This window comes from Lepidochelys olivacea (genome assembly GCF_965140295.1).
Source record: "Lepidochelys olivacea isolate rLepOli2 genome assembly, chromosome: 4".
NCBI classification, from domain to species: Eukaryota; Metazoa; Chordata; order Testudines; family Cheloniidae; genus Lepidochelys; species Lepidochelys olivacea.
The window spans coordinates 46992476-47056643 of record NC_140414.1 but is presented as its reverse complement, the minus strand read 5'-3'; the positions used below and the strand labels follow the sequence as shown (position 1 = coordinate 47056643).

The following is a 64168-nucleotide window of genomic DNA, read 5'->3' as shown; positions in this document are numbered from 1 at the left end:
ATTTCCACCCCCCTCCTTCTATTTGACTCTGCATACAAGACACTGATCACAATGGCCATTTCTGTTGCCGTATTGTGTGGGAAACGCATGTCAAATTTGCTGTCCACTATTATCCTGGCAATGGGTCTTGTTTGGCTTTATTGCTCTCCCATTAAATATTCATGATTCAGGTATTTGTCCCCAGATGTATTTTTCCAAGGTGTATTCCATTTTATTTCCTTTTGTTTTATTATTTCTCTATCCTTTTTGGTGATTAATTGAGTTTACTGCCTCCTCTTTCCGCATATTTAAAATAAGTCATTACTCCATGAGTACTGCTGACCCCTTTGATACAGAACTACATTAAAAGGGATTAGTTTACTGGGACAGAAAATTTGATGAAAGTACAGTTTGAAAACCTGGCTGTAATAGCTGGTGAAATATTGTAGCTGTTTGATGTTGAACTTGCATCCTGCAATCAAAATACAGTGGTAATGCTTTCAAGGATCCTTCCCTGAGGGGAAAATTCTCCTGTTCATCCCACAATGCAAATCTCATTGCTGATACTGCTGAGGAAAGAATACAGATTTCCCATCAGAGATCCCTACCCATTTGCTATGTGGATGAGAGTGGAGAGTTTATTCATCTTCACAAAGATTGCTTTGTAGTTCCCCAAATAATTACCACTTTATCTGGAAAAAATATTACTTATTGTTCAAGCCCAATACACAGTACACAATAACCAATTTACAAGTCATCTTATTATGGAGACACCTAGAAATGTCTCCCTAGTTAGGGTTGCATGCTAAAATGAGCCAGAAATTCCAGTTTTTGCATAAGAGTAAGTGGTTTATTGGTGAGAAATTTCAGAGTGCTAGAAAACATAAAAGGCATAAAAACTATAGTTTCTTTGATTTCTCTTCATAAAGTTTTTAGTAGAATGTCTTTGAAATTGAGTTCTGGTTGAATTATTTCTTTAGCAGTCTGACCTCTTATTTTTATAAAAGGTATCTACAAAAGATTTAGTTGACAGGTGTATCCTGAATAAATCTGCTGCAGCATGTAAGTTTTTAAATTGGATTTACAGTCAGTTTTGGCAGTTATCCATCGTGACCAAATTTTATCTGCAGCAATTGTCAATGCATACATTTTACACACGTGCATAAACTTTTTTGCTGTGCACATAATTTTCATATGCAGCCACATAAGAAATTATATGCAGGTGCTGATAGATAAAATTTTCTGTGATGAGATAAAAGTATAGCTGCTGACACAGATCTGCTTCCCTTCACCACCCCATAAGTATTAAATGAAGCTTGGAAATTAAGTCACAAAAAGTTTCAATGTGAAGAAGTTGATGGTTATACAAATATACACCTGACAAAAGAAAGGGATGAAATTGTTAAGCCACCTACCACTAAATAGCCTCTCTCCTCAGCCCACAATTCACCACAGACCTCCCTCACACTGCAGACCTTAACTCTGCCCCGCTTAGGGGTGCCAACCTTCTATTTGTATTCTTTACCACACTATCGCCTTCCAATACAACACATTTCTATGTTAAACATCCACAACAGAGTTGGAAGGCAGGTGCCCCTAGAGGGGCAGGTTAAGGTTACAAAGCTTTGTCTGTGGTGTACATTAGTTGTGGCAATGGTAAAGTACGTGCCTATAGGTTGAAGAGAAGAGGGAAAATACTATATATCACTTTTCATTTCTTTCGTAGGTTATCGGGTACAGTGGGTGTGTGTCCGTGCATGCGTGTGGAGCAACGCTAAGTTTTTTGTGTAATAATTTTGAAAGACAGTCTGAGGAAAAGACAAAATAAAGTTTACTTAAATTTTATACTTACAACCTTTATTTAAATTAGCTGTACCTTGTTACAACCCTGGATCACCTTATTGCTGTACTGGACTTACGCCTGGCACCTGACCAGTCCAAAAATAATTGGTCAATTTAAAAAAAAAAGGAGTACTTGTGGCACCTTGGAGACTAACCAATTTATTTGAGCATGAGCTTTCGTGAGCTACAGCTCACTTCATCGGAATTTAACTGGTCAAATATTGTCAAACAATGTAAAAATGGTCAAATATGTTAGTGCTAATTTATTATAACAGTAACAAAAAAGAATAAGAATTTATGGGTCTCCAATAAGCTTAGTCTTATTTAGAGACTGAGGCCTACTTTAAAAAAAACAGAATGGCACCATGCTTAATCAAAAAGGTAGGCCGTTGCCTAAACCAGGGCATTCTTGCTGGAATATTCAACAATACTTGACCATGGTCAAATATTAGGTGATCAACTGACTGTCCATTTGACCAGTCATTTGATTGGACTTCCCAAGCCTAACAGGACCCAACCCATGGGTCTCATGTGCTCTGGGCTTGCTGGGGCTAGACAGAATGTAGGCACTGTCTCTCTGGTTCTGGGCCTCTTAGTACACACTTCAGGAGCAGGCCCTATGTCTGACACCTGTTTTGGCAGTGGAAACTCCACAGTCCAATTGCCTAGGTTCTAAAACTAATGCCAGTGCTCCCAAGCCTCCGCATTAGCTGTTGCATACTTCCTGAATTTCTCCAAAGCTCTGGACTCTCTGGTTTACTGTCTCCCTTGTTGAGGGTGACAGGACAGTGTAAGTAATACACAAACTCTACAAAGGAATTTCTAAACATACATACACTTTACTCCTAGAAAGCCTCTAGAGATACACAAATCTATTGAAAACAACAATTTGCTGATTGCAAGACCCTGCCTCAGTCTCTTCACCCTCCTGAAGTCCTCTGGGTCTTAATCAGTGTCTTCCAGGTAATCCAAGATTCTTTTGCTATCCCTCTCCCCTTCTGCCCAGTCCTGTCTTCTGCTTCTTGTCTGTCTCTGCTTGAGCACATGCAGGAGCCACGCATGTCAAACCCGTGGTGGGGGGAGAGGAGGGATGCAGAAATGGAGCTTGGTTTTGGCTAACTGGCTTGTTTGGCTTGTAGCTTGTTGCCCTTTTTTTTTTTTTTTTTTTCTGTTGACTCCTGGCAAGGGAGGGGTAGGCAGAGGCAAGGGGGGGGGGGAGTCAGTGGTGCACAGCAGGCCCACTACAGTCACAGACTGCATGCCATGGGAGGTGTGGGGGGGCGGGGAAAATCTAGTCACATAGAACTAGTCACATGGGGTTCTTAGGGATTGGCTTGTTTTGAAATAGGATTAGCTTGATTTTTGGCTTATTGTGAAAGTCGGGGTGCTTATTTACCATGTGAAAGTTGGCAACTGTGGCAGAAGTCCTGCTAACAAGCACAGTTTTGGCTGAGTCCCAGTGTGAGATCACATGGCACACTCAGACAGCATTCATGTGCACAACTCCCTTTTTTACAAGGGTGGGAGTGGATCCGACAAAAGATATTAGCAAAGTCATTTGTCCTTGGCTGGTAGTCTCCATTGTTCTGCTAGCAGAGGGTTATTTAATTGTTCATGGTCCTTAATGTCTGTCCCATTCAGGGGAAGACACCCAGGTGCCAGTCCCCCTGCCACTAACACAAGATGTATGAGGCAAGGATCCATCCAGGCAACCATAAGAGTATAAACATACAGAGTTCATAAAAATCAAACTCACTATTACCAATTCTTGTGATTTCCCCCCACCCCCTATTTTACATGATTGAGCAGAGGCATGCTTGAGGGAAAACCCCCTTTAATGGGAAGAATAGCCAATTAGGGCTGCTACAGCAGGCAGAACTCTCTTCTCCTCCCCTAAGGAGCTGACTTCCTTCTCAAAGGATGGGAGAGGGGAGCAGAAAGAGCCCAGAAATTCAGGCTTGCTCTGCTCCCACCTTCCCATCTCCTCTCATGAGCAAGGGGGACAACTCCTCCCCACTCTCCTCTCCCTCCCTGCAACACCCAGCCTGGAAGAAGGGATGAAGAGACCTGCAGCTGTACGAGGCACAGAGTTCAGGCTCAGGGAACAGAACTGATGGGAGGTAAATGGGGAGACAGGAAAGACTGGGGGGTAGGGGTGACAAAGGCAGACCTGGTGTGGGGACAGAATTAATTGGTGGGTAGGGGGTATGAGCAGGTGATGGGGTGAGAGCTCCTGTAGTAGGTAAAAAAAGAAAAAAGCACATTTCCCAATCAATCAGGTTGGGAGAGCTGATGACACTAATTGTCACATGCGCACAGAAGGGGTAAGGAGAATTCAAAATAAAGAGCTAGACCAGAAATATGATTTGGGGGGGTCTGCCTCATGATTTTTGAACCTTTGGAGTTGGCAATACTGCAAACTGGAATTCATACATTCACAGATTCCCACATTATAAAAGATACTGCAATGTCTATGTTCCTATGGGACCAGACCAATTGTCTGGTCCAATAACTTGTCTCTGACAGGGGCCAATATCAGATGGCTTTGAACGAGGATAAAAGAAATCCCCAAACAAACACTTAGGAACTAAAAGAAGGCTAAGGGGAGATATGATTGCTCTCTATAAATATATCAGAGAGATAAATACCAGGGAGGGAGAAGAATTATTTAAGCTCAGTACCAATGTGGACACAAGAACAAATGGATATAAACTGGTCATTGGGAAGTTTAGACTTGAAATTAGATGAAGGTTTCTAACCATCAGAGGAGTGAAGTTTTGGAATAGCCTTCCAAGGGAAGCAGTGGGGGCAAAAGACCTACCTGGCTTTAAGATTAAACTCGATAAGTTTATGGAGGAGATGGTATGATGGGATAACATGATTTTGGTAGTTAATTGATCTTTAAATATTCATGGTAAATAGGCCCAATAGCCTGTGATGGGATGTTAGATGGGGTGGGATCCGAGTTACTACTTTCTTTCCTGGGTATCTGGCTGGTGAATCTTGCCCATATGCTCAGGGTTTAGCTGATCACCATATTTGGGGTCAGGAAGGAATTTTCCTCCAGGGCAGATTGGAAGAGGCCCTGGAGGTTTTTCGCCTTCTTCTGTAGCATGGGACACGGGTCACGTGCTGGAGGATTCTCTGCTCCTTGAAGTCTTTAAACCACGATTTGAGGACTTCAATAGCTCAGACATAGGTGAGAGGTTTTTCGCAGGAGTGGGTGGGTGAGATTCTGTGGTCTGCATTGTGCAGGAGGTCGGACTAGATGATCATAATGGTCCCTTCTGACCTTAGTATCTATGAATCTATGAATCTATGAAATAACCTGTTTATACAGGAAGTTTCTTCCTAACCCAGGGGTGGCCAACCTGATTCTGAGAAGGAGTCAGAATTTACCAATGACCATTGCTAATGAGCCACAGTAATATGTCAGCAGCCCCCCCATCCGCTACCCCCCCCTCCAGCCCCCAGCACCTCCCGCCCACCAGCAGCCCTGTCAATCAGCACCTCCCCTTCCCTCCCCATGCCTTCTGCCTGCCGCAATCAGCTGTTTTGCAGTTCGCAGGACTCCCTGGTGGGGACGGGGGAGGAGCCAGGGCATGGCAGGCTTGGGGGAAGGGGTGGAGTGGTGGCAGGACCTGGGGCAGAGCAGGGGGTTGAGCAGTGAGCACCCCACATTGGAAAGTTAGCATCTGTAGCTCCAGCCCTGGAGTTAGCGCCTATGCAAGGAGCCGCATATTAACCTCTGAAGAGCCACATGCAGCTCCGGAGCCGCAGGCTAGCCACCCTGTCCTAACCTGTGTGTCAGTGGTTGGCTTATACCTCGATCGTGTTGCTTTATATGAGCTTTCCCCACCTCCCCCACATCTTGTCCTTTTACTGGGGATGTTTTCATTATCCATATACAGGTCTAATTCCTATTTAATTTTGCTAAATTCTTGGCCTCAGTGATATCTTGAGGCAATGAGTTACACTAGTTAACTATGAATTGTATCAAGAGCATTTCCTTTTATCAATTTTAAATTTGTTTCTGTTAGCATTTATTTTAAAATTCATTCCATCAGCTAAAGTTTAAGCAGTAGAAAATATACAGAGAAAAATATAACTGGACATATATTATACATTTTGGACTAGCCAGTTAAAATGTCTTACTACTTTTTTAGCTATAGGGTGTGTTCTTAATGTTAAGATATATTCTGAATTATATCTGGGAAAGTAATTTAAAAAAAAAGGACTCTAAATTATATAAATAGTATTCAGTAACCAATAATTAAAAAAAAACAACCCCAAACACCTCCCAGGATGAATCGATACATCTGCTAGGCCATTTTCAAGTAAAATGATACCACATTGCCAGAACGCGAACCACAGAATTGCCTCACATATGATAATCCAGCGAGCATATGAATTTGAGAAACCTCATTTAGACTTTCTATAGTGAATCATCTTTTTTTATTTTTAGTTGGGGGTTGCAGAGAGGGTGAATCATCCTATTCTGAAATTATTTCCTGTTTCAGTACATTACAACTTCGCATTCTGTAACATCTTTTGAACACACTGTTGCCTGGTGTTTTAAGAATGAAATAATGCAATTGCAGAGTTAATCAATTCCAGCAACAAAAAGAGAAAAAAGGACAAGTATAGGGAAGGGAGGACATTCTTCTGTCTGAGATTTTTTTAGAAATAGAGACTCAATGAGACAGATATACAGAAAGGCCTTTCCTAAGATGCAGAAGAGAAAACTCTTGCACCAGAAATGGTGAGATTATGAAAGTGCCTGGAGGCAGCCAATATTAGGTGAGCAGAGGTAACTGAAGAACAAAATACATGCAGGATTTGAAAAGCCAGGCAGGCAATTTTGAATTAGTTTCTCAAATGAATAGAGCTAGTGGAGATGTTTAAGCAGGTTGCGAGTAGTGTGGTCATGTTTCTTTTGCAGTAGCGTTCTACAATGTACTAGAGCAGGAGTGGCCAACCTGTGGCTCCTTGCATAGGCGCTGACTCAGATACTGAAGCTACAGATGCTAACTTTCCAATGTGCTGTGGGGTGCTCACTGCTCAACCCCCCTGCTCTGCTCCAGGTCCTGCCACCAATCCACCCGAGCCTGCCATGCCCTCACTCCTCCCCACCAGAGCCTCCTGCACACTGCGAAATAGCTGATTGCAGTGGCCAGAAGGCCTAGGGAGGGAGGGGGAGGAGCTGATTGGCAGGGCTGCCAGTGGGCGGGAGACACTGGGGGCTGGAGGGGGGTAGCAGATGCGAGGGCTGTTGACATATTACTGTGGCTCTTTGACAATGTTCATTGGTAAATTCTGGCTCCTTCTCAGGCTCAGGTTGGCCACCCCTGCACTAGAGTTAAAAAAGGTGAGAGTTGAAGGAGTGGAAGATGTGGATGAAGATTTCAAAAAAGGTAGAGCTGAGGCAGTGGTTAATATTATAGAGGTATTAATAGGCAGTTTTGGCCTATATGAAGGAAAATACAAATTCAGGATTGGGGTGACAAAATTTACAGAGAGTAGAGACTGACAGAAGGTCTAAGCTTTTAATATTATGTACTGTGGACATAAGATGGACATGTAAGCCCTGGTAATCATGCTCATCACCCCATCTCAATAGCTGGAGTACTCTAAATGCAAAGCTTTAGAGACAAACGAATTTTGCTCACACTGCTTCATAAAGCTATAAGTAGCATTTGAGGTACAAATGCCCAAGGAGGTACATAATGAAACCATCAGCTCTAGTCAGGAACTTTACACAAGGTTTACTGAAAGTCAACCAGATTAAAAGTCCCCTTAAATTTTCAGAGATTATGCCTGAAATTAATTTATATCTATTTCTCTCTCTGATGATTTCTCTCACACTCATCGCCTTAGTATCTGTATACCTTACAGTATTTATATCATGAGGAAAAATAGTCAAACACATATTATGGCCACAGGATGTATCAATACATCCACAAGATGTGATTGCTCAGATTTAACGGTTACATCAGCTTGAGAGAAAAATTTATGCAACTAGCAGTTTATCCTTCATTTTGTATACCAGCAAAAAGCTAGCAATAAAAGTATACTTTGGAAGTTGGTTTGTTGTCTCTTAGGGTTGTTTGTGTGCTCACGTTGGCCAAATCTCCTTCTCCAACAATGTGATATAGGTGAGAAAACTGAGGTACAGAGAGATGAAAAGACTTGCCTTAGGTCACACAGTTGAGTCACTGGGAGATCCTGGAATGTAAACCAATAAGTAATGATCATAAATAGCATGCAAAAGATGACTACTAAAGCTTTTACAGTTTTTTTTTCAGATTCTCTTTATGATGGTTTACTCCTCTGCAATATAATCATTGCACGCTGAACGTACCCAGCGTAGTGCACCACGTGGAGCGGACCAAGGAATCGCCCCGTATTAAATATTAAAAAAAAGTGTTGCTGCCTCCTATGTATGTCAGCTGAGTGCCTACATAAGTAGGCGTCAACATAAGCAGCCTTCAGGGAAAACTGTGATCTCTCACTGGCCACAAGCCACCCTCAGAGTTAATGAATGTAGCAATTAAGTGGGTCTTTGGAGGAAAAATAATAGTCAGAAAATTGAGAGAGTTTAATAGGCAGAGATTTAACACCACTTACTTTCGTCACAGATAATGGCCTATCAGAAAATAAGTTTCCCTACCCCAATTACAAGTATCCCCTACTCTTTTTCTGGACAACTATTATTTTTCTTTGTTGAAGAAGAACAGCTATTAGGTAAGCCACAATCCAGTGGATTACAGATATCCAGATGTAATTCAGAATCCTCAAGTAGTGCAATTGCTAAGCTTAATTAGCTGTGGGATCCTATTACAGTCACCCTTTTCTGCCCTGCTACTTCTCTCCTGTTGGTTACTCATTTATTATGTCTTCTCTTAAATTAGTCTGTAAGCGCCTCAGGAAGGAACTATTTTCCTTTGTGTTTATATAATACCAAGCACAATGGGGCCCTGATCCTGCATGAGATCCCTTGGTACTAATGCAATATGTATAATAAACAATATTACATGCATTACATCATTCTTGGCTTCATGGGTTAGGAGGAAGCTTCACAATGCATTCACATTTTTATTTCTGAAAAAGCAGTTGGGTCTACCATTGCCTGTAAAACATTAAAAAACAAAAACAAAAAATGAACTACTGTTTAAAAAAGTTTGCTTTAAAATAATAATTTAGATTTATAAAACAAATTCAGCATTGTTCTAGGCACCTTTGACGTATGTTAAGACAATTATAGACATCTGTAATTCCAATAAGTAATCCCAACCATCTCCCCAAAGCTATAAAATAATTATCTGATTGGAAACCTTCCACACTTGCAAGAGCCTCCTCACTCTACCCCAAAATATCAACTTTGCCATGCCTCTCCCTCCCTGCAAAAAAGATTACTAGTTTCCCTTTTTTTAAAGGCATATCCTGTTTGTGAGACAGACTGGATTTTGAATTTGAAGACTTCAGCATGTTTGGAGTTTTTCAGCAGAATGAGAAGCTCTTTGTTTTAATTTACTTCCTACTATATCCTCTTGGTTCTGGCATTTCACTGAACGAAGGCTATACGCCTTCACAAATTTCCATTTACGCGGAATTCTACCAGTTTAATCAAAGTGAAACATAAGGTACTGTTATGGTCCTTGTACCTTAAGATTTCCTTACTGATAACCCACAAACAGTTCGTTAACCCATTGCATCATTCAGAAGAATAAACAACCTGGGCTCGGCACACAGGAAGTTAGACAAAAAGGAAATAGAAAATATTAGTTTTAAAATATACACATACATATTTTGACCTATGCACAGTTCAAACTGACATTTCTTCATAGAGAAGACTGTCCCTTGTAAGAAGCTTAAATTATTTGAGGAGAAAATTACTATTTTTTTAAAAATTATGAACATTTTAATATAAAACATTTTTGCTATGTTTGAATACTGTGGAGACCAAAAATGTAATTGACAGAAAAGACAGTAAGAGTCTTAACAATGGAGTTGCTGGCATCTTCCAAAATAAACAGAGACACACATACAGAGTCTATTGTCCTTACTCCTACAAGTAGCATCTTTCACGCAGCATCTTTCTTAGCCTTCTTTTGGTTTAACAATGAACTTCTTATTTATTTGTACTACATTACAGCCTAGGAGCCCTAATCATGGACCATTGTGCTAGGCACTGTACAAAACAGAACAAAAAGATGGTCCCTTCCCCAAGGAGTTTATCAGTATCAATATAGATGATGACAGACAGATATTGACAGACGGGAGTATGAGTGAACAATGAGACAATATTGGTCAGCAGCAGCAGCGGTCTCAGCACACTAGCTGCCTAACTGCTCTCAAGTTTTATGTAGGCATAACGGCAAAGGAAGGATATGAAGGTGGATAATGAGGTAGCTCTCTGGGAGTTCACAGGGAGTGCCTCCCAAGTGTGGGGGGCTGCATGAGAGAAAGGTGCTTGTTTGAAAATTTAAGAAATGAGTGATGGAGGCTGGCATCATAGGCCTATCAGAGGGGAGCACAGACAGCTTGATAAAGAATGACAGCTAAACGGGGGAGGGGGTTGGCTGCAAATGACCTGATAGTGAAGACAAAAAGCTTGTTTAATGCAACAGAGAAGGGGAAGCCAGAAGAGGGATTCAAAGAGAGGGGTGATATTGTCAAAATGAAGGGCTAGGAAATGATCTTTGCAGGGCCATTCTGAATGGATGAGTGAGGCACAACTGTGTTTGTCAAAGCCAGAGAAAAAGATATTGCAGTAATTGAGATGTAAGATTGCAAGAGCGTGGACAGGAGTTTTAGCTGTGTGGATGGATAACAAAGGCCATATCTTAGAGAGGTTATGCAGAAAGAATCAGGAAGATTTAGACGTAGCCCAGATGTGAGGATTAGAGAGCAGTCTGAGTAGAAGATGACACCAAGGTTACAGGCCTGAGTAACAGGTAGGATGTTGCTGTTGTTTACAGTGATTGAGAAAAATAAGTAGGTGGGAGGAGTACTTGGAAGGGAAGATTAGGAGCTCTGTTTAAGCCATGTTTAGCTGATGGCTGGAAACCCACAAGGAAATATCAGAAACAGGCTGAGATTTTAGTTTGGCCAGAAGGAGCAAGGTGTGAAATAGCGAGGTAGATCTGTTAGTCATCAGCATAGAGATGGTAGTTGCATATGTGTTTGCAGATGAGATTACCTAGATTTAAGGTGGAGAGAGAGAGAAAGGGAACCAAGACAGAGCCCTATGGAACTCCTATAGAAAGCTGGAGCATGGATGTAGATCCTCCTCCAAAAAACACACGAAGGGGCACTTAGAGAAGTAGGAGGCAAATCAGGAGAGGACAGAGAAGTCAAGGGAGTATCAGATGCTATGGTTGATATATATATCATTATATAAATGATCAGCACATCTGATTGTCAGACATTCCGTGCCTCTGGGAGGTTATTTTGCCTTAGTACTGCTGTTAAGAATTTGGTTGTTTGATGAAATTGGGGATACCCTTGGCCATCTGTTGAAGATGGAAGTGAAAGCCTTATGAAGCACTGTAGTGTGTTGTTAGCAACATGAAGATGGTAAGGAATGCATATGTCTGTCCTCTTAACGTCTCCTTTCCATGCTTTTAAGTTCCCAGGTGGATGGAGTGTGTCCTGCTTCAACCTTACTGTCAAATGTAAGCCAGCAAGCTCTCTCCATCCTGAGCCCTGTCCTGTCCCCACCCATATATATATCAACCATTGATCATCTCCTGCTGTACAGGAATGTGGCTCTCAATATGCAGAACATAGTGGATGGATTTGATGCAATGGGGTTCCTGAACCGTTGTGGGGCAATAGACAGCACACACATCCCTATTTTGGTATCAACCCACCTTGCAACAGAACACATCACCTAAAAGGGCTACTTTTCTATGGTTATGCAAGCATTGGTTAATCACCAGGGATCCTTCACTGGTAAGTGTTGGGATGGTGCATGATGCTCACATCTTTAAGAATACAGGAGTGTCCAGAAACCTTCAACATTCTTTCCCTACTGGTAGATTGCCAATAGTGATGTTGAAATACTAACAGTGATCCTGGGGGACCCAGCCTTTAACAGTCATCGACAGTGTTGTGCTGGACTGTGCTCTATCTGGCCCTTCAGCTTTGGAGTCTGTTAGGCATGGTCAGCCGGTGACCCAGCCACTGGGGGAGACTAGTCCCCGCCCCTCCCATTGGGCCCAAGACCCTGTCCCTCCCCTCCCTTTCTGCCCCCTTCCCCTGCAGGATCCCAGAGCACTCCCACTGCGGCCTCTGGCCCCAGCACTGGGCAGCTGGGGGGGGGGGGGCGCAAGGCCCCAGCCCTGGGCAGCAGTACCCCGTGCTCTAGGCAGCCAGGCGCCACAGCCAGCCCTTGTGCTCCGGTCGGCTGGGTGGCATGGCTAGGCCCAATGCACTGGGTGGCAGTGTCCCCAGCCCCACTGCTCCGGGTAGCTGGGCTGTCCCCAATTCCAGTGCCCTTCCTACGATACCTGCCATCCATGCTGTTAGGAATTGTGTGGTGTGTGCTGTCTGTCTGGTAAGGCACCCATAAAATTTTTGGTGTTTGCTGTACATTTATAATTATTACACTGTGTTTGTCACTGATCCTCTGAGGTCTGCCACCCTGTACATTAGCAAGTAGTGGGCGCTTTCAGTACTGCTAAGCGTTATGCAGCATGCTTGCTGAAGTAATACATATTAATTCATTTCCAAAACATAGAATTGTATTGCCTACAAAAACCAATGCAAAAAAACTATGTGCAACTGAAAAAACAAATACATTAACTACTTCAGAAGTTTTTATTGTAACAGCACTTAACAAGGGGAAAGGACATTTCTGTCCATTTCAGTCTATTTTGGCTACATATATAACAACTGGGGCTTTCATAGGTCCATGTATGTGAAGCTGTAATTGTCCTGACTGGAGCCCCCTGTGGAGTGGTAAGGATGCTACCCCTGATACCACCTAAAATGTTGGAGGGCGTAGGGAGGTGCTAAAATGGAGTTCTCCCTTGACTGCAAAGGGAAGTGAGCCTGTGATTGTTAGACCTGTATATCAGCAAGAGTCTGCAGCATCTGTGTTTGCTGCCAGAGAAGCCCCATTATGTTCTGGTGCATCTCCCTCTCCTTTTTCTGTTGGGACTCCTGGTCCTTTCACCTGTCCACACTTTCTTTCACCATAGAGCCTGAAATATTAACTCTCCATGCTCTCTGTTCACAATCTGATGCAACACTGGCTTACAGGATTTCATTGAGCATCTCCTCCCGTGTCCTCTTCTTTCTTCTCCTTATTATGGTCAGGCATTTCCCTGGTGCAGAGCGGGGACACTCAAGACCACAACAGCTACAGGTAAAACACAAAGAGGTATCATATTTATATTTAAAACTGAAGGTGAAATTTAAGTTTTAGAACTCCCTTTCCTTGCATCCTTAAAGTTTTAAACAAGACATGCCGATTGGCATTTCAGCTTTGGAGCGCCTCTGTACAGCACTGCTCTCCAGTGCCAGCCCTGGGTATAGCCCATGGGTATAGCCCAGCACGTGCATGTGTGTGTGTGGGGGGGGGAGCGAGGATGGGGATGGAGGGTGGAATGAGGTGGGAATTGTTCGGCCGCATGAAACAATAAAATTTCAGCACCTATTTCCCTGTGTACAAGTGCAGGGCACTGGCACGAGTACTGGCACTGTTTTCCACAGGTGGTGGAGATTTTAGCTGATATCTTGCTGATGGTAACAAAGGCACAGAGAGCACAGCTGCTGTGGGCATCCCAAAGCTACTCAGACCCATATGCTGCCAGTCTGTTTACTGCTGAAGTCATCTAAGCCCTGGTCTACACTAGGACTTTAGGTCGAATTTAGCAGCGTTAAATCGATGTAAACCTGCACCCGTCCACACGATGAAGCCCTTTATTTCGACTTAAAGGGCTCTTAAAATCGATTTCCTTACTCCACCCCTGACAAGTGGATTAGCGCTTAAATCGACGTTGCCGGCTCGAATTTGGGGTACTGTGGACACAATTCGATGGTATTGGCCTCCGGGAGCTATCCCAGAGTGCTCCATTATGACCGCTCTGGACAGCACTCTCAACTCAGATGCACTGGCCAGGTAGACAGGAAAAGAACCGCGAACTTTTGAATCTCATTTCCTGTTTGGCCAGCGTGGAAAGCTGCAGGTGACCATGCAGAGCTCATCAGCACAGGTGACCATGATGGAGTCCCAGAATCGCAAAAGAGCTCCAGCATGGACCGAACGGGAGGTACAGGATCTGATCGCTGTTTGGGGAGAGGAATCCGTGCTATCAGAACTCCGTTCCAGTTTTCGAAATGCCAAAACCTTTGTCAAAATCTCCCAGGGCATGAAGGACAGAGGCCATAACAGGGACCCGAAGCAGTGCCGCGTGAAACTGAAGGAGCTGAGGCAAGCCTACCAGAAAACCAGAGAGGCGAACAGCCGCTCTGGGTCAGAGCCCAAACATGCCGCTTCTATGATGAGCTGCATGCCATTTTAGGGGGTTCAGCCACCACTACCCCAGCCGTGTTGTTTGACTCCTTCAATGGAGATGGAGGCAATACGGAAGCAGGTTTTGGGGACGAAGAAGATGATGAGGAGGAGGAGGTTGTAGATAGCTCACAGCAAGCAAGCGGAGAAACCGGTTTTCCCGACAGCCAGGAACTGTTTCTCACCCTAGACCTGGAGCCAGTACCCCCCGAACCCACCCAAGGCTGCCTCCTGGACCCAGCAGGCGGAGAAGGGACCTCTGGTGAGTGTACCTTTTAAAATACTATACATGGTTTAAAAGCAAGCATGTGAAAGGATTACTTTGCCCTGGCATTTGAGGTTCTCCTAGATGTAGTCCTAAAGACTTTGCAAAAGGTTTCTGGGGAGGGCAGCCTTATTGCGTCCTTCATGGTAGGACACTTTACCACTCCAGGCCAGTAACACGTACTCGGGAATCATTGTACAACAAAGCATTGCAGTGTATGTTTGCTGGCATTCAAACATCCGTTCTTTATCTCTCTGTGTTATCCTCAGGAGAGTGAGATATAATTCATGGTCACCTGGTTGAAATAGAGTGCTTTTCTTCAGGGGACACTCAGAGGAGCCCATTCCTGCTGGGCTGTTTGCCTGTGGCTAAACAGAAATGTTCCCCGCTGTTAGCCACAGGGAGGGGGAAGGTTGAGGAGATAGTCATGCGGTGGGAGGAGGCAAAATGCGACCTTGTAACGAAAGCACATGTGCTATGTATGTAATGTTAACAGCAAGGTTTACCCTGAAAGAGTGTAGCCACTGTTTTATAAAATGTGTCTTTTTAAATACCGCTGTCCCTTTTTTTTTCTCCACCAGCTGCATGTGTTTCAATGATCACAGGATCTTCTCCTTCCCAGAGGCTAGTGAAGCTTAGAAAGAAAAAAAACGCACTCGCGCACTGGCCTCTGATTGATACATGGCTAGATTTACCTCGCTGCACCTTCTCTGTGAGTGACTGCAGTGTGACCTAGAGGAATGAGTCCCCTAGACAGGGGAGGAGGCAAATGAGTACAAAACAAATCTGGTCTATTTCTTGTTTTGACCCACTCCATCTATCTTTTACATCTTTGGCTGGCAGCAGACGGTGCAGAAGGACTGCATGCCATCCACATCTCATGGCTGCTCGGCAGAAGATGGTACAGTACAACTGCTAGCCATCCTCATCTCTTGCCCGCCTGGCAGAAGATGGTACAATACGACTACTAGCAATCCTCATCTCTTGCCTGCCTGGCAGAAGATGGTACAGTACGACTGCTAGCAGTCCGTATCGCCTGCCCGCTCACCATAAGACGGTTCAATAGGACTGACTGCAGGACTAAAGAGAATGACCTGGTCAAGTCACTCCAAATTTAGTCCCTGCGCCCATGTCTGCCCAGGCGCTCCCAGCCGACGTGGCCAGGAGCACCTCGGACACGACGAGGACGACTACCAGTCGTATTGCACCGTCTGCTGCCAGAAGGCAATGGGTTGCTGCTACTGTGCAGCAAAGCCGTACCACGCCTGCCAGCACCCAGGAGACATAGGGTGACAGTTACCTGAGCGGGCTCCATGCTTGCCGTGGTATGGCGTCTGCACAGGTAACTCAGGAATAAAGGCGCGAAATGATTGTCTGCCCTTGCTTTCACGGAGGGAGGGAGGGAATGGGGGCCTGACAATACGTACCCAGAACCACCCGCGACAATGTTTTAGCCCCATCAGAGTGCTCCATTGTGACTGCTCTGGACAGCACTCTCAGATGCCCGATTGTTTGCCGTTGCTCTGACGCAGGGAGGGGCGACTGAGGACACGGCTTACAGGGTTGGCTTCAGGGAGCTGAAATCAACAAAGGGGGTGTCTTTACATCTAGGAGTATTTCAGGCAGGACTTCACGGAGGGTTCCAATAAGAAATGGTGCACCTAAGTTATCGTTCTTATTGGAACAAGAAGGTTAGCCTGGCCTCTGATTGATACATGGCTAGATTTACCTCGCTGCACCTTCTCTGTGAGTGACTGCAGTGTGACCTAGAAAAATGAGTCCCCTAGACAGGGGAGGGGTGGAAGCAAATGAGTACAAAACAAATCTGGTCTATTTCTTGTTTTGATCCACTCCATCTATCTTTTACATCTTTGGCTGGCAGCAGACGGTGCAGAAGGACTGCATGCCATCCACATCTCATGGCTGCTCGGCAGAAGATGGTACAGTACGACTGCTAGCAGTCCGTATCGCCTGCCCGCTCACCATAAGACGGTTCAATAGGACTGACTGCAGGACTAAAGAGAATGACCTGGTCAAGTCACTCCAAATTTAGTCCCTGCGCCCATGTCTACCCAGGCGCTCCCAGCCGACGTGGCCAGGAGCACCTCGGACATGACGATGACGGCTACCAGTCGTACTGTACCATCTGCTGCCACAAGGCAAGGGGTTGCTGCTACTGTGTAGCAAAGCCGTACCGCGTCTGCCAGCACCCAGGAGACATAGGGTGACGGTTACCTGAGCGGGCTCCATGCTTGCCGTGGTATGGCGTCTGCACAGGTAACTCAGGAAAAAAGGCGCGAAATGATTGTCTTCCCTTGCTTTCACGGAGGGAGGGAGGGAATGGGGGCCTGACGATATGTACACAGAACCACCCGCGACAATGTTTTAGCCCCATCAGGCATTGGGATCTCAACCCAGAATTCCAATGGGCAGCGGAGACTGCGGGAACTGATAGCTACCCACAGTGCAACGCTCCGGAAGTCGACTCTAGCCTCGGTACTGTGGAAGCGCTCCGCCGAGTTAATGCACTTAATGCACTTAGAGCATTTTCTGTGGGGGGACACACACTCGAATATATAAAACCGATTTCTAAAAAACCGTCTTCTATAAATTCGACCTTATTCCGTAGTGTAGACATACCCATAGACTGGGGTGGGAAAGTGTCCTACTGGGGAGGAGGTATTAACGCTGATACCCCTCGAAACCTTTGGGGAGGATTGCAGAGTACCTCCATGAAAGTTTAACCAAGATCTCTCAGGAGGATTCAAGGGACATCCCTATGTACGTAAACAAACTGCTCTGCTTGGACTCCACCCGTCTATCCTTACTGGGGAATGAAAATCAGACAACAGTTCTACCTCTGTTTGTTGTACCATTACTTCTAGTATGAGTAAAACAGTGAAAAGTCAATATTAATGTCCAGCAAAGTTGGGGTTGAGCACCATCAGTACATTTAAACACTGTAATGGAAAATGCATTCAAACCCTTACCCGAGGTTCCTTCCTCTGCATCAGGCTTGCATGTGCATGGCTGCCTGGACTGGCTAGACTGCTGCAGAGCCTTGAACAGGTCCTGACTTGCAGCATAGCTGGACCCCTCTCCTTCCCCTGGGTTGCATGTGCTCCACTGTCCTCCTTGCAGTTCATGGCAGGGATCTAAGTCTTGAACTCCTTGGGGATATCCATGGTAGTCTGTGGGATGCTGGTGGGCTCTCTTCCAAGAATGGCATGCAGCTCATTGTAAAAGTGCTAGGTCTGCAGATTGGCACCAGATTGACTGTTGGCCTCCCTGGCCTTCTGGTATGCCTGCCACACTTCCTTCGCTTTCACGCATCACTGCTGTTGATCCCTGTTGTACCCCTTCACCTGCGTCGCTGGTGCAATCTGCTCATAGCTATCTACTTTTCTATGACTGCTCCCTAGCTGTGCCTACACAGCTTCTTCTCCCCACTGGCCAAGGAGAACCAATATTTCCTGTCTACTCCAGGCAGGAGCACATCTGGAGCATGTAGCCAGCATGGTTGCTTGGGTAGTTGCACACAAAAAGGGAGAGATGCTTGATGTGCTTGCCAAGATGGGCAATCCGGAAAAGGCTTTTCAAATATAAGTGTGTGTGTGTTTTTTTTAAAGGGGTGGGGTGGCTTCCAGTCTCTGTGACCACTGGCCAGTGGAGTTAACAATTGTGACCAGAGCGGTGAGTGTTGGGCACTGTGGGACAGCAGCTGGAGGACTGTTAAGATTGACATAGGTCATGCAGTGCCTATACTTGCATAGCTCAATGCCGCTTGGGGAGGTGGTGTTATTGCCTTGCTGTAATGGGGTACTTACATTGATGGGAGACAATTTGCGTGTAAACACACGCACAACTAGATTGATGCAAGGTGACTTATGTTGACCTAACTTTGTAGTGTAGACCAGGCCTCAGTCTCAGGAGTAAAGTGGTTTTAGTTGGCTATAGCTTGAGGGTTAAGCTAAAGTAAACTAAACCCACTTTACTCCTGAGTGATAGCTTCCACTGTGGGTTAAATGTGTTTTAATTTATGTGCATTAACTTCACCTCTTTTATGTGATTTGTCGTAACTTTCCTGAGTGTCCCTGTGTAGACAAGCCATAGTTTCAGTCCCTCTTTTGTGATGTGGCAGTTTTGTCATCAAATTAAAATTTGGTGGGTTTGCTTTGGCACATATTTTCCATTAAGGCTACAAAGTTGTAAAATACCCTATAGTATAGGCAAACACTACTTCTGTGTAAATGATATTCAAGGAATCAACACATGAAGAGCAATAATGAGACCAAAAGACTGATCTCAGAGAGTTCTGAAATTTCTTGCAAAAAACTGAGACAATCCTCTGTGTGAGGGGGAAACACCAAAAGCACTGATATCTGAACCTACATTATTCTTTTTGTATCAATTTTTCATAAAACCACAATGAAAAATTGAAATAGTGCTCAAAGTTTATATTCTGTGGTTTGAGATTTGCCATTTCAATGAGATTTTTTACAAAATAAAGGTTCAGAGTGCCTTGTAAAACTGAATACTGTAATGCAACCTTAACCATGGTGCAAATATTACTGCGCCCTAATAGCCTTAACCTATTATTATATACAGAACAGGCAGCAACATCTATAGTTAAGGTTATCCAACACTTTCCATTGTAAAACACAGTTTTAATTTGCTTATAATTTTGCAAAGTTTTAACTGTTTGGGATAAAATTTTCCATGCTGGATGAATGCTCTTCACAGTCAAATTACATCCCTTAGAGAAAAATCTGGCTGTCTTATTTATATGACAGTGTATTTGAAAGCCTCAATCAAACCTTCCTTACACTATTACCAAAAATACCCTGCTTCTTACTAACACAAGCGCAGCATGTTCTGCAAAAGTTAGCCTGACACTGGGAGTTAAGAACTCCACCACTGACTCACTATGCATGTAACCTTGGGCAAGTCACTTAACCTCTTCGGTAGTCTACATTACAGTTGTGAGTGTACCTCTCAGCTCTACTCAAGCTAGCATGCTAAAATAGCAGTGTGAACATTGCATCATGAGCAACGACTCAGGCTGATCACCCAAACTTGGACCCAGGAGATCAGAGGGCTAGCCCAAGCTGCCACCCCTACTGCAATGGCCACACTGCTATATTAGTGTGTTAGCTCAAATAGAGCTAGCAAAAAATCTGTCTACCCAGGCTGGGAAGCATATGCCCAGACACAATGTAGATATACCCTCTGAGACTTGCTTTTCCCATCTGTAAAGTGGGTATAACATAATATTGCTTACCTATTTCAGAAGAATGCTGTGAGGATTCAAATTTAACATTTTCTGTTAGACATGTATAATAAGAACTACTTTGTATTGCTATCACTGTTCAAGTGATATACATTGGGTTTGAGTACAAAGCTTTCAGTTAGAGAGGAAGGTTGATACTGTGATGAAAGCACTAAACCAGAGCTCAGGAGATCAATGTTCAGTTCTTGGCTGTACCCAGCCTGCCTTGATCTTTGGCAAATCACTTAATTTCTCTGTTCCCTATCTGTAAAATAGAGATAATACTGTTTCCTTTGACTGTCTTGTCTATTGACATTGTAAATTTGTTGCGGTAGAAAATCTTTGTTACAATGCTTTTGTTGCAATGCCTAGTACCATAGGGGTGAGGGGAGGCTCCAGCCTCAATCAGGGCCTATATGCACTACTATAATAATAAATAATAATTCATTATGGGTCTGCTTTAACATACATTGAAATCAACAGGAGTCTTCCATTGACTTTTGCAGGTTTTGGATCAAACCCCAAAAGCTGCAGGTAATATCCGAGGTGCTCACATAATATGGTTTCACAGATTCCAAGGCCCATAGGGACCACTGTGATCATCTAGTCTGACCTCCTGTCTAACACAGGCTATAGAACTTCCCTTTGAACTAAAGCAGCTCTTTTAGAAAAACATCCAACTTGATTTAAAAGTTGCCAGTGATGGAGAATTCACACTGAAGGGCACTATAGATATGTCTATAAAAATGCATTGACATAAGAGGTTATTCCTACGATATTTTCTGATTTCCAGTAGTTAGAGCAGAGAATTCTATTTCTGATTTTGTTATTAATTCTCTATTTGACAAAGAGGAAGGACACTTAACCTCTCTGCTTAACCTCCATTCACTTGTCTTAACAAGTTGTATAGTGCTAGTTATCTGCTCTACAATATCAGAGTGAAGTGAGACTTAATTGTTTGTAAGGCAATTCCACATATTTCAGTGAGGTACTATAGAAATGGAAGGTGGTATTTTTTCCATTTTTTTTTAAATTAACATATTTTGTCTGTCATTTACAGTAACACCTTGTGAGCTAGAAGGAACAGGCATCAGTTTAGGTATTGTGGGACTGTTTATGAAATATGGCATTGATTTTTTTAAATTATTGGTGGAGGAAGAGAACTGCAGAATTTGTTCTAAAATTTTTCCAGAAATGACCCATCCAGCAGTGAACATGTGTAAGGTAGATACATTTTGCTGGAGATTTTGTTAGACCTATAGGCCAGACCTTCAGCTGTGCTGCAGCAGTTTTGTGCTACTACTGTAATGAAAAGCAGCCCTAAATCTGGCTTACCTACCTACTTGAGGTTTCAAGAGTAAACTTTGGATGGCATAGAACCACTTTAGCAGCTCCTACACTACCGCCTGGGGTGGTTTAGTTGGAGTCCCTATTCCCCATCAATCCTTGGCTGCTAGAAAGACTGCTGGGGACAGCTAAAAGAAGAGTACTTGTGGTACCTTAGAGACTAACAAATTTATTTGAGCATAAGCTTTCGTGAGCTACAGCTCACTTCGTCGGACAGCTAGTAGCCAGTGCAGATTTGAGCAGCCTTTACGAGGACTGAGGAAAGGGATGGGGGGGGGAAATGGCATCTTTCCACAGCCTTTCCTCAGAATTGTCCTGAGCACTCCATAGCTTAGGCTCAAAACAGGACCCTCTCTACCTTGTATAGTTCATGACAACCCTACTCTCACTGCAGTACTGAGACCTACGCACCTGTGGGTTTATGTTTGGACACACCGTGTTTACCTGACCCTGCTCCCATTTTAAACAATAGCATTTTTTTCTGAGTAGGCTCTGCAGGATCTGGCCTTTTTTATATATGTTCAAGTTATTTTTCTAATGAAGTACATATACCAAAGAAGCAGTAGATGTTTATCTCTGTGTGTCCTTTCCCTAAGGTATTAGCTTAAGAAAATCAGCACTGTATTTTCAAGAACAACTTTTAACTATTTTTTCCAAAGCACAAAGTTATAACAAACACTGATTTTCCAACATGAAGCTAAGGTAAACATTGGCCCCTATAGTTGTGCTGAATATATAACGAGATACTGTTCACCACAGCACATGGTAAGAGCATTTTTTAAAAGTTACATCTATGTTCTGATACTCAGACTTAGCCTTTCTGTAATTCAGTGAAATTGAGATGAGAGAAATAGCCAGAGAGAAGCAGCAGTTGAACTCAGATGTGTAGGAAGTACTTGATTCTGTTTCTTCATGTCAAAATGTCTGAGAGATTACTTTTTTTGAATGTAGATCCTGCTTATAGAATCATAGAATCATAGAATATCAGGGTTGGAAGAGACCCCAGAAGGTCATCTAGTCCAACCCCCTGCTCAAAGCAGGACCAATTCCCAGTTAAATCAGCTGATGTAAATATATAAATCATATACTGATGATACTACTCACAAATCCACTAGAGAGCAGTTAAACCCCACATTTATTGTGGTTTATTTTTGTATCTGTTTCTGTGCCATTCATTGTACTTCTTCCAAATGATTAATAATGTCCCAAATACTTTCTAAGTACAGGGCTGAGCCAATCACTTTTTTACAGTTGCTCTGACTCATACCTATTTATATCATTATTGAGCCGTATAGTATTATTTTTTAAGATCTTGGATCACTTTTAATTTGGCATGAATCACTTCATTAGAATGAAAAAAATATGGGCATAATATATAGAACTGACTTTGATGGGGTTTTTGCTTAAGTAACGACTGATAGCCCCAATTTGCGAATACCCCACAATTCCTATTTATAGGCCAAGAGTTGAGGGGTCTCAGTACCTTGCAAGATCAGGTCCTGATTGAAGAGTAGTCATTATGGGCCTGATCCTCCTTCCACTGACTGGCTTCACTGATCCAAGTTCAGGGCATCTACAATTACATTTAGCACTAGTATTAAACACTATTGAAGAACATTTTACATTTTTTTAGACACCTTTCTGTTGCAAGGTTAGAAGGATTCTGTTTTTTATTGGTATATGGCAGTAAATGTTGATTTCACTGTACACAAACAAAACAATTAAAATATTTCTATTGATAACTGAAATTTACAGATAGGCAAAGTAAGAAAAATGTTGCTTGAGAACTTATTTGAATTTGATTAAAGGATATTTAGTGTGTGTATTTTGACAAGTGATGTTGACCATTTGTATTTTAATGGTTATAAAGCTTTGACTTTTTGAATCTCAACTTCTACTGTCATTAAATAATTATTGGATGACCCACTATTATCTGACAGACCTCCCCATAATTTCCCACAAAAATGAAAATTTAAATTGATAAAAATCTTTTTAAAAATTATTAAAAATCTAAAAAACAAAATCCGCCAAAATGATATATATATAAAAATTCTGCCAAGCCTATCTAAGTTCCCATCCTGTCAGTGGAAATGAATAAAGCTCATTTTTAAAAATAATGTTCATACATTTCAGAAGGAATCCATTTTATTTCATTGTAATGAAAGAGACAATCTGCAATTTATAATAAGATAAATTCTATTTCTTTGATGAAAAGGTATGGTCCAGGAGCTGGAACATAGGAATGGAAGCCAGAAACTCTGGAATTCTACTCTTGGTACTAACACACACTTTCTCTGTGATTCCACCTCTCTGCCTCAGTTTCCAGATATGTAAAATAATTATAAAATTTCAGAGAACATTTTGAGGGTTAAATAGTGAGACAAACAGCTCTATAAAAGTGTTCCATATTATAATCTGGCTATAAAAACTGATTTTGTAGCAACAAAATGGGGATTTGTCTTAAAAGTTACCACTTTGTTAATGACTACTGGAGCCCCACATTATGCCTTCTTCAGCAATCTTCTTCACGAGAAGTTCCATTATTAATTCTGCCTGATCTGACTCAGCAAGGTGAGTTGAACTCCTCTTCCCTATTTGAGGTGGGTAAATAGTATTCAAATGATACAAGTACCTCAATTCTAAACTTATTCAAACATCTCCACATCAAAATGCCTTCATTGACTTGGACTGAGCTGCACAAGCCTTTTACAAATCCATTGTGAATAGCCTTCAGCCATCTGTCAAGATTAATTTTAAGTTTAAAAAAGTCTCTCCTGTAAGGTTTCACATTTCATTTTGCGACTATAAAAGCAGTTTACCTAATCTCAGGATGGTACACAGCTGCTGGCTTAGGTTCTGCCTCAACAATGGCCTTCCTGGGCTAGTAAATTGATTTGGAGGGCCAGTCAAACCAAATAAGAGCCCTCCTTTTGGGATAAACAAAAACTCCCAACCCAAAACCATCTTCAGCCATCCCAAGTTTAAACAATTCCTTCCTTGGCTCTTCCCCTATAGTTGCCAAGTTCTGCACAACTCCATGGGATGTTTATATAAGTAGTTTACAAATACTCAAATTAGTTCATTCAATAATTTTCATACATTCACATAATTGTATATAACCATAAACTTCAGCTTAAGGTCCGTATATCTGGTCCCAAGTAGTACAGGGGGTTGGATCTGGAGCTTTGCAAAACCTAGCAGCTGGGGCTGGCGGGTTGGTGTTGAAGGGTGTCTGGGGAGTAGGTGAGTGTTGGCACGAGGGAGGTGAGGAAGAGCCAGAGCTGCTGTGTTTGTGTGAATGATGTGGGGCTTTCAAGGTGTTGTGGGGGTAGAGGTATCTGGATGGAAGTGTGTGTGTGGGGGGGGGGAGTTCAGTGGCTAAGGGTACAGTTCTGGGAGAAGTGGGGAATCGGAAGCTGGGGACAGCTCCGTTTGCAGAGGTGTCTTGAAAAGAGCTAGGTTTGTGGGAGTGTCCGAGGTAAGGAAAATGCTGGGGGACAGTGGGGTTTGTGGGGTATAGCAAGGCCTTGTGTGCGCTCTGGGGAAATGTTGCGTGGTGGGAACTGGGTGGATGGGAGTGTCTAATAGGGCATGACTGGGGCCCCCTCTCCTCACCTTCTAGTCCCACTTGCCTATGCCTTTTAGCAGCTTTTTCCTCACTCATATCCAGCAGAGGAGTATTGAGATAATAGCTGCTTAGTTAGCACATATTACAAGTTACGCACCAAAAAGCTCACCAGTAGTAAACCAAGCTTCTTATACTTTTTTCCTCTCCCATGATGCATTGTTTCCCAGCCTACAATTTCCATGCATCCTTCAGGGAATTACAATTCCCAGAATTCCCTTGTTCTTCACTGAACTGGGGTCAGGCCATGCTTACCCTATTGCCCGCCTTAAAGAGCCAGTACTTGGAGAAGGGATGGGCTGGCCTGCTCTTACAGGAGCAGCACACCCTGTGTCAATGACACTGACAAATCTGTCTTGGTGTTCTGAATTAAGACAAGGTGAGATTCTGGGTAGCTAATGCTTGAGTCATTGATATGCAGGTATATGCTGACTTCTCTTTCTCATACAAAATCACTTGCCCTTCATAACTGAAACAGAGTGGGCAATACCACAGTTATACGTATGCTCTGGGATTGGTGGAAAGTCAGTGTGACAAATTGCCGGCACTACTATGCTGGGTCTTGCGCGGTCTCTTCTTGGGGGGGAAAGGGGGCGTTCATGGTACCATGTCTTGCCCCTGAACTAGGGTATTAACTGCCCCATTAGTGTCCTAGAGGAGAGGAGTGGAGAGGAAGGGACCCGGGCCCACCCTCTATTCTGGGTCTCACCCCAGGGGCCCTAGGGATAGCAGTAAACCACTAGAACTAAGCAGTTCCTTCCCCTGGGCTACTTCCCTCTCCTGCTCTTCAGCTTGTGGGACTTCATGCCCTCCCTCTGCACAAACCAGGTGTCCCTTTACCTAGGGTCTTGGTCTTCTTAGCCCATTGCAGCACTTCTCCAAACTCTCCTCTGCTTCCCTCCAAACTGATCTCTGCTCCAACACCAATCCACTCTGCTTCAACTCCTCCTCTTGTCTGATTGAAGCGGGGGGTTTTATCATGTGACTGACTTCAGGTACTTTAATTAATTTATAGCAAACTTTCTTCCCTCTACAGGGAATAAGGCTCCCTTCTAACACTCTTCTGCTGCCCTCTGGCCATGATGTATCACAGTCAGATTGTTCTTTGTTTTAAAAAAAATCCTCTTTTTTGGCACCCATCGTCTTGAACACCAACTGGCTTCCCCCATCTACAATGGATAATTGTTTTCACCTTTTGGTAAAAGGAAGGTATAGACACTTCTGTGAGGTATTTCAGAGTTACACAATAGGAGTATTTAATTATATACACATTATGGAGTACCTATTTCAATAAGCTTGTAAAGCTTTTGGCTATGTCATTTTTTGAGCTCTCTTAAAGGTAAGAAATATGCTTGGGGGAGCACAGACAGAGACAGATCAAGTCTAAAAGGACCTGGACTGATACTGCAATGGTGTTAGAACTGAACCAGTATTGTTCTGGTTAGAACACTTTCATTAATGTGGAGTGGTCTGAGGCCAGAATGAAACTAATCAGGGAGTGAATTGGAGAAAACAGAATCAAGCGCAAGGAACACAGTGGTAAAATGGAGGAGGGAATTATGATGGAAACTGGAGAAGCAAGTGTGATTAAGTGTTTTTATGAAAGTAAAAGCAAAGAAGCCAGGATGAAGCGAAGTTGAGAGATGAAATAAAGAAGGACAGCATATGGGAGGGGAGGGGGCCAAGGGGACAGGTTGTGTAGTGAGAGGCTCACATAAGTCAGATAAAGGGATAATAGAAACGAGGAAGAGGGAAGTGAGTCATTGTGCCACTTATATGTCAGTCCTAACTTTAAAATAATTGGCAAGATCCTGGGAATAGAGGAGACAACAGAGCATGTCAGAGAGGAAGAAGTAGGGTATGATAAATGAAGGAATTCTCAAGGGATAGAGGTATGTGAGTATATCAGGGAAAAGGAGAATTGTTTCAGCTTCCTGTTGCTTGTTAAAGACAATTTGCAGTGAGGCATAGCCATGGGGCTTCCTCCAGAGGTACTCAGCAGAGCTAGAGCATAAAAGGGGATAACAAAGGCAAGGGAAAGCCAAACTTGGTTGAAGGTGTAGCAGATAGATGAGAAAGGGGAGGAAAACCAATCATAGCAGCGCTCCCAGCATGGTGATTATATGAGGGTATATTTCAAAATCTGTAGTAAAGGGGGTGAGGATGGACTGTCATGTGTCTCAGGTAATAAGTGTAGGGATAGTACAGTAAATATTGTAAAACTTATAAAAGGCAGCGGTGAACCTGGCTGAGATATCACTCCTGAGGGTGGCAAAGGCCCAGAGAAGGCAACTGCTTGAGGCCACCTGGCCTGTACGTTGCTGGTTTCTTCATAGTGACAGTGCCACTAGAACTCACTGAGAGCAGTGTGGGAAGATGCCCTACTGCAGCGTGAGGAACAAGGCAGCTTTTCTGAGAAATTTTCAGTCAGAGCTTAACGAATACGCGCTTGACAACTTTATCTAGGCTGTGCCAGAAGACAAACGGAATATTCTTGTCAAGGTCAACCTAAAATTCTGAAAAAGAAGGGTTGTCATCACGGTCTAGTTCTGCAAACCCGTTCAAAGCTAAACCCCCTGAGCCAGCAATAAGGCATTTCTACCCCTGAATCCAAGATCAGCATGCAAGTAATTTGTTTTGGACTTGGACTCAGCCTGGAAAAACAAAGCACAGTGTTTTTATGTTTTCATTATATGTTTGCTTTACAATTTTATTCATAAAAATATGTACTATTAATTACCACTTACTGGATTGCTTGCAAGGATTATTTTAAATTGTCTAAGTTTTTTATTTTAACGCTTACATATAGGTTTCAGCGTAGTTCTTGTTCCATTTACAAGAATACATCAACTTATGTTGCTAGACATTCTATCTGCCTACCCTGACATTAGCATGCATGTGGGAATGTTTTTCTGTTGCCTATCATATTTAGTCTTATTTTTTGCCTCTTAGTGCCAATGAATGTTAAAATAAAACAACTAGTCCAAAAAGCAATTTATTTTGTTTGCTGCCTGCATGCATTCAGCCACCATTTTAAGAGGGAAAAGAGGGCAGGAAAAAAAAGTGGGGAGGGGGATTTTGGGGCCTGTGAACACTTTTTAAAAAAAAAAAAGCCGCATGAATTAATACATTTACCTGAGTTCCCTTCCCCTTCATCAGTGGGTTCCACTTCAGGACTTGTCTGGGTTGGGTTTGGCTGGCTGTTGAAGAGCGCCTGGCTTTCCATGGGATCAGCATCCTTTGTATGAGTTCTTCATTGCTGTGAGCTACTGGAGACTGCTGTCTCTGGATTTCAGTCCACTGTCACTCACAGGGTGGTTGTGTGGGGTCCCTGCCCAGTATGGCATCCAGCATCATCATAATATCAGAAGGTGTAGCAGGAAACCTCCATTGCCTTTTGATAGGACTGCTATAGTTCCCTTCCCCCTTTCCTGGCATTTCTGCTTATCCCTGGCCTACCCCACCTTTAGTTTCTTCTTTGTAATGTCAGAACAAACATCTTTATTCCTATGGCAATTCCACAGTGGGGCTTGCGCTGCCCCTTCTTCCATCAGGCTGATGAAGTCCAGAACTCCTCTCTTGACCCAGGCTGCAGCATGAGGCTTGCCTGAACTTTGCCGTAGCTCCGTCTGGTGACAGACCTGTGCACTGGGCTAGCACAGGTGTGCTTGCAAAGGTGGGCTCGTAGGAAGAGAGAAATTTCCAGAACAGGCTGGGGAGGTTACAGTGGGCGGCAGGCTTCTGGTCTGGCAGCCCACAACAAGGCCCCTAGTCCCTGTGTTTGGAATCGCTAGGGAAACCCTGTAGCACCACTCTACCCTTGGAGCCACATACTCTGAGCCCTGGGCAGCAGAGTTCAAAACTGGACCACAGCCGTCACTGTCACTGGGACGGGGGACGGTGTGATTGTTGCTAGAGGATGGTTTATATTGGATGAGGTAATAAAGTGTCAACACAGGCAACATACCAACAGAACAGTGCTGGTACAGGGCTTATGTCGTATGGCGAGGTGGTTTAATTTGCCTGACAGAATAGGAGAGTTTTACTGACAGGATGCAAAATTGTGTGTGGATACATGCAAAGATATTCCCCCATAAGGCAAGTCTTACTGGTAAACCTTCATAGTGTAGCCCAGGCTTCAATGTCTCAAGACCATCACTTGTCATCCTCCCTGCAAGGAAATTTAATGTAATTATTTTAAGGTCACTATTACTTAGTAGCTCAGCCACATAGACTCAGTAATAAGGACAGCATCTCCTCACGTGTGATCCAGAAGCAGCATCTCATATCCCGAAGCGGTGATGGTTATTATTGTTGTTGTGACAGGGGCTCGTGGCTGCTTATTAAGGTTATTGGGAACGGAAGTAACCACCCAGAGACCCTTAAAGAGACATCTTCGAGGCTAATGTCCGCAGCCAGCCAGCCTAGAGATTCCAAATACAGAGAGTAGGGGGTGTTGTGGGCTGTGTGAGTACATTAGCCAAAGAGTTTTAGGTGTATGATCCTGAAAGAAAGCAGAGCCAGAGAGGCAGCCTCTCCTCAGATACAGTGATGACTAGAGGGACTCACCTAGGGATAGTTTAGCAAGGAAGCTACCTGTGTGCTCTCTGTTTCTGATCATGGAAAGAAGACTGTGTATATTTCTGTAAATAAATGGATTACATCAAGGATATCTGGGTCACTGATTTTTCACTCAAACAGAACCGACCTACAAGGCCCTGAATTTTGGTTTTCCACTTGTTCTAACGGTCAACACTTCTATTTGCATTGCAGTAGTGCTTAGTCATGGAACAGGACCTCATTGTGCTAGGCATCAGACACAAGTGTAACAAGTAGACAGTCCCTACCCTGAAGAGCTTGCAGTTTAAGACAAAAGAGAAGGTGAGCACAAGGTAATAATGAGCCAGAACTGAGCAGCAGGAAAATCGTTGGTCACAGCACACAAGCTGCCTGTCACAGCACACCACATTTTCTGTAGGCACTGAGGAGAAGAGTTTTAAGGAAGACTTAGAAGGAGAACAGTGAGGTGGCTTTGTAGATGTTTCCATAGAGCGCTTTCCATGCCTGATGGGCAGTCTGGGAGAAATAATAAAAGTGCTTGTTTGAAAATTTAAACAGATGTGCAAAAACTTCTGGCAGCACTGGCAGAGCAGAGGCAGGAGTGGACATCTCAATAGCCTAAGGAGATAATAGGTGGCGCAGGGACAAGTATTGAAGCGTCTTGTAACAGGGCAACTTGCCCCTAAGGGCTGGAAGGCCTATGGCCAGCTAACCCTGATTACTAAGGAGCCACACCTGGGAGAGATCAGTTGCTTGCCCTATAAAGAGCAGCAGAAGGTTCCAGTGAAAAGGAGAATACTCAGGGATCAGAACTAGAAGTGAGCAGGTTCGAGCAGATTGTCCTGGGAACTCGGACTGGCACGGGCCTGCAAAAGCAGGAAAGACCCCAGACTGGAAGGCTGGGAGGAGGAAGAACAACCTTTGTTTGGATAGACTTTGTTTTGGGACTTTGCATTTTATGTGAAGTTTATTTCTATATTAATAAATGCAGGTCCCAAGGACAGGTATTCTTGACCACAAAAAGCCTGGGTGGCATGTTCAAATAAAACTTCAAGGCTGGACACTGAGGCAGGCTGCTTGTACTGTTACCCAAGGCCAGGAGGGGGCACCTGGGAGTTGACCAGCCTGGTCACAAATCTTAAAAGTGAAGACTAGTAGTTTGTGTTTCATCTGATGGAAAAGAGGGAGGCAGTAGATGGAGGCAAGGAGAGGGGTGATCTCAAAGCAATGAGCCAGGAAAGTGATCATTATAGCAGCATTCTGAATGGAGATAAACGGGGCAAGAGTGAATTTGTCTAGGCTGGAGACTGGTACCGGTGTAGTACTCAAGATGTGAAATGATGAGCATTTGGACTACACAGAGAGAATCTTGTGACGCTGAACCTGTTTACAGAGTACTTCAGCATATTGAAAAATGTGGATTTTCACTTTGTCTCCTGCATTGCCCTTAGGCATTTGTACATAGTGATTACATTTAAAGCCTTAACTTCCAAAGGACCTCACTGACTTCAATAAGACTTGGATTGGCTGGCCATCACTGTATATCCCTGTGTCTCAGATGATTTTTCCACAAGCTGGACCACTGACAAACTTCTTGTCTCCATAGGAAATTTAGTTTCTCACTTAGAGATGTTTATTACAAGTACTTGGTTAGTAGCACAAGAAAAATGTCCCTGACACATGGATATTTTAATATAGCAAGTTTACTATTTTCCAACCGTATACCTCAACTGCTTACCACTATTACGTGCCTTTCTTTGTTCAGATTGTGTTGATTAAGCATGAGCAGTATCACCCCCTTGATTTTCAGATCCAAGGGAGATTTTGCAAGCCTGACACTTAACACACACATCTTTTTACCTGCAAAGGAGCATGTCTGAAACTGAGATCATTGAGAAAATTTGTAGTTAAAAATGAACATATCTGATCTTTTTACTTGCGAAGGCATGTTTGAGATACAAAAATCAGAGTTAGTAACATGAGCTTCTCATGACCATCTTTTCCAAAATGATTGTTCAGTGATAATCACACTCTAAATCTTTGTTAACACAAAATGCATGCAAAAGGGTTCTATTGTCTTTAATGCTTTCAGGTGGATTTTTCTGCCACAGATGAGGTGGCAGAAAACAGATGGGGCGAAACATCCACAAAAGTACTAGTTCCTCTTCTATTTTGCCACGGTCTGGGTCTATACCTAAAACTTAGGTCGTCCTAGCTATATCACTCAGAGCTGTGAAAAATTTCACAGCCTGTGAGATGTAGTTAGGTCAACCTGACCCCCACGGCTGATGCAGCTATGTCAACAGAAGAATTCTTCCATCAGACTCTCAAAAGGCAGGTGGATTTACTAAACAGGAAAAACCACTTCCCTCGCTTTAGTGTCTACACTATAGCAGCATAGCTGTAGTGTGCTGCTGTAGCATTTGTAGTATAGACATATCCGAGAAAGATTGTGGGTCTGTTTTGAATCTTTGAGTGGTCTCCTTCACATGCATAGGATTTAACTCATTCTATTGCTTCATTTTGGAGTATGATGTATTAGCTGCGTGGGCACTGATCTTGCCCCTGCAGAAGGCCCCAGGTGTGGTGCAGTTGGTGGGGTTCTGCTATGCAGGACAATGAGGGGAGACAGGATTTGTTGAACCCACACAGGCCCAAATGCTCTGCATTCTACAAATCTCACCTCTCTGGGGGCTCCTGGTATGTATCTTCATAGCAGCTAGAGTAGGAGTGGCCTGGGGGAAGAGACAGGCTGATGCCAGTGGATCTATTACTTGCAGAACAGAGGTGCAGGAGTGACTTCTCTACAGCATGGGAAGACTATTCAGACCTCCCCATCCCAAAGTAATCCATTTTCGGTATGAAGAACCAGATTTAGCCCTCTAAAAGACCTACAGATATTTACATGGTTCTATTTTACTATCATACTTACAGTAGAAAATCAAGGATTAAAAACATGATACTAACATGGCACAGTAATGAATCTTCTATCTCCACATCAGAGAAATGCTCCCCTCTCTCCAATCAACTGATTATAGTATTTTATTTAAGCTTACTTCTATAAGTAAAGCGTCTTGACTGTTAATCATAGAAATGAACATATTCATCCTTTTCTCTTTTGGAGGTCAAAGCAGGTTCACAGCATACCCTAAAACATTTCCATTGTTTTTGTTTCCACTGAATGCAAGGAAAATATGGCGTTGACTTAATTAAATAAAATAAAAGCAGAAGTAATTTTCATAAGTTAGATGAACAGATTTCACAGCTCAGAAATAAGGATGTCAAACGTGTCCAGCTTGTACAACCCTCCTACACAGAAACCACAAGGTCTCAATGATAAGTTACTGAAAGCACAGCATTCAGCTTTTTGTCCACGACTACAATTACCAAATGGGTATTCTTGCTTGCAGTGCAGTGTCTGATCACACAGTCGTTTTTCCAAGGTTCGCTTAAAATGCTGATCTGTGAAAAAAAAAAAAAACCTCATTATGCAAAGCAACTACCCTGTATAGCTTTTTAATTTTTTAAAAAATATATATGTGCACACACTTTAAAAGGATCAGTGCAGAAGATCTTAAAAGAAGCCATTTTCCAGGGATGCCACACAGGATTTGTCATCTTAAAGGAGGGTACATTTGGATACAACTGCCTTCAGAATGTTACCTTAACTGCCCAAAGCAAAGAAACAGGGCTTGATTACTCATAAAATTTGTGCCACTTTAACTATACCAGTATAGGTAAGTGGTACAACCCCCATAGTGTGAGTGAAGTTATTGGTATAAAGGTGCATTATACCTATACAGCCACTCCTATATGGGACATGGAATAACTCTACTGGTATAAGGCATCTTTTTACTGGTATAACTGTGTCCACACTAGGGTTTTTGCTAATATAACTACATCAGTTAAAAAACAAAACAAAACAACCCACACCTGTAACCAACAAAGTTACGCCAATAAAATTTCAAGTATAATGGGGAGATAGGCTTCTAAGTTATGGCATTTCTGTACCTTCTTCCTTAAAGAAATTGTATCAGGTCAAATTTGGCTCCAAATTTAAATTTAGTAAAAAGTTAGGGGCCTGATTCTGCTCTCATTTGCAGTTAAATACCATTAACACAAAATCACTCCTGATTTACACCAGCATGAGAAGACAGTTGAACCAGAGACTTTACAAAACCCAAGACAAATAGAAATGTTGCCATGGTTTTTAAAATTCCAATATAAAGGTTTTTTTTTAATTTAAGCTCCAGCATTTACAATCTAAAGACAGCATCTCCATGCTAATGCATGAGAACAAGAAAGTGATTCCAAGTAGGACTAAAATGACGTTCATTAATCATGCAAAAAAGCACAATAGTCAAAAACTAAATTAGATTTTTAAAATTAGTTTTAATTTTAAATAACCTATAATGTAGCTGTAAATCTTCATCCAAAACCCATTAAAGTCAATGGAAAGATTCCCAGATTTCAATGGATACTGGATCAGGCCCTATATAAGGATTGCCTGTCAGTCTTGAATCTAAAATTTCATGGTATTTCTTGGCTTCAGGTTTTTAACATAGAAGTCATTTTCTTGTAAATGTAGTTTCTTTTGTTTCTTTCTGTCAGTGAATAAAACAAAGGCAACCCTCTTGTAATTCTGACCCAGTCTGTTCACCATACATGCCTTAGTCCAATAAGAAAAGAACATTTCTATCAACTGTATTTAAAACAGATTTCTTGTTGTATTCTTACTTTACACCACACTGAGTTGCATTCTAATATACTATGTCATTACTCTTTACAAGATACATAATACTGATTCTGAATGGAGTTTTCCGTATGTGTATTATTCTAAGAAAACTCTTAGGTAGCAGTAAGATAGTGTGTTGTTCAGGGTAGCTTGACTGATGACATCTCTACTTCATGAGAAGGGCTGAAGATCTCCAGAACAATTAAAATACCCCAAGTACAACAGTCCATGAGAAAGTAATCCTTTCAGTATGGAGGAAGGAGGGGCTCCTCTCTATCAATTATCTCCCCATCAGTCCCAATCCCATTGTTTGGGGACTGGCCAAATTCCAGTTCCCACTATTATATTCTGCTTCCATAAAATTTCCCATGGAAGTGTTATAGTGTTCTTCACTTCCTGTCCTAAAATATTATATCACACTTCAGAGGTGGCTGCACTTTAACTGTGGTGAAAATTATTACTACCGTACTGTTTGTGATATTTTACGGCACACACAGTAAAACTTGGTTCTTGCACTATGAAGGTTATAACCTGACAAATATACCATATGGGAACACAGTTCAGGAATGAGAAAGTTCAAAGATATTATTGATGAAGAGATCAATATGAGAATGCTTCTTGAAATAAGCAAATTTTAACAGATGTGTAAAGAGAAAGGGAAAAGGTGCATGTCACCCAGGAAGCATGAGGCTGTTCCAAGACTTAGGACTTGTCTAAACAGGGACACTCAGCAAAATTAATCTGAATTAACTTTTAAAGTGGGTTAGTAGTTAAACTGCACTCAGAATTAAAGTGGCTTTAAATCAATTTAGTTTAATTCATTTTGGAAGTGGGCTAAACAGGAATAAGGCATTCTTGTTCTGGAATAATAGCGTCCACACATGGAGTTGTTCAGGAATAGCATTGTGCTTTAAATTAATATCCCCCTTGAATCTGAATTCACTTTCTTAGATAAACCTTAAGGAGTGGCATAAAATTAGGTTCAAAACCAAGTGGTTGAAAAGGAGACAAAGTGAACAGCCAGGAGAGAAAGTGTGGATGCATACAGCAGTGGTGGAGGGTGAAATGAAAGAAAAATAATGAGAATTTTGAAGATGCCCAGGGTATGTAGCTTATCTATCAATGCTCAGTCCTGCAAATGCACATGGGAGTAGGCCCATTAACTTTAGTGGAACTAATCTTGTGAATAGTTATGCATGTGCATATTGGGCCAAAAAATTTGTAGCATACTCTGGACTCTTGACGTAAAAGATATTTTATAAATGTAAGCTACTATTACTACTAATTGCTGCAGCCGTGTTCTTTCTTATTGACAAGAAACAAAATATAAAGTCATACTGCACACCTCTGCTAAACAGATAAATACTAGGATAATCAAGTTGCACACAAACCAAACATTCATCACAAAATTGGAAAGTGTCCATGGGACTTTATGTTCATATGACATCGTCACAAGGCCTGCTCTTACCAAAGATAACACAAAATAAATTAACAGGATTGTGATCTAAGCAAGTACAGAATTATGTAAACAGTGCTGTAAAACAATGTTTTTCCTTGAACAGGGAGCTCTTTTTACATATGTCATAGAAGATTAGGGTTGGAAGAGACCTGAGGAGGTCATCTAGTCCAACCCCTGCTCAAAGCAGGACCAACCCCCCAAGCTGGGCCTTAATAACCTCTAAGGATGGAGATTCCACCACCTCCCTAGGTAACCCATTCCAGTGCTTCACCATCCTCCTAGTGAAAGAGTTTTTCCTAATATCCAACCCTAGACCTCTCCCACTGCAACTTGAGGCCATTGCTTCTTGTTTTGTCATCTGCCAACACTGAGAACTGTCTAGCTCCATCCTCTTTGGAACCCCCTTTCAGGTAGTTGAAGGCTGCTATCAAATCCCCCCTCACTCTTCTCTTCTGCAGACTAAACAAGCCCAGTTCCCTCAGCCTCTCCTTGTAAGTCATGTGTCCCAGCCCCCTAATCATTTTTGTTCCCCTGCGCCCCCGCTGGACTCCCTCCAATTTGTCCACATCCTTTCTGTAGTGGGAGGCCCAAAACTGGATGCAATACTCCAGATGTGGCCTCACCAGTGCTGAATAGAGGGGAATAATCACTTCCCTCGATGTGCTGGCAATGCTCCTACTAATGCAGCCCAATATGCCATTAGTGTTCTTGGTAACAAGGGCACACTGCTGACTCATATCCAGCTTCTCGTCCATTGAAACCCCCAGGTCCTTTTCTGTAGTACTGCTGCTTAGCCCCCAGCCTATAGCAGTGCATGGGATTCTTCCATCCTAAGTGCAGGTCTCTGCACTTGTCTTAAACCTCATCAGATTTCTTTTCACCCAATCCTCTAATTTGTCTAGGTCACTCTGGACCCTATCCCTATCCTCCAGCATATCTACTTCTCCCCCCAGCTTAGCGTCATCCGCAAACCTGCTGAGGGTGCAATCCATCCCATCATCCAGATCATTAATGAAGATGTTGAACAAAACCAGCCCCAGGACCGACCCTTTGGGCACTCCGCTTGATACCATCTGCCACGTAGACATTGAGCCATTGATCACTACCCATTGAGCCCGACAATCTAGCCAGCTTTCTATCCACCTTATAGTCCATTCATCCAATCCATACTTTTTTAACTTGCTGGCAAGAATACTGTGGGAGACGGTATCAAAAGCTTTGATAAAGTCAAGGTTTTTCATGTCCACCGCTTTCCCGATATTCACAGAGCCAGTTATCTCATCATAGAAGGTAATCAGGTTGGTCAGGCATGACTTGCCCTTGGTGAATCTATGTTCACTGTTCCTGATCACCTTTTTCTCCTCCAAATGCTTCAGAATGGATTCCTGGAGGACCTGCTCCATGATTTTTTCCAGGGACTGAGGTCATGTTACTATAATTTTTATGTTGCCTATTTTTTGCACTAAAGTTTAGTGGTACTGTATCTAAAGCCTAACTGCAATGGAGAACAACAAATTATTAGGTAAACTTAAATGATATTCATCAGTGCAAGTGTAAGATATTTATTTTCAAATATGGTAAGAGAGAGAATGTTTAACTCAATGCAAAAGTTCCCACAATCAGTCTTGGTACAAGGTCAGCCTGTGTTCATGTGGTTTGTTAGAACTTTTTTATGCCCACAAAGGGCCAGCCTTTAAAGCCCACTGAAATCAGTAGGAGTCTGACTTTAGTAGGCTTTAGAGACCATGCCTTAATTGTCTATGTTGCAATGAAACTTGACTGTGAAAGTTGAGTGGGTACAAATCTAAATCTTTTTCAACTTCAGGACCTGCAGCTTAGTTGTGTGAATTGTCTGACCTACTGTATTACAGAAAAGCCTTGCTTCAAGTTTGAATTGCTTCCATGCACAAGTAGTATTTCAGTATTAGTTCCCACACAGTGTAGAATTTTTTCTAGGCTGCTGTTTGGGGAGTTTTTCATACCTGAGCCTGATGCATTTGGGTAAATCTCATGGTGGAAGTTGCATTGTATTTTGCCTTGATCCTGGATTGGTCAAGTCTTTTCTGGATTAAGAGGGGCACCTAAGGTCACTTTTCAGTTGGTTCTTCAGATTGAGAAGAGACAAGACCAGAGCATGCATAGCTTCCTCAGCATTGGCAACCCTGCAGACAGGCAGTTCCACTTGCAAACCTTGGAGACTGACTGCCCAGACGTTGGACCAGATTCACCAGTACGCTCTGGGTTCTTTGTGCCAATCTGGTGAGGCAATGCAGCCATAAACCTTGCTTAATGCACTTGTTAAACTTCTACAAATTCTTTGCATCAGCACTGTGGTGGAAAACAGGCTATACCAATAAATATGGCCCACTGGCTTTACTTTATTAAAACCATACCTGTGATTAAACAGAGATTAGGAAGTGGGCAGCTGGAATGCAGGTCCACACCGAGGATACTGCCAATGACTGCAGAGATTTCTTGTCAGATCCTGAAACTGATGAAGATGCTGAAATGGTGACTGTAAATAAAGGAGCTGAAGAGGAAGAGCTTATGTGGACTGAAGTAAAGAGATAATAGATTTTCTGCAGAGGAGGAACAATAGGCTTCCATACACCATGATGACTATGGACATGAAGCTCCCACATTAAAATTGCTTCCCATTGTAGTACACACAAAGTGCTCACGCTGTACAAACTGGTGGGACTGGCAAATAAAGAGTAAACAGCAAGCATGAAATGGGGTGGTAGTAATTCTGACACTGACCTTCATCCAAGCCATTGGCAGCATTCGAATGCTACAGCGAGAGGCACAGCATGACTAAATCACACCTCCAGATCAGCAGCACCAGCACCCCTTTGCAACAGGCGCATTTCTGAAAATTCTAAAGAATCTTTGGACTCAACATTCCATCTGCTGTCAAACTACTTCCATGTAAGTGACACCACACACACCAAACATAATTTCCAACACAACATGTGCTGCTGGTGAATTCTTATTTAAACTTACGCCTGAATATTAGGGCACAGTGTTGAGTCTTAATTCTCAATCCTAGTTTGACAGTTAACTGACGAGTTTTACATGTGAAGTATGGGCAGGAGCTCCTAGGTAGAGCCCCCCACCCCCAAAATGTTCCTGCCCCACATAATTCAGAGAGGTAGGAAAGAGCCTGTTATTTTTTTCAGACTCCATTTACATTCAGTTGAAAACCAGACTCCTGGCACCACATTGTTAATAAAAGACTTGATAAAGACCAGAATATTTTTCCAGTTGCCATAGTTGTTGCCTCTAGGAAATGAAAACCTACATGCTTTGGCATGTACAAAGGGACAGCGTGAAGCTTAATTCTTAATTCTTAATTCTAAAACCTAATTTATCCTGAAGTGCGAAGCTTAATTCTTAATTCTTAATTCTAAAATCTAATTTATCCTGAAGAGAGACCTTAGTGTGTCTGTTTTCAAAAGAGCTACAGTTGGAATTTATCTAGGTTCTTATATGCCCTCCAGCATTGTAGTACCTTAGCATCTTCCGCAGATAATTAATTTTTCCCACACACAGCCCTATGAGGCAGGGAAATAAAGTAATCTGTTTTACAGATGCGGGAACTGAGGCAGAGAATGATCACAACTTGTCTAAGCTTACACAGGAGGCCTGTGGCAGAAAGGAAAATTGAACTCTGATTGCCTAAATCCAAATCCAAAGCCTAACATAAGACTATTATTCCTGTAGTCTGTATAGTTTTGCATTGCTGTATGTACTATGTTAATTTCTCAATACTTATATCCTCACATTTCCCAGCTACCTTTATTCTACATTTTATATTTAATATCATTCCAAATTAGGAACTTGGTTTTCCTTATTTTTACATTTTCTTTCAGGCTCTCTTTTCAAAATAATGTTAGTAACTCAAAATAACCCGCTGCCCCCCCTTTTCACCTCCTCCCCCAAAAAACACAATACCCACAGCAACAAAAATAAAAGATAGAGAAAGTGGTAGTAAGAAAATAGTAGACTGAATTTTTGCAACTGTTAAATATTTTAAAGACCACTGTTTTCTTGGTCTCTTTGTTACACAGTAGTTCTTTTGCCCCAGTCTCCCACTTTGAAACACAGTACCCTCTCCTCACTTTTTCCCCAACCCCTTGTGGTATAGATGAAATGCCACAGAATTCTTTGAAAGCAACTCTGTACATTTGCAGTTGTAACTGGTTGAACCGTATCTAACCCAGCAATGACTAAGCTATAGGAAAAGCCTTTTCAATTATAATGTAAAGGAAAATGTGGGTGGGGGAACTGGGCCTTCTGGGTCTAACTCATTTAAAATTTGGATAGTAAGTGACAGTCATCAAGAGGAAAGAGGAAGACAACTCTCAGCCATGGATCTGAGGTTTTTCAGAATTCCATTGTCTGGCAGTTCCCCCTGTCCCTGACTAGTGATGTAATTCTAGAGAGAGTGCAATTATTTGACTCAGCATGTTCCTAAGCCACAAGAAAAAGAAGTGACGTACATAAAAAGCACAGTACTCACTCTTATCAGATGAGGAGGACAGCAAGGAGTTTTCCCCGCTGTATGAACACAAGGGAAGTTCTTTGTCCTTGCTTTTTTTTTTTTTTTCACTTGCTACATGTGCCATTTTGCAAATGACCAAAATGTATTGCTGACCATGTCCCTTAACATAAAATAGACTCCACTCCAGAGAAATGGCATGAGACAATTAACTGCTCCATTGCCAAACACATATAACTTAGATTCCCATTCTTGTTCTTTAGCATTCATCATAGCTGTTTTAAGTGGTCATAGATTACAGTTAGAAATGGGCTGGGCTGAGACACCCATCCAAACACGGTACCCACAATATCCTCAAACTACTCCACTGGACCAGCAAACTACTAGTGAAGTCTGTCATGCTTTTATTGCCCATGGGTTAGGCTGTACATCTGCTATTACATAGTTGAGTTTCACTGTAATAAATTATGCTCTCACCACTATCAGCTGTCACATAAAGACTCTTTAATCTATATGCCTTTTTCTCTTTACATCATGAAGGACCTTCTGTAATGCAATGTGATACTAAAAGGTTCACTAGACCTAAAACTACATATTGGCTAGCAGATCATCACTGGGGTTTTCAGCCATATCTCCATTCTGCAAATTCATTAAAAACACCTACATTTAAAGGGATAAGCATAATAGGATATCCCCATTAAAGTGTAAAGTTTATAAATGCTCAACCATCCTTGAAATTATTTTGAACGAAAACAATTAATTTTAAATCACTCACAACGGCCATGAATTTAGATTGGAGTGCCTAATGCTGCTTTATTGTACTGTGATTATTTGTTAACTTCCTTTGAACAGACTGTCTGAACCACACGGATATGGTTAATTTTTTAAATCTTTTAATTATGTGATCTTGGTCAGGTCACTTTATTGTTTTATTACTCAGATTGTACCTCTAGAAATGTCAGAGCCTTAGGACCCATTCATCAAATGAACAGGCATGGGATTAGGCTCCTGGCTTTGATCGCTCTTAGAAAATATCCAAGCATATTAATTCTGAGAATTGCTACATGTCAGTCTGAGAGATGGTCAGGAGGTGGGTAAAACCCTCCTCGTAATGTAGCCACACATATCAATACACTCCTAGGTTTGAAAGCCAAACAGCCCATCTCAAAGTTTCATTTATTTCAAACCTCCAGGGATTCATTCAAGAGTAAGACACAAAATCATCCACATGGAATAAAAGAAAATAACTCTAACATTCAATGTACACAGTAAGTCCATCAACAACAGAAACTACTTGTAAATACAGTTCTTGCCTGGCTCCAAGTTCAGTCTTATAACTGGCATTTATAGGAAGCAGAGTTCAGCATAAACATGAAACAATGTTCAAACTTAGACAGTAAGCAGCAGCCAGTGTGTTGCACTGAGACTCCAAGCTCCTGAGCCTGTCTTGTGATTAGCATGTTTAACAGAATACTTCAGAAAAGGAGTACTTGTGGCACCTAATTTATGGCTAACAAATTTAGTGGCTAATTAATTAATTTGTGGCTAACAAATTTATTTAGTCTCTAAAGTGCCACAAGTACTCCTTTTCTTTTTGCGAATACAGACTAACACGGCTGCTACTCTGAAACCTGTCAGAATACTTCAGAAATTTCTTCACTAACTGTACCAAATATTATTTCCACAGTGAATGAGAGGGGAGAATGAAAGTGTGTACAGCACTCCACAGCATCTTGGATGTTTTTGATTTTGTTTTACTGACTATTATGCTCTGCTAAATAACCTGCTCACTACTGAAACAGCCATTGCTGAGATCTCATTAGGGCTGCATAAATGCATTATAAGACCCTAGATAGCAAGGGATGTTTTACTTTGTTTCCTTTAGTGAAAATTTCTATCAGAAAAATGTTTTGTAAAATGTTTTCATTGTTATAGCTGACACCGATAAGGATTTGTTTTGTTTGTTTTTTGGTTCTGTTTTTGAAAGTTTGAGCAAATTCCACTTGCCCATTCCAAGGTGTATGTAGATTTAAAAGTACTAATTTGAGCCTGATCCAAGGTTTACTGAAGTCAATGGCAATCTTTCCATCATTTTCCAAAGGCTTTGAGTCTCAGCCTTTGTACATGCATAACTCAAAAAGGACTGAATTATCAAGATGAAGTTGAAACTTCCCAGGTGACTACTCCTCACTGCATAAGAAAATTTAAAATAATTGAGTTATACGCAATTAAAAATCAATTTTTCCCATGTTTAGCATGGCATTACCACTAAATTTAGAGTTCCTATACTATTTATGGGATTATGGAATACCATAATCACAATGTTTGTTAGCTAAGTAGGTGTGGGTCTCTAATACTTTTCTATTGTAAAGCCTCTGGACACAGCCATGGGGGGCTTTACAGATCACAAGCAACAACTGGAATTACACCCAGCAACATACTGGTGGACAGTGCTATCTCTGATGCCTCCATGTAATACACATATTTTATTGTGCAGAGCAACAAAAATAAGTGGGCAGTCACATTTTGCATTAGCTGAAGGTTCTGAGAGGTCTTTAAGTGTTGTTCCATGCAGAGCACATTGCAGTAATACAACTGCATGGAAAACTGACAAATATCTAACAATGGTGTGGTTATATATGACAAACCAGATGAAGATTTAAAAAGCCATTCTTTGCTACTGTTATCTATGAATTCTGGACCAGCTGATGGGGCAAGCAGACCTCCAAATTGTGGTTCTCCCTGAAAAAAACACCCAACAGAGGGCGTTTTTTCTGGAGGTTCATTTTACCCCCATCCCAACAGCATCACCTGTGTCTGGACTGAGATCCAACTCACTTTGATCCAAATTGCTATCTCAGCCACGCAATGGGAGAACAAAGAAATTGCATATCTGATCCATTAAAAAGGAAACACAGATCTAGGTATCATCTGCATATTGATAGCACTAAATGGTCTCACCATCTCCCACCACAAACACATTGAAAAACTAAGGTGGCAAAACAGGACCCTTTAGAATTCCACATGAGAGCTATGGGGTAGATAAAAAACAGCCCAATATTTTAAAATGTTGCCGGCTAGGTCATTCTGCAAAATATTTTTTTACCCTTTTTTTCTGTTTTTTTTTTTTAAGTTTGGTTTTGCAATTTCTTTGTTTTGCCAATTTTAATTTGCCATCTCACCCATTGGGTAGGACTTGGTCTAAATAAAAAATATATTTTGAAAATTTTCCTTTCTGAAAATTTCCACATTTCAAAACAGTTAAATTTTGTTTGAAAAAAATATAGAAAATTATCAAAACTACAAAAAACAAAGACATAAAAATGTTTTTGAATTTGCCCGTGTCAGTGAACTTTTTTTCTATTTTTCACCAGCTCTATGCTGACAGATCAGAAAGAATCACCATGAATACTTGACCTGTGTGTGTGTATGTGAGATCTATAAACACACACTTTGTACAGTTTTGTCAAACTGGAGTCAAGGTTGAGTACATATTATTAATTGAAGGATTAAAACGTTACAGCAATTTTTTAATTATCTCAAAACAATTGCTACAGACCCAGGAAATTCAAAGGTTAAGATTTAATTCAAAAGCCCAAATAACCTTAACTCTGCCCTTTTGTAATGCCATACAGTTATAACTGCTGCATAACAGTGTTTTCATTCCAGATTTAACTGATTTTCAGACACTAGCATTTTTTCTCCTCTTTATGGTGTCATTCTTGGGAACAATGGGTGTGAAGCAAATCTGCTCTTGGAGCAGAGGGTGATGCCCTATGTGGTGGCCCAACTACAGCCCTAGTACAGCATTTGCAACGTATAAGGGAATCCCTGGGTACACAGATAACTCCACTGAAGTCATTGGAGTTCCACACAGGCGTAGCAATCTGTCTAGAACAGTGTCCATTATAGGATCTGGGCCCCATGGCAGGCAGGGGCTATTTTGAAAGAAAGGCATATTTGACAAGGACACATTTAGCTTCACTCCCTTTGAAAACAATGGGAGATGACAGTCATTTAGCAAGAAGGCAATTCTTCGAATTCTGTATAACAGAACATTATTCATCAGCCTCTGCTGAAGAAGAAACTCTCACTTATGGAGAATAAAAAACCCCCAAACATTAAAATAAATTTCAAATGAAGTCAGTTCACTAGATTGCAGTGAGTTTTCACTATATGAAAAGTCTGCTTTATTGCATAATTAAAGTCATTTGGGGGAGGGGAAGAGAACATGGGTCTAACACAGAGTGCTAAATTTCTTAAAGGATCCTCATTTTAATTTATTTTAAGTCAAACTAATTAACCTATTTACTTTTAAATGATCAGAAAATTCATTGTGTACTCAAATAATAAATAGTATAGTATCCTTCATACACAACAAATTGGTTGCTTTAAGTGCAAAAATAAACTCGACGATGGAACCATGACTTGTATTCCCATAATATAATTGAATGTGTTTAACCACCACAGCTGCTGTTATCCAACAATAAGTTTCTTTGGAATCAGTGACATATTAGGCCTTGATCTTGCAATATACTCCATGTTGGTTGACCTCAGATTTCAATCGGGCTCTGCACAGGTGCAAGGGTCTACCTGTCTGGAGCTCATTGCAGGATCAGGGACTTATGCTGTGCAGCATAGCACAGTGGATATATTTTCTAGGGTGTAATTAAAACACTTGGCAGTGCTCATGAAGTTAATATATTAATTACAGGATACTTCAGCTAGTTCAGATGTTGAATGAACTGACACTTTCAGCCACAGAAACCAAGCCATGACTCCTTATTTTGAAAATGCCAAAATAATTCTAGTATCTGAAAGACGGTATTCCACAAAAACCAGAGGAAACTAATAAGCTAGGGTAAATGTTTGTGTGTGTGTGTGTATATATATATATATATAAAGAGAATCATAGAATATCAGGGCTGGAAGGGACCTCAGCAGGTCATCTAGTCCAACCCCCTGCTCAAAGCAGGACTGATCCCCCATTTTTGCCCGAGATCCCTGAATAGCCCCCTCAAGGATTGAACTCACAACCCTGGGTTTAGCAGGCCAATGCTCAAACCACTGAGCTATCCCTCCCCCCCAAGTGCTGTAGCAAGAGAAGTAAGTGCTGCCACTTTACTCATTACTATAGTGCTATTACAAACACGCATTTATGTGATAGCACAGGTAAGATGCTGTATGAGACAGAAAAAAATGCAGCATCTTTGTTTACTTAGGCTTGTGGTTTCTAAGTACCTATTATTTACTGTGTTCATTTCTTGACTCAAAGTGAAAATGGGAATTCACCTTTTTTTTTTCCTGTCCAATGTGCAGATGGGGCATATTTTTATTCACTCCATCAATCCCTGCCCCCTACGCACTAACTCACACACATACACCTAGCCAGTGGAAAAGAAAAACGGGTTACTCATTAATCCATTCTACAAAGCTTTCCAAACTGAAATGGGTGGGTTTACATCTTCAGTAAGGATCAATAAATAGGTAGGTATGCAGTGTACCTGAGCACAGTTAAAGTGAAGTGTACTTCTTGGATAGCATTGACTCTACTCTGGGCATATTTTAAAATTAAACCCATCACTATGGAGAGGATGATCGTTTTCTGTCTGTTTTTCTTCTGTTCCAGTATACTGCTGAGTGCAGCTGCACCAACAAAGTTAAGATACAAGGAGCTTGTAAAGACAGTCAAGGAGTTGAAAAAAATAGTGAAAGTTAAGGTAAGCACAGTATTTTTGGCAATATAAAAAAGTCTGTCTATAAAATGTTCTCAGTACGTATTGTTGAGAATAAACCTAACGGGAGTATCTAAAAATACTAATTTAATTTTTTATTCTAGGATGTTGAACTTCTGAATATGCCAGAAGACTTTGAGGTAAGACTGCTTTAACATATCCTTCTGAATATACTGAATTTATTTTAAATAGGTTCATTCTCTTTAAAAGTGACAACTGCTTTTTTTCTGACACATGACCTGGTTCTCTTAATAGTAGATTTGAAACTGTTCTGAACACTAGATTTAAAAAAAAACCCAGAAAATACTTTACATAGAAGTTGCTTCTTACTTCTGTTTTAAATATCAGATTAATATTACAGTATGCTTTAGTACTGTATTATTAATACTATTATAATATGTATATTTCTAAAGCACCCATTGCCATAGTATCTGGATGTATTCCTTTTACTTGAAATTTAATCCTGTTCCAGACATTCACACAGCTGCTTGATAATCAGTACTACTCTTCAAGGACTCAGTCCTGTGAAGATGCTGTACACCTTCAATTTACATTGAGTGCACTAGGAATTGAAAGGTCTCAGCACCTTGCAGAATCAGGCACTTAATGAAAAACTACTCACTGAACTGAAGTAACAAAAGTGGAAATACAGGCCCTTGCAGCTCTTTCTCACGAGTAGTCCTACTGGCTTCTGAGAGACTACTCATGTTTAAATCATCATTTGAGGACTTCCGTAACTCAGCCAGAGATTAGGGGGGGTCTCTTACAGGAGTGGGTGGGTGAGGTTCTCTAGCTTGCTTTGTGCAGGAAGTCAGATTAGATAATTATGATGGTCCCTTCTGACATTAAAGTCTATGAGGAAGGACTACATTACCAGGCAAATAGAAATAAAATTATTATAGTCTGTTGGACCAAATTTTCTTTATATTGTGCCTCATTAAAACAACAAGAATAAGTCATTGTAAATTCTCATTTCAGTATGTATATTTACATTGTTCAGTTCCATGAACTATTATTATACATAAGAGTAACATTTAAATAAGTCAGAGAACGCCTGCACCAAGTGGAAATTATCTCACTGCAGGACATGTAGTAAAATTAAATGTAAAGAACAAAATAAAGTCCACACGCTTCAAAAGTTTAGAAGGTGAATGAGTTCCATTTGTGCTTTCTTCTGACATTCACCAATGCAGAACTAAGTTTTAGACCTAATATGTACTTATTTAATATAACGCTTAGCTAAAGCATCAGCTGCTTTCGCTTTAACGGCAATATACAGATTTGAGCAACAGCAAATACTTCAGAAAACTTAAAACAATTTTTCTGACTAGTATACAAAGATTATTATTAGGCATGGTGATTCAGCAAAGCATGCATAAATTGTTATGCTATTTTTTCAGCTTTGTAAACTTACTGCAGAACAAAAGAAAGGAAAAACTCACCTTGTTTTGGACTGTTTTGGCTACACTCCTTATGGTCTTTACTTAGCTTCTGTTACTTTCCAGAAAAGAGAACAAATTTTATAAGCATGCATGACCCACACAGACCTCCTCTATGTCACTGCTGGGAATACATGCAATGCAAAATCCCACGACATTCAAATTGTTGGGGATTTTTAAAATGTCTTTGAATGTCTACATTTTCATGTCAAAGTGAAAATTATTGGATGATTAGCTATTGTGTCACTGAGATAAACTTGCCACTATCCCAGAAATAAAGCGACTATAGCTAGTGACTAACTGCTTAACCATAACTTTTTCAAAACAACATTGTCAGCCGAGCTCAGGAAGAGAGATAGTGGTTCACTTACAACTCACAGTACAGTTCTAGGGTCTCATCCTGTAAGGGCTGAACACACCCTTTGATTTCATTAAGAGCTCAGCATTTCTCAGAACACATTAAACTTGTCACTGCTGCAATCTCTTAGTGCACAGATAAAGGGCTTAAAAGTAATCATACTTCACGGTCAGTAAAGATCTCAAATGCTAATGATTGCACTGGGTGTTTGTGGTCTCTATCATCTGTGTTAAATTTGTATTGATTGAATTACATACTTTTCCAACAGGTTAGCCATGAAATCAAATGTGACAAAGTCAGGGCTAGTGTAACTGAGTGCAATTACCCTGAAATCAATGAAACTGTACCTGCTTATCCCAGGGCTGAATTTGGTCCTGTACATACAGGAAGAAGATTGCCTTACGCATGACCCAAAATTCAGTGGTTTGTCACAGTCGGTTTTGACTTCCTTGGAGCTTCCTGTGAGTGGACTGAGTGTTAGCCCCAATGCAACCCCACACAATTCTTGTGTGTTCACCAGTTCACCGTAGTGGGTGAGGACAAGTTTAAAAAATGACAACATCAACAAAGAGAAGAAAATATACTGAAGTTGATAATCTTGAGGCAAAATTAGTTCAACTGCAAAGAGGAATGTGGTCAGATCCTTAGCTAGTAAGAATAGACATAACTCTACTGAAACCAATGGCACTATGCTGATTTGCACTAGCTGAGTCTCTGGCACCATGGTTCCTAGCTCAGGAAGTGAAGGTTCTTCAGGGTAAGCAGCAACATTATTTTGAGTCAGACGTAAAATACCCTTTACCCATTGCTGTAAATTACTTCTGATATGGCAACTGTGCACGTCTGATTACCCGTTCTCAGATGTCACCAGCTTCCCATGACTTTGGGGCAAACGTTAACATCGATCAATCAGTATTCTTAGCTATGCATGAATAGTCTACAGGCAGAATCCTTGTGTTTATTTGACGGTTAGCCAATCTAGAGGTAATGGTTAAGTCAGCAAAAAAAAAAAAAAAAAAGCTGTGCCTATATGAGAAATGCTGGTTTCTCAGCTCATCACAGATGAGACAGAAAATGTTTTCAGTTTCAGCTGGAAAATTGAGCTCTTTAAAATGAATGTTTTTTTTTTTCCAGTAAGTTAGACTGGTTACAGTAAAAAGCCTGAGACAAACATGAATGTGTGGTTTTTAAGGAAAATATAATGCTATATCTGACTGACATAAAGGGTTTCTGTTAAAAATGTTCTATAAGAAATACACAGTGAGAACATCATCTGGTCCTTGCATGAGAAGCAAATGCATTGACACTTTGTGTACCGGATGAGATTGAGTTTGGGTAGCAGTTGGTATGCAAAACAAAGATGACGGTTTTATCTCTTCCTTGATGTGCATAATCAGCATTTCTGAGCGTTTTTTTCTTTGGAAAGTGCAAAGCAGGTTAGAAATTGGCTACAGTAAACAATGCTGCTCTCTCTCCATTGAGTAGTTAGTTTCAGCGGTAGTTTCCACAGCTATGCATAGGAAGGAAAATGACCACTGCGCAGGATGGTAGATTCTGGATGGGTCAAAGTGTCATGCTGCCGGTATTAATAAAATTAACCAACCATAGCAATACGAGTGGGGAAAAAATAGGCAACTTTTGCTCTGGGTATAAGTGCAACTAGGAAAATTTATGCCATGAGACCAAAGCATAAAGAAAAATGAGATAATTTTCTCACAGTAGATACGATCGTTGCTCGATTATCTGTCCTATGGTTTAAGGTGCATCTGAGTTTAAAGCTGAAATAACAGCATTGTGATTTAATAGGATGAAGTAAATCTGGGAGCCAGAATTCCTTGAGTTCTTGTCCCACCTTTGCCCCTAACTCCCAGCATTGCCCTTAAGCAATGCACTTAATTTCTCCATCTCCATTCCTTCATCTGTTTAATGGGAATATTTAAGATTTGTACAGTGCTCTGAAAATATAAAGCCCTATGTAAGTTCTAAGTATTATTAAATGTGATATTAGAAATGGCATGGAGGATCAAAATGCATATTTATATGTACACAAAACAAAGACTTCAGTAGGGCATTCATTACTTATGAGAAGAAAACATTTCTACTTATGTATGTCAAAAAAACCCCACTAAATATAGCAAGATTCATTTCTGGATTAAATTCTTGTTTGTCAGTGTGTTGATTAATGGCCAAAGAGAGATTTTATGAGTTGTCTATTTTAAAAATATATGTTTAAAATTTGTCAAGAGGCAGCCAGAGTAAGGGGTACAGGCTCTTTTATAGTGGATGTGTATATATCAAAATAAGTAAACTTTAAAAAAGACATGAGTTAGATCTCATTGATTTGTTAGAATGAGAGAACTATGCATGTGGAATCATAGAAAAAACCAAGCAAATGTAAAAAAGTGTTAGTTTACTTTCTAGAAATATTTGGCAGTAATTTAATTACTTTCAATGTTTGTCTTCCAGAGTAAATGCCTGTCTTCTGCGTTCAACTGCTTCCAGAATGCAAGCTTACACTTAGAGCCAGCAAACAGCCAATCATCTCGTAATTTTGAAGTCATGATTACAAGGTTGAGGAGACCAGTTATTACACACACCATTACTGACATGGTAGGATTGTTTGACATGTTCCCTAATTTAATAATTGCACCATATTTTGCATAGTTTATTATGTCCTAACTGTAAAGCTTGGTAGAAGTACAGATTCTTCTTTAAGTTTTACTAAGAGTGAAAGATGTAAATATACTTAGTAATTCTTTTTAAGATCACACTCATTCTGGTCCTACTAATCAACTGTTTACATGTAGCTAAATAATGGGAAATGTGTAATATGGAGGTCAGGTTGTCTCCTGATTAGTGTAAAGGAATAGGAATCAATGGATGTAGGTGCTTCTTCTGACTGCCATTGGTTTACTTTGTTACTACCTAATCTTTCTATACCTCTGTTTTCCCATCTGTTAAAAGAAGATAACACTACTTACCCACTTTTAGTACCTCACATATTTTTCATTCAATGATCTCAAATTATTATTTGTTATGATACACTTTTCAAATCCAGCATGTCTGATAAGAAGCTCTTTTCTTTGTCTTCCAGAATTGTTCTCCATGTGAATCTTATGCTAAAGAAGCCCCCAGACAATTTTTGGACAGCTTTCTATCACTGCTACAGGAGGTAATTAACATTCATTGTTCATTATAAGTTTTTGGCATTTTGCCTTTCATTTTGCCGAAGTCTTTTAGAACATTGTAATATCCATTATTTTACAACATTTTTAACAATACGTTGTTTTCACAGCGAATCATAAAACTTCACATTTAGGACACAATGGATATGAAGACTACTGGACATCCACTATTTAAAGCAGACACTATATTATGTAAGACAACAATGAAAATGTAAATATTGTGTATTGAACATTATGATGTGTTGTATGTTGGGTACATTAGTGATGGACCTTCCTCAAAATGTTTAGATGAGTTGGATAGTTATTCAAAGCTTATCTGAACCTCCCCTCATGCTGGAAATTAGGCTCAAAATTTCTCAGGAAAAGGTTCTCTCATGAGATTTCAAGTATTCCCCAATTTTAGCTGGTTTAGAAATACCATGAGTAGCAGCCTTGTTCTTGTTTGATTCTAAATTAAATAAACAGACTTATTTGAACCTTTAAAAAAAAAAGAAAGGAAAAAAGGCAAAGAAGAAAAGCTAATTAGAATTTCTGAAATTGCAAGAGAGTTTGATTATGATTGTATCTGGACCAATTTGTTTATCTTCATTATCACACACACACACAATTTTATTTATGGGTATTTGGAGCTTTTTGCTAGTCAACTACTGATAAATATACTGTATTTTACTTTTATCAAAAGTACATGTTGAAATATTTATGTTGTATAGAGACTAATATTTTGATATTCATTATTTTAAAATTACTGGAAATACATTTACAACCCAAACTGTATAAAATGAATCTGATCCTTTTCCCTACTGAAGACAATGGGGGTGTTGCCATTGACTTTAAAACGAGCTGCATTGAGCCTTAAATTTTAAGAAGTGAAAATCTAAAATCTCTTGGATATACAGAGTAATATTTCAGGAGCTTGAAGTCAGGCACCTTTCTGATTGTAAGCGCCAACACTCATACATGTTAACATCAAAAATACAGCAGAGGCACTTGTTTAAACATAATTGGTTTGGTTGGCCTTCATCCCCTTGCACATCATCAAGCAGACACAATAATTAAAGATCGCTGGACGCTGTGCACCTCAAAAGCATATTGTCTGCTTAGAAGGGCAATATTTTAATGTTTTTGTATTCTTACTCGTGTTCCAGAACACTACTTCTCCTATTTACCATTCAATTATATTTGTGGTCTCAATTTTAATTGCAATTTTTTAAAAAAAGCGTCAAAGATATATAATGTGAATTTTTATTGTACAAGTTCTGAATCTGGGTGTAGAACTCTGCAGCTGTGCTGCTGCAGTGTAAGACACTTCCTACATTGTTGGCTTGGAGTTTTTCTGTTAATTTACCTCTCTGAGAGGCGGTAGCTCAGTCGACAGAAAAATGTGTCTGCCAACATAGCCCTGTGCAGCATAGCTCTGGGGTTTAGGTCACAGCCCTGTGCAACATTGGTAGGTCGATCTAATTTTTAAGGGTAGACCAGGCCTGCGACTGAAGGTAGCATTTATGCCTTCATAAAATAAAAGTAAATACCATTCTACTTAAAAACTAGGTTTGAGCTGCTTAGTTATATGTCACCATAGTTTACTTAAAATAATATTGTGCACTTCTATAGAACCTTCCATTTGAGGAACTTAACATGCTTTACAAGCATCAATTCCTATAGCCTCAAAAAACACCCTGTGAGGTAGGTCTCATCCCTAGATGAGGAAAGCGAGGTGCAAACAACTTGCCCAAGACCACACAGGAGGTCTGTAGCAGAGCCTAGAATACAGCTCCTGACTCCCACAAACAGCTTCCTCCCATTTAATTCCTACTTCACAGGGATGTTTTGCAGGTGAAGGAAACTGAAAATAAACCTATTTCTAAGTGTATTTCACACATTTTAGTACATTGGAAAATGACTATAGGATTAGCTGTTATGAGAGAGAGGTACCATTAGACACATAAGTTCATTTCTACCACTATCACACTAAGCTCTGGTAAAGAGAAATTGGTGAGCAAAGAATCTTTCAATGTCCATTTCCAAGTGCCCTGCATCTTCCTGGCATGTGCATCACTTTAAATACATGTATCTGAACAGGGAAAAAGATTGTCAATCAGAGGATAAAGTTGCCCTTGCATCATCATTGCTTTTTGGCTGATGACATTTTAAATTTGATTTAGATATTTTTGCTTTATTTCAGAAAATGTTTGTTCCCTTCTAAATCAGTGTTTCCATTTTACTGCCTGAGTATTAATATTCTAAAAATTAATGGTAGCTAATAAGAACTTTTAAATGCCTTTGGGCACCCCTTTATTCTAGTCTCTACTATTTTGTTATGCACAAAGTTCTTTAACTGACCTACTGGTAATCAATATGCAAAGCTATTGCTGTGGCTGAGAGATTTGCAGTTATAATAGTTAAAGAAAATCAGGACAAATATTCTCCAGATGACTGGAGAATATTAAAGGCAGTCCTTAAATCTCAAAGTGTCAGCTGATATTTCCACTATTAGAAGTTTTAAATTTTTTTATTAAATGTAACAGAATTCACTTATATTTTAGAACAATCTATTAACAATGTATTTCACCTAAAGCAAGTTCTCCTTTTACTAAATTATACTAGGCTTATAGATGAAGGGACAGATCCCAAAAGCCCTCCATCAGCAGAAATCCCATTGACTTCAGGACTGGGCCCAAATATTCACCCAAAGTGTACAGTAGTTTTAAAAAAATATTTGTAAATGCCTTTTCCAGTAATTTGCTGTGCGCATTCAAGAGTGCAGTCAATACTCTAGAGTATCCTTACAAAATTCTACATGCCCACTTTCCTGGGGAGAATAATTTTTTGGGTTGGCAAGAAAAATAGTTTTTCCATATTCATCAATAATCAAGGTAAAATAGTGGGCAAGTAGATTTTGTCCCTGGAGTGGTAAATTTTATGACAGTTTTGCAAGGCTGCTCTAGAGAAGCAATATTCACCAGAATGTCATAAGCTAATTAGTGATTCCTGTCTGCAATGAAATATGATTTGTTTTTGTTATGTGAGAGAATGTGTGGGATGATAAGCACTGTACCTGTATATGCTTTGGATGAGTTGCTCCATTTTTCAAATTAAGTAGCCGAGCAGACTTAGAGTGAAACTGTAGTTGTATTTAAATTGTACTTAATTTATTATAAAACATTTAAAAGGATATATTTTACCACCTTAAGATCCTTTATAAAAATCTTAGTAAACTATAATAAAGGACAATTTAAAAAAATTAAGTATTTTAACACCATGAAGAATTAATAAGCTACATCCTGCCTGGCTAATACTGTCTAGGAATAATGAGTTACTACATTATATACAATGAAACCTGATTATAGGGTAAAATTCACTTCTATGCAGTTCTAGCACAAGGACTGTGAACTACTTAAATTATATTTAAGCTCTCAAAATAAGCCTTATGTAGAATTTAAGTGGTACCTGGGCCTCGTGTGAGCTACTTTACAAAGAGTGAGTTTCACCCTTAAAGAGAAGTTTCCATTGTGTTTCCATCTCACAGGCCACTGGTTAACTAGATTATTTAAAAAGCTTAATTGTGCAAAATTTATTTAAGAATCCTAGTTTTTATAGCCTTTCACTTCTCTTCTAGTGTCATTTATTTATTTTACTCAGGCTTGCACTCACCTCAAAAGCTACTGGTCAAAGGGTCACTGAAAGTGTAGGGCAGGTTAATATATGTGCACAGTTCTCACCAGGATTTGAGAAATGGAGTGTACTAGATTAGGATGAATTAGTTGAATCCTAAACTGAGAACAGCAAAATCAACGTTCAACATAAATGTGTCTCTCTCCTTCTGGCATCATCATCAGAAGAAAAAAGAAGAAAGCCTATGAAGAAGTTAGGATGTAGGAAGAGTTGATCTGTGAAGCTTTTGAGATGTGTAGCCAGCCTTAATGTAGTCACAATTATAAACTGAACTGTCTGTGTATTAACAGCCTTTGCAGCACCATCTACTGCAAAACAGGGTGAAAGTTCCTATAGCTGTCTGAGTGCTTAAAGCAAGTCACAGAGGCTCATTACCTCCTAGGGAGGATTAACAACCTATTTATGATTTTAGATATAGGTGTCCTTTTCAGACACCTCTATGTGTTTTAGCATGGTTTATATAACTCCTGTATAGTAGTTACATTTTAAAAGAGATTCTATTTTTATATCAATTGTCTGATTTAATTTAATGATTATTTATTGCCTATTCATGAAAAGCTGATACTGAGAACCATGTTGTATATTTATATATAAAGTCGCCAAATTTATTTAAAAGAATATTACATTAAATACTGTTCAGCTGATATGATTGTTTCTTGTCATCTACTAAAAACTTGTAGCATGTGTACCTTACTTCTGCTGGCCAAGATAAGCCATCTAGGGAGGCTATTCTGTAACCTATGTAGTCATAGGATTTACCATATTAGATCAGGCCACTGACCTCTCCCATTGAATATCTTTCCTGAATAAGTGATCAGTACCTGATGCATTCAAGGAAGGTAAACCACCATCCTCCTGCATTTTACAGAATTAGTTGTCCACTGCCATACAGTAGGAGGAATACCTTCCTCACCCTATCAGGTAGTTGGTTTATGTATGCTCTGATATATCAGATTTGTTGACTGCTAATACGATCATTGTTTTTTGTGGTCATTAGTTAGCCAAAGCATTTGACTCTATTTACTGCCGCAATGAAGCAGTGAAGTTCACAAGATGACAATATGCTGTGTAATACAGTATTTTCTTTTATTTGTTCTTAATTTACTGCCTTTAATTTAATCAAACTAATGATATAAGATAAAAAGAAGGGATTGATCAGTTTTCACAATGCCCTTCATAATCATAAATAAATTAGTGCAGGCCCCTTTCTTCATTCTTTTCCATTCCAGAGTAAATTAATCCTAATATTTGCAAACTCTGATCATACAAAAGTTCCACCATACTTGTAGGTATTTCAGTCACTCTTCTCAAGACTTTTTAAATCTTTGAGGTATCTTTACAAAGGTGAGATGAATAAATGTCTTCTGTTAAAGAGACTTCTGCAATTGAGTGTATATTAAGACTTCAGACTAGTTTAAACAAAGTTGATCTGAATTAAATGTTCCCTGTCATTAGGCTGCCCAAATCTCAGTGCGTTACAGAGGCTACGGACATCTGAGAACTAATAGGAACCATTTCCCTTTAGGAAAAGGGTTCCCTAAAACCAACAAACCAAAATCAAACCCTTCACAATTAAGGTTTGGCAGTAACAGTTTTCTAATCTGGCTCCCAGTAGAACCATAACTTTAAAATTGACCTGAAGCTAGGTTTGTAGTTTTCTGTTTGTTTTCATATTCTTTTTAGCTTAGTTACATTTTAAAGTCTCATTTTTTATTTTAGAAATATCAGAAACGGCTCTTGTGAGGTCTCATTTCACTAATTCTTCAGTCATTAGAGCAGGGGTGGCCAACCACATGCGGCTCTTCAGAGGTTAACATGCGGCTCCTTGTATAGGTGCCAACTCCAGGGCTGGAGCTAGAGGCGCCAACTTTCCAGTGTGCCGGGGGGGGGGTGCTCACTGCTCAACCCCTGGCTCTGCCCCAGGTCCCAGCCCCACTCCACTCCTTCCCCCAAGGCTCTGGCCCCTTCCCCTGAGTCTGCTGCGCCCTTGCTCCTCCTGCCCCCACCCCCAGCCTCCTGCACACCACAAAACAGCTGATTGCGGCGGGTGGGAGCCACATGGATGGAGGGTTAGGTGCCGATCGGCAGTGCTGCTGTGGCGGATGGGAGACACTGGGGGTGGGAGTCAGGGAGCGGGAGTGGGGGAGCTGACAGGGGTCTGCTGATGCATTATTGTGGCTCTTTGGCAATGCACACTGGTAAATTCTGGCTCCTTCTGAGGCTCAGGTTGGCTATGCCTGCATTAGAGTGGCTTTCAGGTTAGTTAGGGGCTGATTCTCTAAAACAGAAACAAACAAATCTTACATGGCTTCTTTATCTGTCATAAGGAAATAAAAGATGGCCTGAGCTCTTAAGACTTCATCCATTAATTCAGCATTAGACTGCTCTCTAAGGGTATGTCTACACTACGGAATAAGGTCGAATTTATAGAAGACGGTTTTTTAGAAATTGGTTTTATATATTCGAGTGTGTGTGTCCCCACAGAAAATGCTCTAAGTGCATTAAGTGCAGTAACTCGGCGGAGTGCTTCCACAGTACTGAGGCTAGAGTCGACTTCCGGAGCATTGCACTGTGGGTAGCTATCCCACAGTTCCCACAGTTCCCGCTGCCCATTGGATTTTCTGGGTTGAGATCCCAATGCCTGATGGGGCTAAAACATTGTCGCGGGTGGTTCTGGGTACCTATCGTCAGGCCCCCGTTCCCTCCCTCCCTCCGTGAACGCAAGGGCAGACAATCGTTTCGCGCCTTTTTTCCTGAGTTACCTGTGCAGACGCCATACCACGGCAAGCATGGAGCCCGCTCAGGTAACCGTCACCCTATGACTCCTGGGTGCTGGCAGACGCGGTACGGCATTGCTACACAGTAGCAGCAACCCCTTGCCTTGTGGCAGCAGACGGTACAGTACGACTGGTAGCCGTCATCGTTATGTCCGAGGTGCTCCTGGCCACGTTGGCTGGGAGCGCCTGGGCAGACATGGGCGCAGAGACTAAATTTGGAGTGACTTGACCAGGTCATTCTCTTTAGTCCTGCAGTCAGTCCTATTGAACCGTCTTATGGTGAGCAGGCAGGCGATACGGATTGCTAGCAGTCGTACTGTACCATCTTCTGCCAGGCAGGCAAGAGATGAGGATGGCTAGCAGTCGTACTGTACCATCTTCTGCCGAGCAGCCATGAGATGTGGATGGCATGCAGTCCTTCTGCACCGTCTGCTGCCAGCCAAAGATGTAAAAGATAGATGGAGTGGATCAAAACAAGAAATAGACCAGATTTGTTCTGTATTCATTTGCTTCCCCCCCGCCCCCGTCTAGGGGACTCATTCTTCTAGGTCACACTGCAGTCACTCACAGAGAAGGTGCAGCGAGGTAAATCTAGCCATGTATCAATCAGAGGCCAGGCTAACCTTCTTGTTCCAATAAGAACGATAACTTAGGTGCACCATTTCTTATTGGAACCCTCCGTGAAGTCCTGCCTGAAATACTCCTTGATGTAAAGACACTCCCTTTGTTGATTTTAGCTCCCTGAAGCCAACCCTGTAAGCCGTGTCCTCAGTCGCCCCTCCCTGCGTCAGAGCAACGGCAAACAATCGGGCATCTGAGAGTGCTGTCCAGAGCAGTCACAATGGAGCACTCTGATGGGGCTAAAACATTGTTGCGGGTGGTTCTGGGTACGTATCGTCAGGCCCCCGTTCCCTCCCTCCCTCCGTGAAAGCAAGGGCAGACAATCGTTTCGCGCCTTTTTTCCTGAGTTACCTGTGCAGACGCCATACCACGGCAAGCATGGAGCCCGCTCAGGTAACCGTCACCCTATGTCTCCTGGGTGCTGGCAGACGCGGTACGGCTTTGCTACACAGTAGCAGCAACCCCTTGCCTTGTGGCAGCAGACGGTGCAGTACGACTGGTAGTCGTCCTCGTCGTGTCCGAGGTGCTCCTGGCCACGTTGGCTGGGAGCGCCTGGGCAGACATGGGCGCAGGGACTAAATTTGGAGTGACTTGACCAGGTCATTCTCTTTAGTCCTGCAGTCAGTCCTATTGAACCATCTTATGGTGAGCAGGCAGGCGATACGGATTGCTAGCAGTCGTACTGTACCATCTTCTGCCAGGCAGGCAAGAGATGAGGATGGCTAGCAGTCATACTGTACCATCTTCTGCCGAGCAGCCATGAGATATGGATGGCATGCAGTCCTTCTGCACTGTCTGCTGCCAGCCAAAGATGTAAAAGATAGATGGAGTGGATCAAAACAAGAAATAGACCAGATTTGTTTTGTACTCATTTGCTTCCCCCCCCCCGCCCCTGTCTAGGGGACTCATTCCTCTAGGTCACAGTGCAGTCACTCACAGAGAAGGTGCAGCGAGGTAAATCTAGCCATGTATCAAACAGAGGCCAGGCTAACCTCCTTCTTCCAATAAGAACAATAATTTAGGTGCACCATTTCTTATTGGAACCCTCCGTGAAGTCCTGCCTGAAATACTCCTTGATGTAAAGACACCCCCCTTTGTTGATTTTAGCTCCCTGAAGCCAACCCTGTAAGCCATGTCGTCAGTCGCCCCTCCCTGCGTCAGAGCAACGGCAGACAATCGTTCCGCGCCTTTTTTCTGTGCGGACGCCACACCAAGGCAAGCATGGAGGCCGCTCAGCTCACTTTGGCAATTAGGAGCACATTAAACACCACACACATTATCCAGCAGTATATGCAGCACTGGAACCTGGCAAAGCGATACCGGGCAAGGAGGCGATGTCAGCGCAGTCACGTGAGTGATCAGGACATGGACACAGATTTCTCTGAAAGCATGGGCTCTGCCAATGCATGCATCATGGTGCTAATGGGGCAGGTTCATGCTGTGGAATGCCGATTCTGGGCTCGGGAAACAAGCACAGACTGGTGGGACCACATAGTGTTGCAGGTCTGGGACGATTCCCAGTGGCTGTGAAACTTTCGCATGCGTAAGGGCACTTTCATGAAACTTTGTGACTTGCTTTCCCCTGCCCTGAAGTGCATGAATACCAAGATGAGAGCAGCCCTCACAGTTGAGAAGCGAGTGGCAATAGCCCTGTGGAAGCTTGCAACGCCAGACAGCTACTGGTCAGTTGGGAATCAATTTGGAGTGGGCAAATCTACTGTGGGGGCTGCTGTGATGCAAGTAGCCCATGCAATCAAAGATCTGCTGATATCAAGGGTAGTGACCCTGGGAAATGTGCAGGTCACAGTGGATGGCTTTGCTGCAATGGGATTCCCTAACTGTGGTGGGGCCATAGACGGAACCCATATCCCTATCTTGGCACCGGAGCACCAAGCCGCCGAGTACATAAACCGCAAGGGGTACTTTTCGATAGTGCTGCAAGCTCTGGTGGATCACAAGGGACGTTTCACCAACATCAACGTGGGATGGCCGGGAAAGGTACATGACGCTCGCATCTTCAGGAACTCTGGTCTGTTTCAAAAGCTGCAGGAAGGGACTTTATTCCCAGACCAGAAAATAACTGTTGGGGATGTTGAAATGCCTATATGTATCCTTGGGGACCCAGCCTACCCCTTAATGCCATGGCTCATGAAGCCGTACACAGGCAGCCTGGACAGTAGTCAGGAGCTGTTCAACTACAGGCTGAGCAAGTGCAGAATGGTGGTAGAATGTGCATTTGGACGTTTAAAGGCGCGCTGGTGCAGTTTACTGACTCGCTTAGACCTCAGCGAAACCAATATTCCCACTGTTATTACTGCTTGCTGTGTGCTCCACAATATCTGGTGAGAGTAAGGGGGAGACGTTTATGGTGGGGTGGGAGGTTGAGGCAAATCGCTTGGCTGCTGGTTACGCGCAGCCAGACACCAGGTCGGTTAGAAGAGCACAGGAGGGCGCGGTACGCATCAGAGAAGCTTTGAAAACCAGTTTCATGACAGGCCAGGCTACGGTGTGAAAGTTCTCTTTGTTTCTCCTTGATGAAACCCCCCGCCCCTTGGTTCACTCTACTTCCCTGTAAGCTAACCACCCACCCCTCCTCCCGTCAATCACCGCTTGCAGAGGCAATAAAGTCATTGTTGCTTCACATTCATGCATTCTTTATTCATTCATCACACAAATAGGGGGATGACTACCAAGGTAGCCCAGGAGGGGTGGTGGAGGAGGGAAGGAAAATGCCACACAGCACTTTAAAAGTTTACAACTTTAAAATTTATTGAATGACAGCCTTCTTTTTTTTGGGCAATCCTCTGTGGTGGGGTGGCTGGTTGGCCGGAGGCCCCCCCACCGCGTTCTTGGGCGTCTGGGTGTGGAGGCTATGGAACTTGGGGAGGAGGGCGGTTGGTTACTCAGGGGCTGCAGTGGCAGTCTGTGCTCCAGCTGCCTTTGCTGCAGCTCAACCATACACTGGAGCATAGCCAGCAGCCTCAGCATTGAATCCTGCCTCCTCTCATCACGCTGCCGCCACATTTGAGCTTCAGCCCTGTCTTCAGCCCACCACTTACTCTCTTCAGCCCACCACTCTCCTCCCGGTCATTTTGTGCTTTCCTGCACTCTGACATTATTTGCCTCCACGCATTCGTCTGTGCTCTGTCAGTGTGGGAGGACAGCATGAGCTCGGAGAACATTTCATCGCGAGTGCGTTTTTTTTTCTTTCTAAGCTTCACTAGCCTCTGGGAAGGAGAAGATCCTGTGATCATTGAAACACATGCAGCTGGTGGAGAAAAAAAAAGGGACAGCGGTATTTAAAAAGACACATTTTATAAAACAGCGGCTACACTCTTTCAGGGTAATCCTTGCTGTTAACATTACATACATAGCACATGTGCTTTCGTTACAAGGTCGCATTTTGCCTCCCCCCACCGCATGGCTACCCCCTCAACCTTCCCCCCTCCCTGTGGCTAACAGCGGGGAACATTTCTGTTTAGCCACAGGCAAACAGCCCAGCAGGAATGGGCTCCTCTGAGTGTCCCCTGAAGAAAAGCATTCTATTTCAACCAGGTGACCATGAATTATATCTCACTCTCCTGAGGATAACACAGAGAGATAAAGAACGGATGTTGTTTGAATGCCAGCAAACATACACTGCAATGCTTTGTTCTACAATGATTCCTGAGTATGTGTTACTGGCCTGGAGTGGTAAAGTGTCCTACCATGAAGGACGCAATAAGGCTGCCCTCCCCAGAAACCTTTTGCAAAGGCTTTAGGAGTACATCTAGGAGAACCGCGAATGCCAGGGCAAAGTAATCCTTTCACATGCTTGCTTTTAAACCATGTATAGTATTTTAAAAGGTACACTCACCAGAGGTCCCTTCTCCGCCTGCTGGGTCCAGGAGGCAGCCTTGGGTGGGTTCAGGGGGTACTGGCTCCAGGTCCAGGGTGAGAAACAGTTCCTGGCTGTCGGGAAAACCGGTTTCTCCGCTTGCTTGCTGTGAGCTATCTACAACCTCCTCCTCCTCATCATCTTCTTCGTCCCCAAAACCTGCTTCCGTATTGCCTCCATCTCCATTGAAGGAGTCAAACAACACGGCTGGGGTAGTGGTGGCTGAACCCCCTAAAATGGCATGCAGCTCATCATAGAAGCGGCATGTTTGGGGCTCTGACCTGGAGCGGCCGTTCGCCTCTCTGGTTTTCTGGTAGGCTTGCCTCAGCTCCTTCAGTTTCACGCGGCACTGCTTCGGGTCCCTGTTATGGCCTCTGTCCTTCATGCCCTGGGAGATTTTGACAAAGGTTTTGGCATTTCGAAAACTGGAACGGAGTTCTGATAGCACGGATTCCTCTCCCCAAACAGCGATCAGATCCCGTACCTCCCGTTCAGTCCATGTTGGAGCTCTTTTGCGATTCTGGGACTCCATCATGGTCACCTCTGCTGATGAGCTCTGCATGGTCACCTGCAGCTTGCCACGCTGGCCAAACAGGAAATGAGATTCAAAAGTTCGCGGTTCTTTTCCTGTCTACCTGGCCAGTGCATCTGAGTTGAGAGTGCTGTCCAGAGCGGTCACAATGGAGCACTCTGGGATAGCTCCCGGAGGCCAATACAATCGAATTGTGTCCACAGTACCCCAAATTCGAGTCGGCAACGTCGATTTAAGTGCTAATCCACTTGTGAGGGGTGGAGTAAGGAAATCGATTTTAAGAGCCCTTTAAGTCGAAATAAAGGGCTTCATTGTGTGGACGGGTGCAGATTTACATCGATTTAATGCTGCTAAATTCGACCTAAAGTCCTAGTGTAGACCAGGGCTAAGAGGTTTACTTTTAATCTCTCCTACTTATTTTTACAATCCTTCCTTCTCCTAATCTTCTTTCAATCTCCTACTCTACCTCTATTAAATATCAGAGCTATAATCTAAAGAAGGTCTGTGAGTCTAAATGTTTTCTACTGTATCCATCATGCTATTTCCTTGCTCTTTGCTTTTCTTGGCCATTGTCTTCTATTTTCATCCAGGTGCGAAGGGCCAGATTGTTGGCAGCACTGTGAAATTCCTCCGAACATTTATGAGGGTTTAGCTTGGGCACTAATTTGCTTTTGTTAATCAGATCTCATTTCTGATCTTCTGCTGCTGGTTTCCCTCTTCATACCTCTTAAGACTAAAGCTCCAGAAACATGGATATTTAATGCAAATAATGCAATGCATTCATTTGCATATTTGATGAATATGGATCACCTACTTTTTCATCCACAGTATTTTAATTTTTAACAAAAAGTTCTTTTTGTTTTCTACTTCTCTCCCCCACTACAGTATCAGTTTCTTTACTATGCAATAGACAGGATATACAAGTCAGTAAAATAATTAAAATAGTAATTTGACTATTAGACATTTAGGTGCCTTCTTACGTCCTAATGAAGCTGAAGCATAAATACAAATTAAAATTAAACACTTGTATTTATTATTTAAAAATTATTATTCACTGACAACTTGACAGGGTTGCTCTGAGGGGCAACTAAAGGGGTGAAAAGCCCCAACACAACAGTGACAGAGGAGAAAGGCACCATCTCAGCCAATCCAAGGAAAATATCATGTTAACTCCAATAATCAAGTTACAGCCCCTGAAGCTCCCGACCTTCAGGAAACTATCCTTTTGGACTCCTTCCCTCCCTGGCGGTGTTTTAGACCCACTTACACAACTCTGCAAGACCTGTGATCATAGAAGCCACCTCCAGCCCTTGCTCTGCCACTGCTGCTCATGCTCCCCTCACCATTGGATGTAAAAATGACAGGAGAAAGTCATGTCCAAATGACTTTCCAGCCCAAAGAAATGCTCTGGGTGTTCTCATACTGGTACCTGTTGGTATACAGGGTGTACAGTATAAAAAGTGTTAGCAGAGAGATGCTGATCTGAAAGACCCACCCTCATGTCATAATACTTGAGAAGCATACACTAAATTAAATACAATTAATGGGTGGTAAAATTTGTTTGTGTGTGTGTGTGAGACAGACACACACTATGTTAAAAATAATCTTATTTAGGTTGCACAGTCAAGCACTCAAAGTTAGGAAATGTCAAATTTAAGGAGGCCTGTGAAACCTCAATTCCATCCTGTACAGTGACCATCCTGGGCACTGAATGAAGCCAAGTGCTGAAGTAATAGTATGATCTCAGGTAATTAGATTATCATAACACATACCCATAAGGGGGTTGAACTGAGGCTGCACAAACAGAATTTGGCATTTCCTAACTTTGCAGCACTTGACTTTGCAACCTAACGTTCTTTTAACTTTT

At 41.8% G+C, this 64168-nt stretch overlaps 1 protein-coding gene across 1 annotated transcript; it reads left to right on the top strand.

Moving 5' to 3' along the window:
- Nucleotides 1-45690: 45690 nt before the first annotated feature.
- Nucleotides 45691-55551, top strand: IL21 (interleukin 21; the record flags this gene model as incomplete). Its single annotated transcript, XM_084627485.1, has 5 exons — nucleotides 45691-45825; nucleotides 45945-45980; nucleotides 50104-50247; nucleotides 50732-50809; nucleotides 55492-55551. 5 exons carry the CDS (start codon nucleotides 45691-45693, stop codon nucleotides 55549-55551), a joined length of 453 nt encoding a protein of 150 aa, XP_084483611.1.
- Nucleotides 55552-64168: the final 8617 nt, after the last annotated feature.